Genomic DNA, 72,089 nt, shown 5'->3' with positions numbered 1-72,089 from the left:
CTTAGCACATTGCCAAGGTTGTTGCTATTCCTTTCTTCTTAGCACATTGCCAAATGGGTGACTTACCCGCATTTGAGAAGTTTCAGGAGCGAATGGGGTCCGTTTCAAAAAATTACAAAACTCTGAATTTGAAAATAAAAGTTATAGAATAATGCGTGGCAAGTGAATATGATGGTACGTGAGAATGACAGGGGCACACCAGCCGCACAGAACCACGAATATAGGGAGCCTGGGCTGTGTGCCAGTCTTCTTGCTTGCGAATCCACTACAAACTTAAAGAGAAGGAGTTTAGGCAAACGCGGTATATCAGAAAAGAAGCCGGTTTAATGCCAAAACTCATGCTGAAAGACAAAGAAATGAAAGCGAGGAAAAATACGCTAGTGCAATATATCAGTTAAGAATTACCACGAGTCCATTTATCAGTTGCTAATAAGTATCGCAAGTACAATGCATCAGCTAAGTTCCATTCCCGGCCGCGGCGGCCGCTTTTCTGATTTAGGCGAAAAGCTAAAACGCCAGTGTGTACGAGATTTCGGCGCACGTTCGAGATCCCCAGGTGGTCAAAATGAATCCGTAGCCCTCCACTACGGCGCGCCTCATCGCCGGCGTTGCGTCGCCGCGTTAACCCCTACAGTCAATCAATAAGTTGTTATTAAGAATCGCCAAGCTTTCGACTTCAAATCACGTAAGCAGAGTGAAGTGCTTCTAGGAAATTTTATATGTGAAAACGGACGGATGGTTTCGATAACACAGAACAGCAATTACTTTGTGTGTGGCGCGTTTCCATCATCCGCTTTCTTTTTCTGCCAGTATGCCTTAGTCACGTGATTGCATTGTGTCCCTCAGCTTTAAAACTGGTCAAGAATTTTTCGGAGACGTTCAAAAGAAGAGTGTTGCTACCACAGCATACAATTAGAGAAATTTGCAGTGTCAAATGCTAAACATTAATGTCCAACTCATGTATAAAGCCGCTGTAGCGTATGGAGCTAATAAAGTCTGTTTATTCGAAATATAATGTCTTGCGGACGGCAGCCCTGCATGTGCGGTTTCCCGATTATTCAATGAAAATGTTTTGAGGCGTAATGTGTTCCTTAGTCCACTGGGTTAGAAAATTTTAGATAGACTATGTAGCGACGACCACCTTCTCCAGGGAATAGAGCTTTTTTGTGCTCTTAGTTCGCGGAAGGCGTTTTATTGGGCACTTGAAGCTTGTCCCAAATAAAGAAAAATAATTTTGAGACAACAATTTCTCGTTTCAGAAAGGTAACATAAGTTCAATTTACTGAAACGGAGTGCTATTTGCAATAACAGACATATCAATTTTAACGCTAGCTCTGAAAAATAACCCAGTCTAATCGAAAACGATTAAGGAAGTGCGCACTTCTGAGCCGCTGTGGGGCTACAAAGTCTTGTTTACCCGATTTTCGGCCGGCGACCAAAGCCACCACAAAAAAAAAAAAAAAAATAAATAAAACAGAGTTTATTATACAAGTACGTTTTCTAGATCCACCTAATCGTTGACGTGTATGTTAAAGTTCACTTAGCACAATGATAACGATTTCCTTAATATTTACCTAACTTTCATCACTGCTGACGTCATGCAGCGTTATATGTGAATATGATTTATTGTTTCTTGCGTTTTTGTCTTTGGTCTTTCTAGGAAGAGATAGACCTGCATGGGATACCGAAGGCAAGCTGTTTTAAATTGAACCCAGTTGCTTTTGTGGCAGTTGTGAAGGCACCCGAGATGATCCGAAAACTACTTCGGGCGTGTTTCGAAAGCGCCGTTGTTTACTGGGTGGTATTTTTAAATACGACACATTTATGTTCATTTCTCTGTCAATTATAGGACTTCCATTGGGTTTTCTGAGCCTATTGTAAACTTTGAGAGGCGCGTGACACAATTTTGGCAGCGGCATCAGTTCGGGTGGTGAAGTCGATGTGCTGTGTTGTCGTCGGTTGCGAGCACAGATTGCCTACTTCGACGCTAGCGCGTCTTCACGGCAGCATGCTGTCAATGTCTTGGAAGGGACAGACGACAAGCAATTATATTTCGTAGATGATATGGCCCTCGCTACAAACATTCCAAAACCCAGTCTATCAAAAAACTACAGTTGGACACCGAATATAAAACAGGACCCTAAACGTGGCTATCACCAATGCAGTGTTGTCGAGGCTTTTTAGGTCCGCTATTTTGGTCGCGGATTCCTCTTGAACTGTTTAATGCCATGGGAGAGCTTCATTCAACTAACTAATGATTAAACTCGTTCCAGTTCGGTGTGCATAATACAGAAAAAATAGTGCTAAAGAGGTACCTTTCTCAGCGTTCAAGCGCAGTTTTTTGCAGTATTTTGTTTAACTCATCTTGAATGAGATGCTGATATTTTTGGCCATTCATAACTGTTGCGAACGTTTCTGTTCTTGCTGAAGCTATCTGGTTTGTATATACTACTACGAGACTGCCCCGCTACTAAATGTTATTAACGGAGCTCGTTTATCTGCAAAACAATAGTTTTTAAGGGGTGGCTCTGGTAGCGATCGTTAATGGTGCGAAGCTATACAATGTTTAAATCATCAAAAAAATGTAATTCTCACTTTAAATATGCGGTTTTTATTTAAAAATTCACATTTTTTTTCATTTCTTTATGGTTAAACATTAACAAAATTAAAATACATTTAGAAATAAGGAGCGCAGCCGCACATTCTCGTAGCAGCGGGTAAAATTACATTTACCTTAAAAACATTTGCATTATAAAAATTGCGCTGAAAGGGCAGGACGAACGCAAGAAGACTCCCGACAGCGCCGACGAACCGAATAAGTTGATTTCCATGATGATAATGCTATCAAGTAGACACGTAGAAACAACAAAAGTTTAAAGTACAAAACAAACTACAACAAAAAGACAGGTTTACCTAGGCACACATGCCACCTCCAACAGATTAGGTCTAATCACGAAACCGAATTCTTTACCCAACAACGACAGTCAAGCGACAGTAATGCATACATCACCGGCCCACATAATTTTGCGCACCTATATTACTTCCCGCGTGAGTAGGTAACGGCTCCTAGCGAGGAGCTTACTTTTTTAAAAAAAATGGAGAGCAATAACAATAAGGAGAAGCAATCCCAAGGTGCCAGTTTAGAGAGCTACTAACATTAATCCTGTGCTCACGAAGTATATAATTCATACATGTGCCAGTTAGCCGATTTACACTTTTTTGAAGTGCGAGGGAATCACGTATCCCACTCCCTCCGTGCAGGTAACGAACCTACTTTCGTGTCACGTGTGGGAGCCATTCTCTTTGCGTGTGCAGTTCTCCCAGCGACGAAGCTTCGAAACCTTGCTTGTGCAGCAGAAAAATCACCCCCGCGCGTCGAGCGATAGTCGTAAGGTTGCGATTGAGCTGGTGGATGTAAGGAATCCCCGAGTTTTTTTGTTTTTCATCTTGATACACACCACCTTCTGCCCTCGTCGTACGTTACTCGTTCAGCTGAGCCTTCTTGAGCACCTTTTCGCTACTAACATTACCAGGTGTACGGGGTAGCCGGAATTGGAAATTCACTCAGCTTGCTGAGCCAGGCTAGCTAGCAGTCATCATTTGCGGGCATGGTTTGGAATAGGCACTCCTGACGTACAGGTTAACGGTGGCTCTCTTGACTACCTTCGAATGGGAAGACCTAAACGGGAGGAGTCGTTTGTTCATCCTGGGAATGAAAAACCAGCACACATGCCGTTGCCGTTGCAGTTAAAAAAACATAATATGGGCTTCGTTGGGTAGCTCCTTAATAATAAGCAAAGCATTGAGGTGCTCGCTAAAAAGCGAAATGACGCGCTCTGCGGGACCTTTCAGGCTCTGTCAGCTTTTGTGCGACAAAACTAACACGTCAGGTTGCTTTGATAACCTTTTTCACTCGGAATAAAAGCGAAAAGCAAACTTTTGGGTGCACCCGCCGCGGTGGCTCAGTGGCTAAGGCGTTGCGCTGCTGAGCACGAGGTCGCGGGTTCGATTCCCGGCCACGGCAGCCGCTTTTCTGATGGAGGCGAACAGCAAAAATACCCTTGTGTACGAGATTTCGGCGCACGTTAAAGATCCCCGGATGGTCAAATTTAATCCGGAGCCCTCCACTACGGCTCGCCTCATCGCCTGCGTTGAGTCGGCGTGTTAAACACTACAATCAATGAATCAATCAATCAAAAACTTTGGGTGCATTCATGAGTCAATTACTTCGTTTTGTTATTCTGGATTGCAGTGCGCCGTTTACGTTGTGAAGAATAAAAGACCGTCCCATTTACGTTGGGTATTTCTGCACCTATGTGGATCTGACAAATCGCTCAACTGATTAGTGACGATCATCGCAATTTTTTTTTCATTACACTCGCTTATGCAAATACGCCCCTTAATATGTCTTTTAGGTCTTTAATATGTCCATAGTCTTTTAGGACGTGACGCAAACAGCAAGAGGGCTGCCCGACCTTAAGTCGGTGGTGTCGCCTTTCTTCAAATTACGCTGCACACGTACGAAAAGCGAGTCACCTGGCACTTAACTCTGCCCGACTGCCCGCTACATCGCCTATGCCAACGACTTGTGCTACTACAGACTTCCACTGGCTGGAATTCTTTAAGGTAAGACAAAACAGGTTCACAGGTACTTTTGCGCATCAATATTTTAATAGTTTAATTTATTATGAGTGCGTCATAAACAAATGGAACGGTGACTTCAGCGCAGAAATGTTTTCATGGTCGACGTAGGAGCGAAGTTTTCATGGTCTGCAGCAACTCCTGTGGGCGCAATCGAACGTCCAAACAAGCACAGCACAAGGGTGCAGTTTTTTCCCGCCGTCATTATAATTCGATGCGCAGTGGAGCGCTCAAAATGACTTAATAACCTGAATCTGCGCGTGGGTAAAGAGTATAGATATTTCGTATTAGTATAGAAACGTTGTGTGAAATCTGTACACCGGCAGTTGGCTTAAGGCAGGCGTACAATAAAGGTATCGCAGCATACACAAGCGGATGAGTTCCCTACACACACACACACACACACACACACACACACACACACACACACACACACACACACACACACACACACACACACACACACACACACACACACACACACACACACACACACACAAACACACACACACACACACACACACACACACACACACACACACACACACAAATATATATATATATATATATATATATATATATATATATATATATATATATATATATATATATATATATATATATATATATATATATATATATTGGATAACCACTACTTACCGGCGCGGTTGTTTTTCCACCACTTTCTCAGGCATTTATGTTAAGGTATTTTTTGCTTCCTGCACTTGGGGGTGGTAGCCAGCGCCACTCGGACTACTCGGGGTGAAGGGGACCTTTTTTTAACCCCCGGGCCGTGACTCGAGTGTCTACAACATGTCAAGAGTGATCGACCAGCGTTGAACCCTCTTAAGCTACCTTTGGCACCAAGACTGCCAGAACAGAGGCCCTCGCTAAGGATGTAGCGAATAAGAAAATTGTAAATTAGGGGCTCGGTGAAATTAGACAGAAAATAAGGGTTGGCAATCAAGAAAACTTCGGAAAGCAAAGGGGAGGTTATGGTGGAACACAGAAATAGATGAGGAATTGTTTGTGTCACAAAGAAACTAGGGAGAAAATGCCCGCTGGGTGGGATCCGAACCCACGACCTGCAGAATACCGGTCTGGTGCGATAACTTCTACGCTACCGGCGGGGCTGTTTCCGCACCACTTTCTCGGGTATTTATGTAAACGTATTTTTTTGCTTCCTGCACTTGGGGGTGGTAGCCAGCGCAACTCGGACTACTCGCAGTGAAGGGGACCTTCTTTTTACCCCCGGGCCGTGACTCGAATGTTTACGACATGTCTAGAGTGGTCGACCAGCGTTTAACCCTCTTAGGTTACCTTGGGCACCAAGACTACCAGAACAGAGGCCCTCGCTAAGGATGTAGCGAATCAGAAAATTGTAAATTAGGGGCTCGGTGAAATAGGACAGAAAATAGGTTTTGGCAGCCAAGAAGGAGGTTATGGTTGGTCATAGAAATAGAATGAAGTATCTTAGAAGATTCAAGAATAGAAGAACGAAGAATAAAAGTCCAATGGAGAGCATGCGAACTCTCTCGTCTACAGCCGGCAACGCGCAAAACACGTTTGATGGGGCTGCCTAACCCAGATCAAAGCACATATTCACTTGAAGTGGATTTTCCCAGATCTAAGCACAAACCCACGTGGGATGAATTGTCCCTGGAGCGTGCGCACACAATACTTTGCTTCAACATGCGTTAGGGCGTACTCATACAAGGAAGTGTTTGCTGCCCGTGTACCTCCACTAAAATCATAACCCAACGGCAAAAAGAGGAGCCATCCAGGCGACTAAGGGCAATGTTAGAACGAGAGGGTCGTAGTAAGGATTCATGTGCTGTACGTGAAGTGTTTCGTTCCGAATGCGACGAATATCTGTCGTGACGGTCGTCGGCTCAACAGCGAAATTGGCCGGGGATGTTTTGTCGAGAACTCGTTAGGGGCCATAGTATGTAGCCTTCAGTTTCAGCGAAAGACTGCTTGTCTTTGACGGAATCCACAGCCAAAAGAGGTATCCGGTGGCAAAGGTAGGTGAGGCCACTGAAATATCATGAGGAGATTTTTAGTGTTCTTTACCCGCAGCCGTAAAGCATCGAGCTGGTTCGCAGCACACTTCGTCGTGCTTAGCTATCTTTAAAACGTGCCTGCAGTTGGAGACGTCTGGCCGGTAGGGCAGTATGTCGTCTAGGGTCCTGGAAGGCTTAGGCTCATTACGTAGAAAGAATGGCGAGAAGTATGTTGTATTCTGCGTCACCGTATATTGCCATACGGGTCAAAAGGCAAAGTTAACTACCAGTAAGAATGGTCCGAAGAGACATACGTATAAAGCATGTCACCAAGCGTTTGGATAAATCATTCGGTCAACCGATCGCTTTGCGGTTGATGCAGGGTATGGTTTCTGTGAATGACTTCGCACTGGGCTAGCAGGGCATGTACTACATCCGAAAAAAGGACGCATCCTGTGCCTCTCAAGCGCCTCCAATGCGCCTTGTGGCGCAAAATAATCCTGTGCAGAAGGAAATCTGACACTTCACTGGCTGTAACAGTCGGCACTGCGGCTGTTTCCGCAAACTTCGCAGGTGATCCACTGCAACCATAATGTAACAGTTTCCTTAGGCTGTACTGGTGAGGATCCCGTAGACGTGGATTCCCACATGGTCAGAGGCGTGCGCCGAACATGTTTGTGGATGCAGTGGGCCGTAGGATGTTGCGGCAGAGTTGTGGAGCTGGCATTCATAATCGAGCGGATATACTTCGCAGCCAACGAGTATATCCCGCGCCAGTAGTAACGTGTGAGCCGACGCTGATATATTTTGAGGACGCCAACGTGGGTGCATTCGGCATCAGCGAGGTAGGACAAGCAGATATCAGTACTCAAATGATGAGGAATTACTAGCAACCATTTCTGGCCGTCTCCGAAATAGTCGCTCCAGTAGAAGAGTTGGTTACGAATGATGCAGGGCGAAGCGTGGAAACGCAGTGCATGCGAAGCCGGAACTGCGCACGTACTCCACAGGTATTGCAGTATGGAGGTGATCCAGGGATACCGCCGCTCTTCCGCAGCTATGTCGTATAATTCGTGAGGCCAGGGCAAGACGATGACGGAAAGGCAGTCATTCTTGACTTCACGGGACTCTTTCAAAGGCCATCAGCGTCCGCGTGTTGGCGTCCGAACCGATACAAAACACGGATGTCGTACCCTTGGGTGCGAATAAACTAACGCCCAAATCGACCGGATGGACCTATCAGTGATGACAGCCAGCACAACAAATGATGGTGCGTGACGACGTAGGGGGGCTTCCATATAGGAAAGTGCGAAATTTGTTACCCACCCAAACGATCGTCAAATATTCTTTTTCTTTTAACGAGTTATTTTTCTCTGCATTTGTGACAGTACAACTGGTGTATGCTTGTTTGTTCTGAGCGAGGACGTTTTCAAGCCGACACCACTGAAATAAGTGACACCTCGGTTGGCAGGAGGGGGTCGAATATTACAGTATTGGAGGCGATATAAACAAGTGCCGTAAAGGCACTAAAGCTGTTTCGCAGGGCCAGTCCACAAGATCTTTACTGGATTCATTGAGAAGGCTCGTCAAAGGTTCGATGATGGTGGCAAAGCTGGGTCGGAAGGACGGAAATGCGAACGTAACATGACGAAACTTCGGAAATTTTCAATCACGGTGGCTTTTGGTACTTGGGAGACTGCGCAAAGCATTTGCGTGTCATGAAGGATTACTCTTGGCATTTGACATAGCACAAAAGAGTTAGTTTGGGAGCAGAAAAGCGGAACTTTCTGAAGTTCCGCGGTCAGCGAGCAGATGTGAGGTATGACAAGACATGTTTTAAGTGCTCAAGTTGAGCTGCAAAATAGGGGAAAGCATGATGCTCTCGTCTAAATAACAAGGACATGTTTTCTGCTGTAGGTCCCGCAGAACGCAGTCCATCATTCCGGGAAAGGTTTCTTGCGGATTCCATAGTCTGGAAGGGATGGCCTTAAATTGGTAGACTTCATGAGGTGTCTCGAATGCAGTTTTTGGTGATTAGATTCGGCCATGGGAAATTTCCAGTAACCTTAGCGTAGATATAGAGAAGAGAAAAAGTCAGCTTTTTGTAAACAGTCCAGAGCGTCATCTATACAAGGCAGTAGGAAGAAATCTTTTCCCATGATTTTGTTCAGGCGCATATAATCGTAGTAGTTCCGGATAGACCCATCTTTCTTTCTGCAACGAAGACGGTTGCGGCTCAGGTTTTGAAAAATGGTCGAAATAAATGAAAGTTGCAAGCAAACTTGTTTTAAGCGTCGATGGAGGACGTGCCCTAAAAAGCCGCTTGCAAGCCCACAAGCCCACCTATTCTGATACAGTCATCTTTACTATGGTGTGTTTCAATAAATAATATAAATATAAGACATATTCATGCTTTGAGGTTGTTAATCTTGACGTCAAAGTCATTATTTTATCTTGAAAGTTGTTCTTGTTTCCGAATATTGCACTCAAGCTGCCTATGCAGGTTAAAATAGTGTCAGCTTCAAACCCGAACGTAAATGATGCTTTGAACGTCGTGCGTCGTTGGTGGTCAGGGTATCGAACCGGAACCGGAACCGAAACGTGAACCGGAACGGAATCCTAATTTTTGCCCTAAAACGGACCGAACCGAACCCGTATTTTTCTCCGCCGTTTTGGAGCAGAGTCCGAACCGGAACGAATCGAAGGAACCGCTTGCAACCGGTTCCGGGGCTTGAAATCTGTAATTACAAGTGTTTAATTATGGTGCTCTGCCTTGCGTCTGAAGATATTTTTAGCACTCACCCGACAACACCACCAAATATTACGCCTACTCTGTAGTTCCACAATCCATCAGGCGCTTATTTTGTTATTACCTTCAATTAGTGTAAAGTTGTTCGTATATACTTTCAGTTTGCGCAAAATACTGCCTATCCCACCGAATTTTCTTTCGCATTTAAAATGCGTTAGAACGTATTGGCGGTGAGATCTTTGAGTGGCGCCCCCTGGCTCTGACGTCGGCTTAGGGATTCGCGCCGCTGTCGTCTGCTACACTCCGCTTGTGAGGGGCAACAGTGCCTGGGCTAGAAATCGCCCGCTTCGTTGCTGTGGTGCGTTAAAAAGCGTTTTTCTAGTCACTCAGTTATTTTGCCAGCTTCTGACGCATCTGAATAATTTGAAGCTGTATCCCCCGCATGTTTGCAACACACGAAGAGATAGAGAACAACTTTCTTCAGAGTATCGGTCAGAAGATCGTGTGTAACTCGTCCTTTCTTGCTTATTCGCGAGGATCAGCGATCAGAGCTTCTCGATAAGTATTCAAAATGCGTAGGCTTCCCTGCAGTATTTTTGAGATGCTCTTATGAAGACTCAACAGTCTAATACTACGTACCAAGCAGCGACCTCTACACGCTCATCGCACAGCAGGAAATAAAGCGGCTTCATTCTGTTTCTTTCGTTGTTGTCTTGTATCGGATTAATGTTTCTGGCTTTTTTTTTTGCCCAACGCATTAATTTTTCTGCGCCGTCATAAACTACTTATTAGGAGGTTTCGGGATGTTTGGGAGCCTCAAAAAGGTCGTGTGGATATTTCCTTCATTTTGTATAGCATACATTCTCTTCTTCACAAATTGGCTTTTATTACGGCTGCGTGCAAGATCGTCAGCCTGCTTTGTTTATTCACATGCAAATACAATGAGAAGGTTTGTGCTACGCCACCGCGATCGCGCCCTAAACAACGTGGTCCACAGTACTCGAAGGTGGCTTTTGTGCTCCGAATTTCTATCGTAATTATATGGTTATCATAACGAACTGACTCTCAGCTCGAACAATGATGACATGATTACGGTGTTGAAGGCATGATATACTCGCTAACTAACGTAATAAATAGTATACCTGCATATATTACAAGACTCGAAACCGAAGAAGAATTCCAAGTAGCTCTTTATTGCTTTTCAACCCTTCCAGGCGCGAAGAACAAATCCTATTCTACTCGGGTTGGCGTTCTATGATTTGAAGAAAATTACTTTTACTCTCCTGTCCTGGACTGACGACCCGGCCCACTAACCACATCGATTTAATTGTTAAACAAAGTTTTCCCCTACACCTCTTACTGCTCCTCCTCCTCTTGAGTGCAGTTTTCCTATAACGTATATCCGAATGTCGGGAAGATATGGCTGTGCAAAATGTTCCAAAATATCCCTCCAGGTCTTAACAAACATATGTGGTACTATAAATTTAACGAAGACGGGACTCGTTTTGCTCAATAAACCTCCATACTGGTTAGATGCCTGGTATAGAATCAGTACGCGCGTATATACACACTGGGTTATTTGGAACTCAACCTACAGTTTTTGCAGTCTATAGTGCTTGTCGGCAAACTTTCATGCCTTGACAACGTAAAGGGATGTGACAAAACGCGTTCGAGCGTTCGGCAAGGTTGCAAAAACTGTTTTACCTTACATATGATTACCGGGAATCGTGATGCCTTCTGCCAAAGCCGACATCCCTGAAGGCCTGGAATTTGTTTTGGTCTTCCATTTTCGCTGTTATCGGTTATTAGCAGCTGACTGTTCCTTTTGTTCGAATGCTTACATGAGAAGCTGACGCCTAGCTCCGACTCTTCGCGCTCCGCACAGGACCGGCTTCGCAGAGAATGGGGTGGCGCCGGCAATGTTTCTCCCGTAGCGGTATCCAAAACTATACTTTGACACCATGAGCTAGTGTATGCGATTTTAAGCCTATTAATATGATAAAAAGTTACCCACACGCCAATTCTGGTGCGGACAAGCATCAGACGTTGAAGCAGACGACAAATGCCAGAATCCCTAAGCTGACGTCACGGAGGCGCGCTCCGCAGCACCACCTGTGTTCGCGCTCACCGCCAATATTCCGATGCAACGTATCGTAGCTTATTGTTCACGGTTCCTATGTGCATGGTGTTTATAATTGTTAAAGTTTTCAATGTGTTGTTAATTTTAATCCATCCCTGCACCCTTTTGAAGGCCTTTAGGGACATCATCAACAATGAATTCATATCTTGTATGCTTATTCGAGTTTGAATGGGCGGTGACATACAAACAACCATGAAACACAAACACTGACAGTCGTATACGTCACCGGCGCTTCTTGTACAATAACATTGCGTCCTTTGCTTACTGCTCATTAAAGCATCAGGATTGAAAAAAAAATTTGTGGCCTTCTCAACTCCACATTCAAGTAAATGTGACAGCCTTGAAATATCATATTCAATCCGCTTAACCTTGAAATAGGGAACCTGTGAATTAAAGTAGAATAATGCGGATTACAAGGTAGGCTGTGTCGATATGAGTGGATGAGCTAATGTGAATTAGTGGGATAGCTTAACTTGTATTTGTTTGCACTCACCATCATAACACGTTTCTTTGGACGCTGAGCAGATAATCAAGCCAGAAAATCTAGAAGACGCCTCCAAAGCGCGCAATAAGGCGGCGCAAAGGTCGCAAAGCAAAACCTATTGGTCCTGAGGTGTAGGCAAGAGTAAGTCGCTGGTATGTGCTTTTATCCTGTTGGAAAGCCCACGTTTGCGCCGAAGTGTCGCAGTCTTGGAGGAAGGGGCTATGTGAAAATATAGGTTCTTCCAAGCCAAACATCCAAGACAATACGTTCTGCCACCTCCAATTAGGCTATAAAAATGCTTTGTGGACAGCACCACTACAGTATATTGGTGTTCGTACAGGCAAAGGTCTAATTATTGTCGCATTTTTGCGGCGATGGGAACAGTCCGACTTGATTTTCCCCAACCGGCCGAACCACTTCCCTTCACTGACTAGCCAGAGTCACTGTAATTTTTAAGAAGGACTATGGCTAGTCAGTGAGCTGAAGCGGTTTGTCCGGTTGGGTAAAATCAAGAAAGACTGATGCGTTTGCTTTTGCAAAACGACACCAGCGAGGATTGCCGTACTGCATGGGAGCAGTCTGTCTTGATTTTTGCCCAACCGGCAAAACCGCTTCCGCTCACAAACTAGCCAGAGGCATTAATAATAATTACAAGGACTCTTGCTAGTCAGTGAGCGGAAGCTTTTCGGCCGTTGGGTAAAATCAAGTATGACTGCTCCCTTCGCCGCAATAATGCGACACTAATTAAACCATTGCCGTGTGTACCTAATGTCTGAAAAAAAAAAAAAAACATTTTTCTCTCTCTCTAACCCTGGTATTCTGAGTTCTTCCTCCACTCGAGCCTGCAGTAGAGGAGATCCTTGAACTCGATTTCACCATGCATAAACATTGCGGAATCCTCCCCTCATCCGAGTGGAGGGGGCAAATAGATGGGAGGAGGGACTCTGAATACGGCCCTAAGAGTAATCTGAAGATCCCCGCTTTAACCCAAGAATCCGATACGGAAGAAAACCGCAACAGTACATTTTTACTGAGCGCGGGTTAATAAATTCCAGTGGGTAACACAGAAATCAGGCTTCATTTTACAGCAGATTAACCGGCGCTAGTGTGGCTCAAAATCGGCATTTCGTGAAAGTCGCGTGAGTTTGTGGTTAAAAATTACGTTTATTGCGTGAAGCGTTCAAGGTAATGTTTATCGCTTAATGTCATTTAGCGCTAGCATCAGGAGCTTTTATGGTTAATACTAAGCATTTTTACGTGTGCCAAAACTTCACTATCCGCAATTTAAGGGACAGTTTTTTAACGTTCATAAGGTGACTGTGGAAACAAAATATAGGAATAAAAAAGCCACTAGTTTCAGACGGGTAAACACAGGACCACGAAAAATTATCAATATTGTTTATTTCAAACACCTATCGCTGTCTGTGGCGGGGCAAGCGAAACTACAGTATTTGGTTTATTTAAAAATCTGTTCAAAGGCTTCCATTTCTTAAAGTAAAAGCAGAGTACTTTATGTTGTAAGCGAGAAAATATTCTTTTTGTATTCCGCGATTATCACCGCCTCTGTCGGCGGGCCGTAGGTTCGCTTCACTATATTAGAATCCCCCGCGGCAATGAGAGAAGTTGCGGACGCAGACAATTATAATTGTCCTGTTTCAATACGCTTCGCAGAACTCTGGCTGGCTGGTAGTGGATTTTGGAATGAATTAGTTTCAGGAGGTCCCAAATAATTTCCATAACGCAGCGTTCATACAGAAAGATGTCGTAGAGCGGAGAGGTTGCAAGGATGGCTTTGGCGCAATGAGTAGGCTGCAATTTCAGCGGGACCACCGGCGGGACCACCGAGCTATAGGCAGGTAACGTTTTTTATGGTCTTTTTCCCCCCTGTAAAAAGCTCGCGGGTGTATGCATCGGTACCGTTTAAAGGGACCCTGCAACACTCTTTGAGCAGTGCAAGTAAACCTGCGCGACGTTTAGATTACACGGCCAGGAATACCTGAGCCAAATATTACACGTGCACGTGAAGCGGTGAGCGCGCAAATCGATGTGAAAGACGCGGAAAAACCAACCGCTCTCTCTTCAGTTGTCCTCATTATGCAACCCCTGGCATGGCCTAAGGGACGTCACATAGGCCATGGCTGCCCGATCGGCTGCCATTGGTCAACTTCGCGGCTAGATTCTCCCATTTCCGTCGTCGTCATAGCTGTGTACGAACCTCTTCTATGCCTGAACCTGTAGGCACAGTTTTGCCGTTTCTTTTGTGTTTTGAGTGCGCGCGGAGTTTGAGTGATGAGCTCAATACTTCCCTTTAACGGGACCACTCGACTACAAACGTTTATTGCTTCAAAAACGCCCTACCAGCCCGAGCGCGCACTTGCGAGCAGGCACTCATGCCTGCTTTTTTGTGGCACCAGACCGGAAATAGGCCCCTCCGCGTTGCGGAGAAAAAGAGAAAACTGCCCGGCATGTGATATATCGAAGGCCGCCGAATAGAACGCCGCGAGCCGCCCCCCTCTCGAGGAGAGAGCGCGCAGCTTTCGTCGCGTTGTCCGCGGTAGAGTTGAGAGGGAACGATTATGCGCGATTTCTCATCGCGCGTAGTTTCATTAATTGGGAACGGATTTTCATAATTCTTGCGGGAGGAGATTTCTGGGACAATAGACTTTATCCCAAGATACATTACTAGTAGTCGATGGCAAGTGTTGCAGGGTCCCTTTAAGCTCTCTGAACAGTTCCCCCCCTCCTTCCTCCCCTCCCACCGTCCTTGCCATTCGGTTTACGTTGCCGCAAACCTCGTCTCTGTCGCTTTACATTTGTGACATGGCTAATAAGTTTTACTCGACCTTATAGATTAAGTTACTTTTTTTGGTACCACGGATTTACAATAAGCGCTTGTCTTTGTATTCTGATGATGCACCGAAAGAAAATCTGAAATTTTCCGCCCAGTGAAAAATTAACGTTTAAGAACCGTGAAAACTGATATCGCTTGGTCAACACGGTCTGAAATCGCGCCATGCGAATTTAAGCAAATGGCCCAGCTCCTGTTGAACAATATTATGTCACGAAGGGCTGTATATATCGTGGCTTGCGTACTTACCCAGGGGTAAGTTTTCTCTTGCACAAGAAAACTAATTTTCAAGTATACAAGCGAAACAGCTCAACACTCTTCAGTATATTTTTATGCCTCTCAGATATTTTCCTAGGTGTTTGCTTATTAGGTAGTGAAGCTTGAGCTATGCTAATTCGTCTAAAAAGGTTTCTGAAAAATGTCAGAACATAACACTATTTTTTCTCGTCTGCAGCTAACACCTGCAATTCACCTAGTAAGGCTGCGTTCAGACTACATGCGCTAGGTACGCATTGTTCGTACGGATCGTAAGCGTAAACGTAAAAAAAAAACGCAATGAGTTTGTTCACACAATCGCTAGTTTGAGCGTGAAGTACATAATGTTGGCTGCCAGCATTGGCGTCAATGTGGGATGTTCCGCAACTTTTACCACAAGCATAGATGTGGCTGTTACGGCGGAGCCAACGGGCAGAGCAGTTACTGTTTTCACTTTCAGATAACTGGACTTCCGTCCTCACTAGATGATTTTTTACCCGGTGACCGCCATCGCAGTTAACTGCCGATGGAACGCTGTAGAAAAACGCAGTGCCGCCACTCCTTAGCTTCGCAAAAATATCGTGGAAATATCGGCCAACGGCTCTACTGAGGACGATTTGACGAACCCACATTGTTCTACGACACCTGCGTCTGTGTCGGTTAGCGTGTAGACGATGATAAACTCACTTTGGGCATGAAGAGCCTTGACCCTCGCTAACAGCCCCTTGCTGACCGGAGCCATGCTGAAAAACGCAAAACACAGTTGCCCCAGAGCTGTGATTGGCCGGTCATTAAATACATATCCTAACCAAGGGCTTAATGTGAACACAGCCGGCTGCTAGCTGCGTATACGGACGTTATTGCAGTTTCGCAGATTGCGATAAATGCGCCACATGCGGCGGATGCGACTTTAGTGTGAACGCGTCCTAAGCCTGTTCCCTCCCTTCCACAACGCAAAATGCCCTATAATCACTAATCCACAGCGGATGTCGTCCTTCAGAATCTTTGTCTTCCCCTTTTGCTGACTCCCTTCGCCGGCGGCACCGCGGAAGGCCGGAAAATGCACCTGGAACCTCTTTCACAGAGGCGACCCAAAGAAGCCTTTGTTATCTCGAACTTGGCAGTGGGGAGGCAGCACGGACAATCTACGTTATCACTACGCCTCCTATCTTTGCAGCGTCTTTGAAATCTTCCTTGGTGAGGCGACTGCTTCGTCTTCACGCTACGGCTGTCGCTGTCTGCTGCGGGAAAACAACGTCGGCGAGAGCGAAAGCAAGTTACCGGCGTCCCACCCGGCAGAGGAAGCAAGCGCTATAAAGGCGATTGTGGGCCTGACCTACAGTCACTTGGCACGGCGGAGGGAGACCGGACAACCGCCATAATAGCTGCGCCTTCTATCTATGTAGGTTGGCATTTTTTATACGCTTTTGGTATCAACCGAAAATAGTTTTGTTCTTGCTGCATGGACTGCTGCTAAGTTCTGACTGGTTTGTGTCTGAATCATCCTTCTGTGACGTACGATGGCTGACCTTGCTCGGTTTCCATAGCAGGGGCCAAATTCTCGACTGCACAAATTTCCAGCAATTCGCATTGTTTTTTTTTTTCGCAAGCACGACGTAAGCAATCAGTGACGTGTCGATCCTATAGCTATGACGACATGGAGTGTAATTTCACGATTCACTCATAAAGATCGCAATCAAGCTATCAAATATTGCGCAAGAAATATATAAAAACACTTGCCATGTACTATAAAAATTAATACGGTAGCTGAGGCTGACAAGAAAAAAAATCACGCCATATCCACGGAATGAATGATGATAAGTGGGGCGAAGCTCGAGAGGGGGAGATCATCGGTAACCGTAACTCTCCCGTGAAAGTTCGCCCATTACATCATTAAGAAAGACGTAAGACTGCGTGCGTACATTGTACAAATCAACTTTTATTTTCGGAGTCAATGCTCCCAGGCCCAGACCTGGTGAAAGACCCCGCGCCATCGAGGACTACCCCGCACCTCTTCCACAATTTGTCACGTAGGACGGGGCACAACGGTAAAGAAAGAACTTTTATTTAGGGCGAACTTGTGCCCGAACAAGACGAGAGGAAACGAGCAAATGTCCTTGCGTCTCGTTCGATCTCCGAGAACGACTGCCTGCGTTCGTGGCGCGATCTCTTGCGTGATCTCCCCCTCGCAGTGCACGTGCGCTCACGCCTCCGTTGGCGAACACAGACAAGCTCGCGCTCCCGGCGCCGAGTTTGCGCTGCCGGTTGCAGCCGTTTCTTGCGCGTGCAACGCGGCCCACTTTGCGACATGTCCGAACGCATGCGGTGGTCACGTACCACGAGACACAAGGGATGTACAGACCCATGACTTAAGGAGCTTCGCCCCTAAAACACATTTCTGCAGGTCAAAATTGGCATCAACACCAGAAGGCGATCGAGTAGCGTTGATCCAAAAGTGAGCGAAAGGCGGATGTTGATCTAAGGAAAACTACACAATTTTTACCGTAGCTATTTATTTCTTTCAATTGCTTGTAGTCACATAGTTCAGCTCTCTGCTTCAATGCAATCTTTGTAGCGTTATCACCTTCCCACGCCGCCACGCTATCGTCTGCTGCTGTGTTACGAGTTTATGGCGTGATCACAGATAAAGACGGTGGGGACCATCGCTTGTGTCACACATAAGAGCAGCACAGCGCTACGCCTGATAACCGCGGAGCGCACCGATGTCGCCGATTCACTGATACGTCAAGCTCCACTTCAATCTAAGCTGTAATAAACAAACGCGACATTTTTCTTTGCTAGTTTTCTCTTGAGTTGGATCATGTGACCAAGCAGCTTACTAGGAGGTGCGCAGACAAATAACATTAATTGGGTTCTCTTTGTCATGGGGAGATTTGTACTACTCTCTTATGTTACGGTTACGCCAAACAAATAATTTTTATCTTATTGCCAAACATAAAAGCAAATTACGGTACGTCATTTGTATGCGCCCTGATGGCTGACTCGGAAACAGTCGAAAATATTAATTCATTCGGTAAAACATGCTTTAAACCGTGCGTCATGGGAAACTACGCCTGCTGCAAATTCGCGGACATTTGCCGGCGCCAAAAGCCGGGGCAATTTTTCGCCTTATTTTGCTTGTATTTTGCGACAAAAACAGCCACCATTTTTAAGCTGTTACGTAACATACGTCACTTTTATGCATGCTGAAGCTGCCGATGTGTGACGAAATCGTTCACGCCAACTGTTTAAAAAACGTCACGCCTTCTCAGCCAATTACAGAGAGGGTGTTTATTACACGCAGTAGTGTCGTTGAATAGGAAAGACAGGCTTACGTTGTCATGTCCGGGGCATTTAGTGTAGTGTTTCATTTCCGGCAAGAATTGTGCGCTTTCAGTAAAGAGAAGTAAGGCAAACTTTAGAACTGGTGCCCGTAAACGTCATGAAACGTAAAAATGACGACAGCACACACAAACGCTTTGTCAACAGGGAGCACGTGACCAAAATTGAAAGCCAATCAGAAAAGACTTCCGGCAAATTCGCAGATTTGCCGGCAGTTTTTGCAGTCGAGAATAGAGCTCCAGGTGAGAAAATTATTAGTGAGTTGAAGGCAAATTTGAGCTTGAATTACAAAATAATTCCGCAAACTAAGTTAAGCGTGTACTTCTTCAACGAGCAGTTTGAAAAAGGAAAGTGGGAATGAAATTGGCTATAGAAGGAAAACAAATATTAGGAGAAAACAAACGAAAACTACTTTTGTACTTTGAAGACCTACAAAAACAGGTGTTTCAGTATGAGAAACGCATCACTGCCACGGAGGAGTGTTCCAGAAATTGTTACCGTGACGTGAAGGGTTAACCTGAAGATGAAAACTTTGTTGAGAGAGTCATTGAGATCGGTAGGTTTATAAACGACCTCATTTCATAGTTGGAGATGGATGCCTGCCAACGTGTCCCAGCGAAAAACACCATTGTCTCTCCAAAATTGTCGTGGAGTTCAAATGCCGTTCAAAATCAGACACCGTGCTAGAGAAGGCAAGAAAAATAAAACTTTCGACGCGTTTCTTTGCCACCCGCCTAGAGAACCTGTATTCATCAACGAGCCCCTTTGCCCAGCGATGAAATGGTTGATAGGCATGGCTATTGCACAAAAAAGGCGAAAAACTGGCGTTTCGCTTGGACACGTGGTTTCACGGTCCATGTGCGAAAGATAAAAAAAGATTCTCTCGTGCACATTCGGAACGCATGCCCACGTATAACGATTGTGTAAATGCTCAGGATTTAGTTGCTTGAGCAATCTATATTGAAGGATGACGGCGTCACATCGTGATGTCAGCAACATAGTTGAAATGAAACTCCATGCACGCTTTGCTCGCCTACACGTAAACATTCATTCAGCGAGGCATAAGAAAGGCGAATTATCAGTATTTCTGGACAAGTTTACTTTTGAGTTCGATGCTGCCATTTTCACAGAAGCATGATATACATGCAATGAAGAAATGTACAAGGGTGACAGATATCGAAGCTTTTTGTGAATCGTTCAGGTAGAAATGGAAGTGGGCTGGCTATCTTACTTCAAAGTATATTTGGTTGTGGCGTTCTTTCTTACTTTTTTTCGTATCCAACGCAGTTGAACTCGGAATCGTTATATCAAGTACTTTTGTTTTTTCTTCCGTAGTGCACCGTTTCCCTGATGCTAGTGTAAAAAAATAAAAAAAATAAAGTTTAGTTTTAGGGGGGACTTGAACATCGCCTCCTGAAACAATATCCTGCTCACGAAGCATTTTTATGTGAGGTGTACACGAATGGCAATTCTATACTGATACAGACGGCTACACGCATTACGATGAAGATGAAGACGATGAAGCCACACGTATTGATATGGTTATCCGTAACATAAATATCAGTAACTTACATTCAAGTCCACTTATCCGTGCAACCATTCATCACTTTCCAATTATGCGCTTGCAAAATGTGCCACGGTTAAACAGCGCGAATTGCCAGCGCAGAATACACCCGAAACAATTCCGCCTGGCAGGCTAGCGTCCTTTTTTCTCTTCTCTTTCAAATCAACACTGGTATGACGGCTTTTGTTCTGAAAATGCCGACGCGGTGAACGAGGTATTTTTTATCTGCTTTAAACGCATATACCATGCCCACTTTCCTGAGGAAACCATGACAACATCTAAAAAAAGTCGTAAGTCAGGGATAAATAAAGAACGTCCTAGAATTATAAGAACGAAAACGAACGCCCGCTTGCTCGAAGCCCAATAAGATATGCAGTCGTATCATATTACTAGTCTTATGCGGGGTCATATGTTCCCTAGGCTATAAGACTTTTCGGAAACTTATAAGACAGCAATGAGGCTCTAAATAAGATTGAGATAAGACTGAATAGGCCTGCTCTGAGCAGTCTTTTCCACAGTCTTATGCTGACGTGGTCGCTCATTTAATCATAAAGATCGACCTCCATACCGCGAAAAACGAGTGAAGAAGTGGCGGACGATGCAGAGCTGCGGCCGCTTGACCATCTGCTTCGAAAAAATAAATGCCTTCTTTCATTGAGATCCCCGGACAGCGTTCTTGTTGAAAACGCCGTCGGGAGAGAGAGTGGAAAGGCCCAAAACACTCCGGCGAAGGTGCGGCAAGGCCGACCAATTTTGATGTGGCAGCGACCTTTGCAGCCAACCACTGTTTTGAACTTGCGCTGTGCGCTATGGACGGGCGCTTGTTTTTCTCGGGGAGCGCAAAATTTTCTCCCTCACCTCAGACAAAGGTGGAGAGAAATGGTCGTCCGTGGCCGGATACTTGTCCTGACCAGACATCGGGCGGCCGAGTGCGCGGTATGAAGGTGTGATCGTCTGCTATGTCGGCTGCCGCCGTAGTGTCTACGAAAAGGCAGCACGGAAATGACGGAACAAATGCATTTTTTTATAGCATCACGCCCATTAACTCTGAAACAACAAATAGGCGCTCCCCATAGAACTGCAATCTGACACAAAGACGATACACAACAGCCAAATGTTAACAGACTGAAATACCTCTGCCCGTGAGCTTTAAATAAAATCGCGTTTTCCAAGAGAAGCTGCGCAGACTTCGCGTATTTCCATCAGTCCCTCCGAAATTGATGGCTACGAAGCTTCGTTGTTTGAGTTTGTACTTCGATTGCGCATTCTGCTTGAGGAATTGGTATGTTTTGCGCGTAAAAGCAGTATGCATGACATCAACATTCGGGTATATTCTGCAGCACGATTGTTTACAGCTGCAGCCCTCTGTAAGCGCGCTGCCGTCAAGACAGCGGGTTATTGCGATCGTGTCGGCGTTACCGGTAGCTTGAGCCGATGAAATGCTTGTTGCCAAGGGGCCTACGACGACGAAACCGTAGCCGATTCGCAACTTTCTAATTCAAGGCGAGATGAAAAGCACGACACGTGTTGCGACAACGCGAGAACATGGGGGTGCTTTTCGCGTCAGCCCAGAGGGTTTCTCGGGCCCACCCTTCGTAGCAGGCAATCTCTGCTTATGGCTTCGTTTACCTAGCCGCGAGACCGAGGCCCGGCGTTCCGGCCGCGTGAGTTGGCCTACCGAGGATGGCGGGTCGTTGTAACGTTTGTGACAGCCAAAATACACCTCCTGATGGTCAACGTTTGTTGAGTTTAGTCGATCATGGGTCTACATAAGGGCTCGCCCAACGCCGACGTTGGCAGTAAGCAGTTTTGCTGCGTATTCCTTGCTTTTCCCTAGAGATCCCTCCCGTGCGCGTCTGCGCAGCCGCTGTCCCTATAGACTTCAATATGACCGCTCTGTACCTAGCCCGTGGGCTCTCCAGAAAGCACAAAAGTCGGAATCTTATTCGAGGTCTTATTGAAGTTCGTTTTTTCACTAGACTGTGAATAAGACTGCCCATAAGCACGTTTTTTCGAGCAAGCGCGCACAGTTTTATCATGTACTAAAAAAAGTCCCGCGCTGATCCACGAAGCTTGAAACCATACGGGCCCGAACGTGGGACAGGTGGCGCTGCTGGTGCCGTTCAACAGCGCCACCCGGGGAAGAGAATCGCAAAAATGAACTGGGTATTCCCTGGCGTGCGAATGTGGAGCACGCGTGTTTTTGTGTTGTTAAAAAATGTAACCACTCGTTACCCTGATAATGTTAGTGATATGACACACACATTTTTTTTGTCACAAATTTGGTGGGGACGACACTTGTTCATTTTATTATTTACCTAATTCATGTTATTTATTAATTATTCTATTCATTGATTGGGTTAAATGTCAAATTAATGTCACTAGGACTTGTGAGGTATCAAATTAAACGTATCGATGAGGGGAATCATGGGGGACCAATTAAAAATTGCTCCCTAGTTATACTCATGAGATAGTCACGTGAGTCATAGGTTGGGTTCAAAACGAAAGTAATGCGACTAGGGCTTGTCAGGTATCGAATTAAAGGTCTCGATGAGGGGAATCACGTGGAAGAAATTAAAAATTGCTTACTGGTTATGGTCACCAGTTAGTCGCGTGAGTCATAAATTGGATTAAATGTCGAAGTGGTGCCACTAGGGCGTGTGAGGTATCAAATTAAAGGTCTCGATGAGGGGAATCACGGGGACAAATTAAAAATTCCTTTCTGTATGGTCACGAGATAGTCACGGGAGTCACGAATGGGTTAAAAGTCAAAGTGGTGCTACGATGTCTTGTGAGGTATCAAATTAAAGGTCTCGATCAGGGGAATCACGTGGGACAAATTAAAATTGCTTTCTGGTTATAGTCACGATATAGTGACGTGAGTCATGGATTCAGTTAATAGTAAAATTGGTGCCAGTAGGTCTTGGGACGTATCAAATTAAAGGTCTCGATGAGGGGAATCTCGTGGGATAAATAAAAAATTGCTTTCTGGTTATGGTCACGAGATAGTCACGTGAGACATAAAGGGGAATAAATGTCAAAGTGGTGCCACTAGGGCGTGTGAGGTATCAAATTAAATGTCTCGATGAGGGGAATCCCGTGAGACAAATTAAAAATTGCTTTCTGGCTATGGTCACGGATGGTCACGTGAGTCACGAATTGGGTTAAAAGTTAAAGTGGTGCCACTAGGGTTTGGGAGGTATCAAATTAAAGGTCTCGATGAGGGGAATCACTTAGGAGAATTTAAAACTTGCTTTCTGGTTATAGTCATAGATAGTCACGTGAGTCATGTATTCGGTTAAAAGTGAAAATGCCCCGCACGGGGCACCTTGAGTATTCATGGTGACGGTACTGGCGATACCGCGGACCCCGAGCCCCCAAACATAAGCTGGATCCAACCGTGGCGATGTGTTTATAGGTGGAGGGTTAGAAACCACGAACGGTGGCCGTCGGAGCCCAGGTCAAGCTCCGGCGGATGGGCTCTCTGTCTGTTCACCAGGCAGGGAGCTCCGGGACCTCTCAAGCTATTAGGGTAAGGTTTGAGACGAAAGTACCCCCGTCCCCTACTTTTTTCCAATGCCACATGGATAAATCAAAACCCCCCCGCAAACCCGATCGGTCCCTGAAAAGGGGCCGCACCGATGCTACGTACCCACCCCTTCCAACTCTCACTCCCCCGAAACCTGATAACTATCCCCGATTCTTGATTATCGAATCCCTTGAAAAAGACAAGCCAGTTGCCTCAATGTCCGTTTTTCTGACTACAAAATTCATAGAAGGAATAATCGGTAAACACTACAAAGCCAAAAAGCAAAGAACTGGAGAGTTGCTGGTAGAAGTCACCACCCAGCAACAGTCCACAAGCCTCCTGAGCCAGACCCGTATTGCCGATCTTGGCATCAAGGTCACGCCCCACCGCAGCCTCAACAGCTCGCAGGGCGTGATCTCAGAGTCAGATCTGGCAAACGAGACGGAAGCCGATCTTCTAGAAGGCCTGAGAAATCAGGGTGTGACCGCAGTCAGGCGGATATCCATAAGACGAGATAACAAGGAAATACCTACCAGGCACATAATTCTCACTTTCGACCGTGCAACTCTTCCAGACCATATCAATGCAGGATTCATCCGGTGCTCTGTCCGAGCGTACATCCCGAATCCGCGGCGCTGTTACAAGTGCCAGCGGTTCGGGCATGGTACCAACTCGTGTCGGGGCCAACTAACCTGCGCCAAGTGCGCGCAACAAGGTCATCACTCTGATAATTGTCCCTCTAACCAATTGCTTTGTGTGAATTGCAAAGGACCTCACGGCGCGTATTCGCGAGCCTGCGAGACATTCAAAACTGAAAAGAAAATCATCAACGTCAAAGTCACGGAAAACATCACCTTCCCGGAGGCGCGGAAGAGGTTCGCCTCTTTCCCTCTGGGGAGGTACGCCGACGCAGCTCGCCGGGGGGCGGAGCGGCGTCTGGTTTCGGCGGGGACCCAGTACCGCGAGTCGGACTTGGTCCCGCCCCCGCCCCCCCCAGGGTTGCCCCAGGCAGCCCAACCAGCCTCTGCACCGCTAGCTCACCCAGCAGCGGCTGTGGTGGCAACAACGTCTGTTGGGGATGCCGCTGCATCCACTGCTTCCTCTCCACCGGCCCAAAGCACATGCAAGGGCACGGAGATGGAGACGGAGGCAGTCGCAGCGACCCCCTCCTCCGCCTCACTGCCGGTGCCATCTGTGGTGCTCCCCACGCCTTCGGCACTGGCAGCGCAGGCAAAGAACACCCGAAAGGGTACAATGTCAAGGGGGCCCAGTCCGCTGGGCACCCCCTTGCCTTCAGATGACGACATGGACGTCGAGCCCTTCCGGCTTCCATCGCAGCGGAAGGAACGGGCTGCGACGTCCAGGTCAGTAGAGAAGGCCAGAAAACCCCTTCCAAGAGTGCAAGCCCCGAAAGACCCTACATAAATAATCACACTCCAGTAGCTCTGAACACATAATAATGGGAAGAGAAAATATTGTTCAATGGAACTGCAGAGGCCTTCTGAATAATCTTGACGACGTGTATGAGATTCTGCATGCCAATCAGCCAAGTGTAATGTGTGTTCAAGAAACACACCTGAATTCCAAGAACACACATTTCTTGAATAGTTACCTGGTATACAGAAAGGACAGGGTTGGCTGCACACACTCTTCTGGCGGTGTGGCCATAATCGCCCGCAAATCCTTAGCATGCCACCCTGTCACCTTGAACACTATCCTTTACGCTGTTGCAATTCGAACAATAATATTTAATAGGTTGATAACGGTATGCTCCATATACATTCCTCCTGATGTCTCACTTTTAAGCTCTGACTTCGAGGCGCTGGTTGACCAGCTGCCCGAACCTTACATCCTGACAGGCGACCTTAATGCTCACAACACTCTTTGGGGCTCTGCTCGCACGGATGCCCGAGGTCGCCTTATAGAGAAATTTCTTACATCTTCAGGAGCATGCCTTTTCAACAATAAACAGCCTACATATCATAACATAGGACACAACACATACTCATGTCTTGACTTGGCGATTGGCTCCGCAGTTCTCTTTCCTCTTCTCGAGTGGGGTGTGGGCACTGACCCATACGGTAGTGACCACTTCCCCACCTCACTCACATACATAGGTAAAGGCCCATGCAGTCCATCTTCCCATAATAGGTTCAATGAAGCACGAGCTAACTGGAATACATTTACAGAGACATCCAAACTACACCACACATCCATAGGACACCTACACGTCGAAGAAGCTACCCAACTCCTCACGGCGCACATCCTCGACGCCGCCGAAAAGTCCATTCCCCACGCCTCTGGTGCCCCGCGCAACCAGCGGAGGCCGTGGTGGAATGAGGGCTGTAGGCGGGCGCGAGAGGCCCAGAACAAGGCGTGGGGTATCCTGCGCCGGTACCCCACGTCGGGAAACCTTTTATTGTTCAAGAGGGCTAAGGCGATGGGAAAACGTGTGCGCCGTGAGGCAAAACGAGAGAGTTGGCGCTCATTCGTAACATCCATAAACTCTTACACTGACTCTCGCAAAGTCTGGACACGAATACGCAAACTAAAAGGACAACAGACACACAGCGTGCCCCTGGTCAGTACAACAGGGGACAAACTGGAAGACCAGGCTAACACACTCGCACAACACTTCCAACACGTGTCCAGTTCAGCACACTACACTAGCACTTTCATGAAACACAAACAATTGGCCGAAAAGAAGTCTTTACGTGATAATGATAAGTCAACCTCCTCTTATAACTCGGAGTTTTCACTTCATGAGCTGAGGACCGCTCTGAGCACTTGTAAACCCTCAGCTCCAGGCCCAGACAACATCACATATACAATGATACAGCACCTACACTCAGAAACTCTTCTAACACTCCTGCACCTATATAACAAGATTTGGCTTTCGGGGTACATTCCTCGCTCTTGGAGGGAGGCCATAGTAGTGGCTTTCCTAAAAGAAGGGAAGGACCCTTCCTCTCCTGCTAGCTATCGACCCATTGCCCTGACCAGCTGCCTGTGCAAGCTTCTCGAGAAGATGATAAATCGCAGGCTCGTGTACTTCCTTGAGTACAACGGTCTTCTCGAGAGCTGCCAGGCAGGCTTCAGGGCGGGGCGATCAACGAACGATCAACTCGTAGCTCTTGAAACATATATAAAGGATGCCTTTGTGCATAAACAATTTTGTCTTACGGTGTTTTTCGACATAGAGAAAGCCTATGACACCGCTTGGCGGTACGGTATCCTCAGTGACCTAAAGTCAATCGGTGTTGCGGGCAACATTTTGAACATCCTTTGTAGTTATATGTCGGAGAGAACCTTTCGCGTCAGAGTTGGTTGTGCACTGTCAAATGTTCACGTGCAAGAAAATGGCGTGCCGCAAGGTGGAGTGTTGAGCTGCACCCTCTTTATAGTAAAAATGAACTCTCTTGGAAAGGCACTGCCACCTACAATCTCTTATTCTATGTATGTAGATGACGTGCAGATATCCTTTAAATCGTGTAACCTGTCCATCTGCGAACGTCAAGTCCAGCTCGGCGTCAAGAAACTTGCCGGCTGGGCTGACAAGAATGGCTTTAATCTTAATCCCGCGAAGAGCTCTTGTGTTCTGTTATCCAGGAGGCGTGGCGTCCACCCGGACCCAGACATCACTCTTGCGAATGTGCCAATTCCTGTGAACAAGGAACACAAGTTTTTAGGTATTTTATTCGACGAAAAACTTACATTCATCCCACATATCAGACAGCTCAAATGCAAATGCTTAAAAACAATGAATATTCTTAAGGTCCTCTCACATCAATCTTATGGGGCCGACAAACAACTCCTGCTGCGCCTGTACACAGCGTTGGTGGGGTCTCGGCTCGACTACGGCAGTGTCGTATATGGGTCGGCTACAAAAACAGCACTGAAAATGCTCGATCCAGTGCTGCATCTTGGCCTTCGCCTCTCATGTGGCGCATTCCGCACTAGCCCTGTTGAAAGTCTTTATGTCGAGTGCGACAAATGGTGCCTAGGCCATCAGCGGGAGTATGTTGACCTGTTGTATGCATCCAAGATCGTGTCTCTGACCAACCATCCTTTTAATCCCATTATTAACAATACATCAAATTTACAACTCTTTTTAAACAGGCCATCTATTCCCTTACCGTTCTCTCTCAGAGTTAGGGAGGAGGCTTCTGCACTCAATGTACCCCTTTCAGACACGCACAAGACACCCATTCATAATCTCATCGCACCATGGCATCTTCGTCCTGTAACATGCGACCTGTCATTCATTCGTGTTGAAAAAAATAGGGTACCCAGGAATGCAATTCTGCAGCACTTCCTGTTCCTTCAGGACAAGTACAGGTGCGCAGAATTCTATAGCGATGCGTCCAAAACTAATTCCACTGTCTCTTGTGCAGCGCACGGACCAAATTTTAGAGTTATCAAAACAATGAATTTTCACAGCAGTATTTACACGGCAGAAGCGTATGGCATTTTACTTGTGTCAAATCACATCCTCGAACATAAGATTCAAAAGTCCATCGTCTACACAGATTCTCTAAGCGTTGTGCAGGCACTGTCATCAGGAAGATCGTCAAAAAACTATGTAATCAATGTTCTTTTAAAGGTCATAATGACTGCATATGCTTCAGATTTAGAAATAACCATATGCTGGGTACCAGGTCACTGTGGGATCCCTGGCAATGAGACCGCTGATCAAATGGCTAGTGCGGCTGCTCTCATGACCACAGTTGACATAACAACAGTACCTTACACCGACCTAAAGACACACATCAGACGACAGCTTCGTAACACATGGCAACTACACTGGAGTCAACAAACAGACAACAAACTACACGTAATAAAACCACAACTGGGACGCTACATAACTGACTCACACAACAGATACACTGAAGTTGCCCTGGCTAGGCTGCGGATAGGCCACACACATGCGACGCACTCCCACCTGCTCACTGGAACTTCGGGACCCACGTGTAGCAGGTGTGGAAAGGGCCTATCCGTAGTCCACATACTAATCACATGCAAGGCACTTGACACAACACGACACAAACACTTCCCTGAATTATACAGACGACACATTCCTTTGCACCCATCATATTTTTTAGCCGACGAACCCATGTTTTCTAGTCAGCGTGTTTTTAAGTTTCTAGCTGAGGTGAACTTTCTGCAGCTCTTGTCATATCACGTGTAATCATCCTGGCCCTATACACCAGCCATCTCCATTGTCTTGTTTTGCACCACTTTATTGTCTTTTAGTCACATGTTGTAGTATTTACGGTCTCATCACAATCCAGTAACTTCTTTTTGGCGCTCTTTGCCCATAGTCGGCCTTGCGCCAATAAAACCCAACTATCATCATCAAAAGTGAAAATGGTGCCACTAGGGCTTGTGAGGTATCAAATGAAAGGTCTGGATTAGGGGAATCACGTGGGACAAAAATAAAAATTGGCTTCTGGTAATGGTCACGAGACAGTCACGTGAGTTATACCTTGGAATAAATGTCAATATATTGCCACTAGGGCGTGTGAGGTATCAAATTAAAGGTCTCGATGAGGGGAATCAGAGGACAAATTAAAAATTGTTTTCTGAATATAGTCACGAGATAGCCACGTGAGTCACGAATTGGGTTTTAAGTCAAACTGGTGCCACTAGGGTTTGGGAGGTATCAAATTAAAGGTCTCGATGAGGGGAATCTCTTGGGACAAATTAAAAATTGCTTTCTGGTTATGGTCACGAGATAGTCACGTGAGTCATAAATTGGATTAGATGTCAAAGTGGTCCCACTAGGGCGTGTGAGGTATCAAATAAAAATCTCGATTAGGGGAATCACGGGGGACAAATTAAAAATTGCTTTCTGGTTATAGTCACGAGATAGTCACGTGAGTCACGGATTCAGTTAATAGTGAATGCGGTGCGACTAGGGCTTGTGTGGTATCAAATTAAAAGTCTCGATGAGGGGAATCACGTGGGATAATTTAAAAATTGCTTTCTGGTTATAGTCATGAGGTAGTCACGTGAGTCATGGATTCGGTTAAAAGTGAAAATGGTGCCACTAGGGCTTGAGAGGTATCAAATGAAAGGTCTCGATTAGGGGAATCACGTGGGACAAATGAAAAGTTCCTATCTTGTTATAGTCATGAGATAGTCACGTGAGTCACAAATTGGGTTAAAAGTCAAAATGGTGACACTGGGGCTCGTGAGGTATCAAAATAAAGGTCTCGATGTGGGGAATCACGGACAAATTAAAAGTCGCTGCCTGGTTATAGTCATGAGATGGTAACGCGAGTCACAAATTGGGTTAAAAGTCAAAGTGGTTCCTCTAGGGCTTGTGATGTATCAAATTAAAGGTCTCGATGAGGCGAATCACGTGTTACAAATTAAAAATTGCTTCCTAGTTATACTCATGAGATAGTCACGGGAGTCATAGGTTGGGTTAAATGTGAGTGTGACGATACTGGGGCTTGGGGATCAAATTAAAGATCTCGATCTAGAATGTTTTCATACAAGCTATTTTTTTTAAAAGATAACAGAGGAACATTTTTAAATAAAGTTAGAAATATCACCAGTTTAGGTGACATCAGTTGATATCACAAGCCGACACAAGTCCGCGAAAAATTCGTATTAGGGTAGAGCGCGCATTTTGGGCGCGATTTTCTCTTTACATAGTACTTGTTTGCCTTTCTTTATTTTAAAAACAATATGGAATGGAAATATGTTTGCTGACAGCTTTTAGAAACCGTATTTTTGTGGTGTATTAGTGAGCTTTCTTCACTGTTGATGCGGCACTGCTGTCGAGGCCACTCTATTCGCCGCTGAATGAGCTCCCGAACCTGGGTTCGCCGCTAAATATCATTCACCTCAAACGTCCTTCGGTGCTGTCGTGTAGCGCTGAAACATTGACATTTAAAGCAAATTTCATTTGCTCGAAAGATCATTTGATCTGCCATCTGTGAGTTGTATGACATATGCTACGCAATTTCGATCGTAATCCATACTACTGCTCATAAAATAAAATAAGGTGAAGCATTTCTATAACAGCCGCTTGTGTACCCAAAGTAATGCGGCCTTCGCAGAACACTCCGTGACAATACATGGCTTGCACACAGCTCGCCTTGGCCGCTGCATAATGTAGTTGGCCCAAGCGGGGCGCGATGGTGAAGTAACACAAGGGCGAGGAGCGAACGCAGTGAGAACTTCACATGCGCTGCTGTCAGCCCACCCCGGAAAATATTTGTACGGGGTTCTTTCTAAATACGGTCAGATTTTTCTGAGCCACTGCAAAAACCGTTACTCGTATTTTGGCATATATACTGTAACAGTCGAATGAAGTGAGCCTGAAAGCCAAGCTATGTGATGAGGTACAAGATGTCTAGTGGAGCTGCAGAAGGACGATCGTTACATTGATAATCATAGCCACTTCTTTGTCTACGCCTCGAATTCATACGGTATTGGAATGAAAGTGGGCGGATGAGTATTCATGTTCTGGATCCACACATGTGGCAAAAATGGATCTATTGCCGTAAACGTAATTGCAAGTAGGGTGCCATAAGCCCGCTGTATATGGTGCGAATTTACAAACGAATTCGCAGCTGCGGCGTCGCTAGTGCGGCAATATGTCGTTTTGCTGCACAAGCTAAAACAATCCAAGCGATCGATTTTCGTGGCTGCCGAAGCTACCAAATTGCTTCCACAGGTTCAGAGGCACAGTTGAATAAAACGAAGCGAGAAGCGACTTAAGGGGAACCAAAGGGAGAATGGGCTCAAAATACAAAAACAAGTGAACACTCCTATGATTGCGTTACCGGTTTCACGAAAGAGGTGGTCACATCCTCTCCTAAACTTTCCTTATTTTCATGGTGGAATAGTTTACAAATGGTAGTGCCAGTATTCAGATAATTGGGAATAGTTGTACCGAGACAACACAAACAGGTATCTGAATACATGCATCTCGACTTATTCATTGCACTCCTAAGGAGCAGAAAGGGCAGTATAGTGCTGTCACGTTAAAAGAGTAACCGTGCGAAACGTGTTGCAGGGCGCATCATGGCGCTGTTGCGCCGCGCATTACGTAAGAAAAGGGTGCCGCCACCACGAGTATTCTTGGTGACAGTCATCCTGGACGGCGGATCACGTGACTGACGTTACTCGTTTCGTCGGTGGCTTGCAACATACTCTCTAGAGCAGAAGTCGTGTATAACGAATTTCACTACAGGAAAGTCTAGCACTGCAATCAGGTGCCGTCATGGGACTGCTGGAAAAGATTATATTTTAAATGCAGAGCATTTCTTTAACTCACGATGTCACCGGTTCTAGGCGTCCGTAGTAGTCCGCATCGCTCCCAGGTGCGCCCTCTCGGCGCGATCGTGGCATGATAAAGGCGGGTGTCGGCGAGGCTGGAATGCACTCATCACCGCGCTCTCTCGTCAGCAGTTGCCACAAGTGCAACAACATTAACGTAACGCAAACTACTTCACGTCGTGCGCCCCCGGAAATGCTCTGCATTTGATCGTGCCCCTCGCGAGGGGGATGTTTCTTCTATCAGGAAAACGGCTACCGCTGGCGGGAATCGAACCCGCGTCCTCGGGCACAGCATTTACCTTAGTTCGTCTCTCTGATTGGGAGGCCGGTAGCAGTGGCGATGGATGCCGTCGCGCAATGAGAGAGAACAATTCTTGGCCACGCCAAAGCTTTCTGGGTCACAAAGAATTCAGAGCCTAAGATTAACCTTTAACCGTGGCCGAAACCTTTACTTCACCGGCCTTTCAAATTCCCTAGCTTCGAGATTGACAACTCTTTTCCCGATGGTGGCTCGAGTTTCTTTTTTCCCCTAGCAGCACGACTCTCCCTATCCACTACTTTGGAGCAAGCACTGCTTGCTTTCTTCAGGCGCTGTGTGTTGCTTTTTTGGGGGCTGTTATTTGGGGCAAAGAGCCATAGAAAAAAGAGCTTTGAACAGATGGAGAGAACGCAGGAGAGTCGGATCGAATTGAGCAAACTTCCACTGCATCTATGGTGGTGGAGGGGGAGCGGAAGAAACCAGGGTGGGGCGGACACAAGGGGGTTTTACAGGCTCGGTTGGGAGGGGACTACTGTCTTTCGATGGTATTTGCAGCAAAGGACGGAGATATAGGGCCTTTTTAAATTCAAATCAAGGGAGTTTACGCGCCACGGCTGTGCACCTGGGCCACGAGGGCTGTGGATTACTTTTCAGCACCTGGGCACCTTTAACGCGTGAAGAAATCTCGACATACGATCATCTTTTTTCTCCTCCATATGAAAAGCAGAGATCGCGAACGGGATCAAAGCCACGTCCTTGGGCTCAGCAGCATAACTGAGCCACTGCAGCGGGTGCTATTTTGAGTTACTGCTGTAAGACTGACAGGGGATGTACAACGGCTTCCGAAGCGCGCTGGTGCGTCATGTGTATATTTGTTTACTACCATGAAAACGTAAAGCACCATAGATATGCTTACTATTCTGGTACATTATTTTGTTGGTGCTACGTACATTGCTCCACATGGCATATCAGCCACAAGTAACAAAGTATCAATAACGAAACCAAGCAAATGAATATATTTATTTTTTATATATAAGACAAAAGCGTCATTTCGAATTGCAAGGAGATGCCACCTCAGTACAGTTGTAAGTTTCCATCAATAGTGAAGGGCGTGAAAAAAATTTTCCTTTCATGTTTTTTTAGAAAAATATCTAAAATAGAAAAAAAACACGATTCCAAACATATAAAAGCTCGACATGCTTTTAAAGGGCTGCTGATGAGCTTTTCAAAACATTTGTTTGTGGCATTCCTTTATAGTTTTCTTGACGCCGAAACAGGAAAAGGTGTTTATTGCTTGTGAAAATACACCCAAACAGCCTTTTTTTTTCGCGAAAGCAAACGAATCCTGCCCATTGTACGGTAAGAGCAGTGGCTGCCTTTCGCGATGGGGCCCCGGTAGATAACGTCCTATTCGGAAGCCCCGGAGTTGCGTCGACCACTTAGCCTGCAGAGCTCATTCTGTTTTTATTCAGAAACGGGTCAGAAAGTCCCCTGTAAAATTGAAGACGCACAAAATCTTTCCTTAGAATAGGGGAGTTTGAATGAAGCACAAACTGAACAAGTTTGCTCGCGGTGAGCTTAAAAAACGAATTTTCCCCGAACGACTCATGGCCAGCTTTTGATTTTGGGATGCAGGGATCTTGTGCAGATATGGGATTGTCGCTTTCACTACCACCGCGAACACACATTCCTAGCACAATTTTCAACACCTCATCAGCCCCTTTGTCGCATGTGCAACTTTCTTTTTACATTCGGGAGGGCCATAACCAGCTCTAGGGCATCACTTTGACTTTTAACCAAATCTATGACTCACGTCACTATCTCACGACTATAAGCAGGAAGCAATATTTAATTTGTCCCACGTAATTCTCCTGATCGACACCTTTAATTTGATACCTCACAAACCCTAGTGGCACCCTTTTCACTTTTAACCCAATCTATGACTTACGTGACTAGCTCGTGACTATAACAAGGATGCAATTTCTAATTTGTCTCCCAAGACTCCACTCATCGAGACCTTTATTTTGATACCTCACAAGCCCTAGTGCCATCACCTTGACTTTTAACCCATTTTATGACTCCGTGACTATCTCATGACTATAACCACGAATCATTTTTTTCATTTCTCCCATGTAATTCCCCTCATCGAGACTTTAATTTGATACCTCACAAGCCCTAGTCACATCATTTGACTTTTAACCCAATCTCTGACTCACGCGACGGTCTCATGACTATAACCAGGAAGCGATTTTTAATGTGTCCCCCATGATTCCCCTCATCGAGACCTTTAATTTGATACCTCACAAGCCCTAGTCACATACTTTGACTTTTAACCCAATCTATGACTCACGTGACGATCTCATCACTATAACCAGGAAGCTATTTCTAATTTGTCCTCCATGATTCCCCTCCGCGAGAACTTTAATTTGATACCTCACAAGCTCTAGTGGCATCACTTTGACTTTTAACCCAATCTATGACTCACGTGACTATCTCATGACTATTACCAGGAAGCAGTTTTTAATTTCTCCCACGTAATTCCCCTCATCGAGACATTTATTTGATACCTCACAAGCCCTAGTCGCATCACTTTGACTTTTAACCCAATCTATGACTCACGTGACTATCTCATTACTATAACCAGGAAGCGATTTGTAATGTGTCCCCCATGATTCCCCTCATCGAGACCTTTAATTTGATGCCTCACAAGCCCTAGTCGCATCACTTTGACTTTAAACCCAATCTATGACTCACGTGACTATCTCATGACTATTACCAGGAAGCAGTTTTTAATTTCTCCCACGTAATTCCCCTCATCGAGACCTTTATTTTGATAGCTCACACGCCCTAGTGGCACCACTTCGACCTTTAATCCAAGTTATCACTCACGGGACTATCTCGTGACCATAACCAGTAAGCAATTTCTAAATTCTCCCACGTGATTCCCCTAATCGAGACCTTTAATTTGGTACCTCACAAGCCCCACTGGCATCACTTTCAGTGCTAACCCAGTCTATGACTTCACGTGATTATCTCGTGACTATTACCAGGAAGCAATTTTTAATTTCTTCCACGTGATTCCCCTCATGGAGGCATTTAATTTGATACCTCACAACCCCTATTGACATCACTTTGACTGTTAAGCCAATCTGAGTAATCAATAAATAAGTAATTAACCTAAATTATGTAATTAACGTTCGGGCCCCACTGCCTGGGGAAACACTCGCGGCAAGAAAAGACAGTGCTCGCGTTCAAAAAAATAATAAAAATAACAACGTGCCGCTGCTGTGGGCATCGCGCCCACAGCTGCGGCACGTTTTTTTTTTTTTTTTTTCGTCATTACCTTCCGTTTTCCGCCACTACGTTCAAAAAATGGCGCTAGTGTCACGCGGCAAACTCCAGGTTCCGGTCCCTATAAAGTCACGTGTTTTCCCCAAAATAAAAAAAATCTTTCTGCACGTGCAGTTTGTGACGGAATGCTGCGACAATGTCGCAGAAGTTTAGAAAAGGTTATAAATGAATAAACCACGCCCGATCTGTATCTCTAGTCACAGACCTTCTTTTTGTGTGTGAACATATTGAGGGTTTGTAACTAGCAGAGAAAATTAATACGCTTTTAAGACACTATCAATACCAATTTCAGTTTGATATTCCTTACAATACTATACGGCGAAAAAATAATAGCACATTTTTCGAACAAAACGATGGCGCAGTGAAGTATGCAACATTATTTGTTGTTTTGCCAACAGCTTCTGTACCGCTATAGAAGACTTTCAAATTGCACACCACAGTCTGTCCTTACGCAATAGGTAATGCGATAAGTTATATAACCTTGACTTATAAACTAGAAATATCGCTAAGCATTTGTCAGAATCCAAGCTAGTTTTATTATATAAAGCCTTAGACAAAAAAGCTGTCGTGTTAAAGACCTATTTCTTTATTACCGGATTTTCAAAAAGTTCTCGAGAAAATTCTTGAGAAGAAACGCTAGTTACGTTTTGCAACAGGTTTAAAGTGTTATCCACATCGCAACGTCGTTTTTTTTGCGAGCTTAATCTACTGAATCAGCTCTATTGTCTCAGAAAGTAATGATTCTTAGCGCCTTTGAAAACAAAGAATTGTGTGTCGGCATCTTTAGAGATTTTTGGATTGCTTTGGATCACCTTAACCATGATACTTTACTTAAGAAACAATAACAATATGGCACACGGGGCACTCATCTCTAATATCTTAAATCTTATCTAAGTCATCGTCTACAATGGGTTAAAATGGGGCAACATACATCGTTATTTAAAACTAGTACTACTGGTGTGCCACAAGGTAGTGTTTTATTGTCACGTCTTTTTTACATATATAAACGACCTTTTTTGGGCAGAAAGCCAACGTTTGTAATTTATGCAGACGATGCAAGTTTGTTTTTCACACGTAGCTCCACCCAATCTTTGGTTCCTCTTATAAACAATGTTCTCGCGAAAGTTTAAGTTCGGGGTAAAGCAAACTCATTACTTTTAAACGCACAAAAAACGAAAGCTATTCTTTTGAGTAGAAGACAATTTCCTATTTAACCCGATATATGTATACACATAGGAAATTCACACGTAGAGTTTGTAGACACCATGAAAACCTTGAGAGCATTTTTCAATGAGACCATGAGTTGGGAAATGGGCTTCCGTTCATACTCGGTAATTTGCAAAGTGCACCAGAATATTCGCGAAATTTTAGGTGTTTTCTGCCAGAGCATATAAAATTGTTCATTTATAACCGAGTTTTCTAAAACAAATATTAACCACTTAAACAAATAATAAAAAACAAGGAAGCCATACATTTCATACGTAGGATACCTTGCTCCCACTGATGAATGGTTAACTCGTTTCTACATAACACCGAATAATACGGTGTGTGAATATTATTCACCCGTAAAATACAAGCGATGTATAAAAAAATTACACCATCTTCCCGCGGGGAAGCATCATGGGGGTTCCGTGTAGGTTCCATTGTGTGGCCTTTATGTTGTTTCATTTATCGGAGCACGAATGGGAAGGTAGTGTGAACCCCCATGATGCTTCACATCCTCCTCATGGTTCTGCACGGGAAGATGGCGTAATTTATTGAGGGTTTGTGGGTATGTGTGTGTTAGAGTAATGAGAGACGTGGTAGGCGGTATGAGCGAGTGTCTTCTTGTCTCCTTATTTAGACAACGTATGTAACGTGTACATGTGCTTGTCGTTTGGCCTTGAGTATGACGGCTTTGTGGTCGGTGAAGTGTACTGTCAACGGATGCTGCAGTAACCGTTCCATCTTGAAGTTACTAAAGACGAGGTTGATGCACGTCCCCAGATGGTCGTCGGTTGTTTGCGGTGGTACCAAATGCAGCGCAGAGAGTATCTCGATGCCGTGTACTGATATCTCGTGACCGATTGTTTGGTTCGCTAATCCCTACGGGCATTCTGCCACAATCATCATCAGCGGTGCCTGGCCAGCACCGTCGTCACCTTCACGTAGGGGAACCCTGAGTACGACACCCCCACTGCGCATGCCTGGCATGCGCAGTGGGGGTGTCGTACTCAGTGTTCCCCTACGTGAAGGTGACGACGGTGGTTGAGCGCGAAGCTATCTCGCGATGTATTCTTTGGTTGGCCAATTCCTAGGGGCGTCCGGCCACAATCATCATCAGCGGTGCCTGGCCAGGCATGCGCAGTGGTAGTGCGGACGGCGGACAAAGACGAGGGAGGGAGGGACACAGCACCGAGTAAGAGATGCTTCGCATCTGGTTGATGCTGTTGCTTGTACTTGCGTCAGCCCAAACGCTGACGGGGCTGTTGGTTCCATCCGAACTCATGCCTCGCATACTACTCAGGGTTCCCCTACGGGAAGATGACGACAGTGGTTGAACGCGAAGCTATCTCGTGATGTATTAATTGCAGAGCATTCCAGTGACTCACGATGTCACCCGCGTTGTCCCGTCGTAGTCCGCACCGTCGTTGTCCGTACCCCTCCCCCTACACTATATAAAAGAAAATACTATCCGGCGCCAGGTTTCGATCCATCGACCCTGCGGGCGGAACGCAATGTACATGGTGCTCTATCCACTGCGCCACAAAGCCGACACAGAATGGGAGGCTAGGAACGCGCCTTATATCCTTGACTCGTTCAAATTACTGCTGACGAGCGCTCTCTCGTCAGTAGTTGCCACAAGTGCAACAACATTAACATAACGCAAACTACTTAACGTCGTGCGCCCCCGGAAATGCTCTGCATTTGATCGTGCCCCTCGCGAGGGGGATGTTTGACGCTACCTCTTGCAAGACCGAGTGCAACCGCCGAGAACAAGGTCCCACGAGCGGCGCGCGCGCCGTGGACTGGTGGCGCCATCTGTCAGCTGCGACGCGAACTACCATCAAGGCAGTCAGAAAACCGAACGCGAGAAATACAAACTGGGCTTTAACAAAAGAACGCTGTTTTTTTCTTTCGGTCTAGTTGCTTCTTTTATTTTCAGCAAATATCATTAAGAATGCATTATACCGTAGTGAACACCGCCCATACGCCTTGGCTGATTTGCTTGCCGTAAAAACTTATGGTTCCTATATGGAACTTATGGCCCCGGAACAAATGGTCTCGGGCACCTCATCGGCCAAAATGATTCCACAAAACCTTACGTTGGCTCTTTGTTTAAATTTGTTGCATCTTGCTGAAGTGGTGTATCGCCTTCTGTAACAAAAACTGTCAGTAAACCATCGCTTCATTTTAGTACGCATTTTTGCGCAAATGCAAATGCATGGCGTAACACAGTTGGCCTGTTTCTTGTTATTTTTTATTTGTGTTTCCGCCATTATTTTCCGGCTTTTTATTTCATTCTTTGTTATAGATGTTTGAAAATACAATTTTTTTCTTTAGTTGTTTGTAATATTTTTTACTTTTGTATTTCTTTTGTATTATTTATGTATTTATTTATTTATTATTTCTTTATTTTGTATTTATAAAAATACCGCACTACAATTTATTTCGATTTACGCTATTATAACTATTAAACCGTTACATCCGCTAATTATACATTTTCCCTAGTTATTCCCACCCCTCTCCGAGGTTTTCCTTGTCACAACAACTACAATAACAACAACTAAGTCCAGGCACGGCCAGACTCCACGCTTCTTTCCCACTCAGGAAGATGGTTTTTGAGTCCGGCAGTGTTCCAGGAAGGCGGACCTGTCGCGAGCAACCCCCGCGAGTAAGAGAGGTTGGTGACAGCCAGAGTTCTAAGACATGGGCACGCCTGATTACGACTACCTCGCGCATCATCGGCTGGGCCGCTGGTACAACGTGGCTATCGCGAAATTAAGCACCATGACAAATTTCTTCTAAAGAGGGCAACGAGGGCCAGCTCAAGCAAAAGAAATATTATTTGGTTGGCCGATACCTAGGGGCGTCCTGCCACAATCATCATCAGCGGTGCCTGGCCAGGCAAGCGCAGTGGGGTGACGAGGGAGGGAGGGACACAGCCCCGAGCACGAAATGCTTCGCATCTAAAACACTCTCTTTTTTTCTTGTAATGCCCTGCCTCAAACCAAACTTCTCAGAATATTCTTTTCGCAAAAAAAAGGAATTTGGCACATTCCTTTCTCTCGTACAATGTTCGGACAATCAGTAGGTTGTTCGCACAACCTACCAATCCTTTTTAATCGGCTGTTGTCAAAGCGTGGAATGACTGAAAAATGTTCACTAGTTGATTTTAGAAGTGCATTATCTCTCTTCTCTCTTCATTTGTAATGCTGTGCTTACATATTTTCTTATCTTTACCTCTGTCAGTTTTTTTTCTGTAAGTTTTATGTGATGTTGCTTCTACTTTTTTTTCACTTTTTTTCCCGCGCCTATCCGCGTCGTCGTTTTTGGCGATAGAAATAAAACTCACATTGACTTTTACTTGGAACTTTGTGGCCGCCACTACTCTGCACAGCTGAACTTACGGCGCAGTTAGCCGGATATACAGCCCGCCATCTGAAGCCTTTGGGATTGATGGGTGTAATAAAATCTCTCATAAAACATAAAGCACGCTGATAAATCTGTATAATTAAATACCCTTCGTGCGCCCCTTCCGATAGGCCAAAACGGCATTTATACATGTAATTCCACGCACTGCCATAACCGCTCGACCATGAGCTTATTGTCAAATTTTCAAAGTTCGTTATTTTGTTGAGTTGAAACTATACGCTACGCTACTCCCATACTTTTTTCCTTGATCACCGTCAACAATTAAAAAAAATGCAGCTAATTTGTGTTTGTAGAACGTGTAAAGCGGTGAAAATTTGCCTAATATAGACCACAAATGCAGCATTGCTTCTCCGCAAAGCACCCTTTGAGGCACACTAACGGCGTGCAACGGGGTGCAGCCAGAAAGCGCGCTTCTTGTCCTACTAAATGGAAGGTATACAACCACTCTCCGTATATTACGCAAACTCAGCATTTTTTTGTTCGCAAACTAGGCCTTGGTTACAACCACGATATTGAAGTTGCCGTGCGATAGAGAGAACATTTAGCCTACAAAAATTGGTTACGAGGACTAGTAGTGTAGTGGAAGTGCCGACCTCGATTTCATAGCCTCATCGCAAATGGTTGGCCACGTTGTCTCCAATATTTAAAGTGGTAAGCTCTGATAGTGAAAGTGAAAGCAAGATGGGAATGCACATTACAAAAGGTACAGCGAACAAAGAAACACAACTCCGGGAAGCACGCAAAGCACGCAAAATTATCGTACAAGCACGAACGCCCATGCGAGAGTAACTGGCGGTCAAAGACCAGGCGCAGTCAAACCAATGCTGTCAAAAGAAACTAGATGCACGGAAGGGGTAGCAAGGGATGTTTCCGTTGAAGTCATAATTCGGGCATCTCTCTACAATTTGGCGACATCAAGGTTTGCTTTACGCATATTCCACTGTATTCGTAAGGGTAGAAGAGTTTCAAGATTATCTCGATCTCTCATATCATATGTGAAATCTACCTCGGCGTCACTGAAAATGGGCTTGCGATCCCTGGATTTGATGCGTGAATGGAAATTTCCATAGGTAGAATTTCTTGTGTCCTATGCTGCCCTAATAATCAAACATTCATAAGCAAATCCAGGTATAGTATACCAGATACCCTTATCCTCCATTGAAGTGTACATAGGAGCACTGGTGGGAAACCGTTTAAACACTTAATGCAAAATATTTCTTATTTGCACCGATAGCATAAAAAACACATGCATTTTCCATATACCGATTTGTCGACCGAAATAACCATCATCAATAATAGCCTACTCAATCGCATTGTAGGGCGAAGGCCTCTCCCTTTCACTTTCAACCGTTGCTGTGCTCCGCTGCTCGAGTCCACTGTTGGCCACAAAAAATTCCCGATTTGATCCCTTCCGTCGTGTTACCGGCCTATCCTTCTTCCATATGTGTCTCCTGGTATCCACTCCAATATCCTAATTGTCCACTTGTTTTCGCTTCATCTCACTACATGGCTAGCCAAAGTCAATTATCTTATTCTTTACTTCACCTATGACTAATCTAGTTGGCTCCCCGATCCAGGAATTTCGTTTCCTGTCCCTAAGTATTAGTCCTAACATTATTCGTTCCATGGCCAGGTCAGCCCATTTAAGCTTGCTTTCCAATTGCGTAGTAAGGCACAAGTTCACACTTCCTATGTCATTACCCGAAATATACGCTGGTTGTATATTTTTCATTTGAGTGATGTAGATAGCTTAAATTTCATTATATTGGAGTCCTTGCTGAGTGCTCCCCAGCAGATATCTATTCTCCGCCGGATTTATCCCTATTGGTTTGGGTCAGCACTAACCATTTCTTCAAAGTAATCACAATCATTTACTCTTCTAGCGTTGCGTTTTCTAAGTTAAAGAGGGTGCTGTTGGCATGCTCAATACTGTAGACTTATTCAAAGTTATTTTTAGCACTATGGCTGTGCTTTGTGATTGTAGTTGCTCAAGCATTTTTCGCAGCTGTTCTGCAGTCTTCCTCTGCAAGGCTATGTCGACTGCAAACCTCAAATGACTCACGTATCCTCCACTTATCCTTAATCCTGTGTTTTCCCAGTCAAGCTTTCTGAATACCCCCTCCAGTCATGCTATGAACCATTTTTGCGAAATCTCGTCTCCCTGTCTTGCTCCCTGTCGGATCGGGAATTTACAGCTTTTCTTGTGAGGAGTTATCCTGCCCGTACATCCTTTATATATGCCGTCTTGAAGTCGCATGTAGGTCTCTTATATCCCCGTTCTCTAATGCTTTTTGCTCGGTTGATTTGCGCACTCAGTCTAACGCTTTCTCATAATCTATAACTTCCACATAAAGGGGTTTAGTATATTCTTCGCATTCTTCCTTCACCTTTTTGACACCATGGATGTGATGCATGGTTGAGTACCCCTTCCTAAACTCAGCCTGCCCTCGCGGTTGTTGGGAATTCAAGTTTTCACCTACGTGGCTAACTATAACTTTGGTCCACAGCTATTAAACATCAGAGAAGGCTGATTGCTCCGTTATTTTTAACGCCCTTTGTATCTACCTTTTTTGGAATGGGAATAATGTTGACCTTTTCCAGGCTATAGCACTCTTTGATTCCACAAGCATTTCGAAAATACTGCATCAAGATTTTTCAGCAAAATATCTCCTCCCTCCTTCAAAAGATCCCCGGTTATGCCATCGTGACTTGCAGCATTCCTGCTTTTCATGCCTTGGAGAGCATTTCCTACTTCCTGGTTAGTTATTCGTGTGACACCGCAAGTTAAGCTTGTAGTCTTAGTAGTTTCGACTGGTATAACGTCGCCGTCGTACAGTCAGCTGTAGAATCGTTCTACTTCCTTTATTATCACGTTCATGTTGTACGTAATGTTACTTTGCTTTTCTCTGAGTAAAGGCTATCTGTTTTTGCCGATGGCTTGCTTCCAATTATTTTCCTTTAAGCTTCCTCAGAGTTGCAGCGTTTCATATATCACTGCCACGTTATATGCACGAATGTCGGACCCACGGTGTGTCCGTGACATGGGGTTTCCATTGGGTGAAAACCTTTAGGTGAAACTCGCGAAAAACGAACGGTTCTAGATGAGGCAATGCACACACCGATAAAAAGAAAAGAGTACAATAGTATAACTTTACATCATATACCACGTATCCGCATAAAATAAGATTGTTCGGAGATGCATCTACCTAGTACGCGAAAATTGGTCGTATGGGCTGGTTCTTCGTTTTAGATTTAGACATTTTAAGGTTTGCAGATTGATAGGACGCATGTTCAGCGAAGGCCGGCGCGGATTCGGCGGAGTACTTGACGCACGTTTGACGTTTTTTGGTGGGATAAAGCTTCCACACTTCTCTCAACGTTTTTTAGGAAGAGGTGGTGAAGGGTTTATTCAGGAGTCTATGTATAACTACACTCTTTCTCCCAAATCTTCTCAGTTGGTTACCCCGTAGAATGTCGGGCCTTCCCGTGTTCTGAGTGCCCTGCCTTGCTCAGGATTCGGTTAAACCTATGGTTTACATTTTTCCATTGCCCAGCGGCGAACTTAGTTTAACAAGGAGCCTATCAACGAACAATTAAGCATCAAATGACAGGTTGTGCTTGTGTGGATATACTTTGTGTGGGTGTCGGTACTATGCACGATTTCATCGCATTTCTTTCTCTAATGCGCTGTATAGAGAGGTCTACGCTCAACTTATCCCACTGTATCATCAGCCTGTCTGCGCCCACTGCAGGGGGCAGGCCTCTCCCGTAGCTCTACAAATATACCTGGAGGCCTATCCATACCTTCCAAAATCAGCGTACGATATTTTGCAACCGTGTCTGAATAAATGCAACCATATGTAAGTGTTACACAGCATCGTGGCCTTATTTATTTATTAGTTTAATTAGTATACCTCAAGCACACCAGGGCGGAGTGTTACGTGAGGGGTGGGCATTTTATACAGGGTTTCTGCGATGTGCCTTTTGAAAAAAAATGGGGCTGGAGAGGTGCACGACGTGAGGCGGAAGGTCACTCCAATTCTTCGCCTTCTGAACAAAGAATGATCGAATGTGAGCAGTTGTACGGGCATGCGAAAGGTAAACTCTGTTGTGGTGGTTAGTGCGGGAAGATATGCGATGCGCGGGCAGGATAACAGATGCGTCGGAACAGTGAGCGACAATATTTATAAAAGAAAACTAATGTAGCGGCTTTGCGTCTCAGTTCAAGGTTGGGAAAATGGGCTTTGATCTTTAATTTAGTAACGCTTGAGTGGCGCGAGTAATCTAAATATATAAACCTAGATGCTCTATTTTGGACAGATTATAGTCTTCTGGATGAATTGCGTAGGTGTGGGTCCCAGACGGCGCAAGCGTATTCCAGTTTCGAACGGACTTGTGTTAGATATGCGAAAAGTTTAACAGAACGGGGAGCGAGTCCTACATTTCTTCTGAGGTATCCAAGAACTTTCTTTGCTTCGTTAGAAATGTTTGTTATGGGGGACGACCAATGAAGATCTGGTGTAATGTTTACATCTAATATTAGTAGGAATTCACGGGGGAATTTCAGAACCAGAAAAAAGTATGAAAGAGACGGGTGGGATTTCCTGCTGTGAAAAAAAACTACGGATGTTTTCCTAATGTTCACAGTCATGAAGCAATTTTTGCACCAGGTTTTAATTTTTATCAGATCATTATGAAAGATGTGGGAGTCGTCAGGGCAGTTAGTAGGACGATAAACATGCAGTCATTACCGAAAAGACGGATTTGGGACGATATATTGGTAGGAAGGCAGTTAAGAAATTAAAAATACAAGGGGACCAAGCGCCGTACCCTGCGGTACACCTCAAAGGACGGCACGCCTGGTAGATGATATCTAGCTGGAGTAAATGTTTGACAAAACAGTTTGACAAAATTGTTTTTTATCCATTCTAGAACTGCTGGGCAATGAATAAACGCGAAGGTAAAAAAAGGCGTCCATGGGGTACATTATCGAAAGCTTTTTCGAAATCTAGGAAAGGGGCGTCTACAGGAATATTGTAATCGATACTTGACCTGATGTCGTTCATAAAGAGCGCTGGTTGTGTTTCACTGTACAGGCATTTCTGAAATCCGTGCTGACTGGGTTTAGAGAGACATGGAATTTGACTGCTTGAGAATACATTATGTGTTCCATTTTTTACAGTACACGCATCTATTTGATATTGGGCGGTAGTTTGAAGTTGAGGATGACATACCTTTCTCGGGTATTGGGATGACCTTGCCAATCTTCCAGTCCCGTGGCACCCCTCCAGATGGCAGCGATTGCTGGAAGACGTGCGACAATTTGACAGCAGAGAGATATTTGGTGTTGTTCAAAACTTTACTATTTATACAGTCAATACCAGCTGACGAAGTCAATTTAAGGGATGAATGACTTTGGATGATGCCATTTGGTTCGAAAATGACACTGGGCAAAATAGGGTAATCATGGCCGGCACACTTGTGAATACGCTGGGCACACATGGAAATATATTGTAAAGTTCATCGGTGTGCACTGAGCAAAACGTAGATTTCAGTGTTTCGGGGACATTGAACTGCCGGATTGGAATGTTTTGTAGATCTAATAACACGATCGGTTTAGCATGGGTTCGGTTTATGGTGTTCGAAGACTTTTTGGTGTTTGTGGGTAGCACGTCTGGTGGGTGGACGAAAAGAACGTTCGCTTAGCGTCCGAGATCATGGATGCGCAAAGTTTATTCCGTCTGATGATATTTTCCCTAAGCGTGATTGGAATTTGGTTTTTGGCTGACCGGAATTGGCTTTTATTTTAGTTGCTAAGCCGTTTTAAAATATTATTGTACCGTGGCGAAGCAGGCCATTCTGTAATGGTAATTGTGGTAATGTACATGTTTATTAATTGCTGCATTTTGTTTTTGAAGAGCGTCCAGTTTTCGTCAACCGAACGTTTTGAAAAAATCCACGAGGCACCAATGATAAAAATAAGCTAGTTCATCCTTCGTACCTTATATTATGCTTTGTCGTGTAGGGTTATGGTTTTTCTTTACTTTTTTTTCCGTTGGGCAAGTTGCATTGGAAAGCGGGATGAATAACGGCATGGTCACTCATGCTGCTCGGACTAGAAACCGACGAAACTTTACCTGGGTGGATCTGTAGAAATATATATAGTAACCTGATGAATTAAGAGTCGTTCATGCTGGAGAGCTAATTATTTAGGAAACGGTGAAAGTACGTAAACATCTATCAAGTCAGTTTCATTGTTCTCCTTCGACATCGTAATTGCTAGATCAGATCAAGTTATCACAGGAAAGTTAAAATCGCCCAGAAGTGGGAGAGGGGCTTTATCCGAGGATGACGTGAATAGTTGTAGAGCATCATGATGCACGCCAGCGAAAGAGAGGTCGCAATCAGGGGGCAGTAGAGGACGCCAGTGGTAACAGGTGGAACGGCAGCTTCGTAGTACGTAAAGATTACTTCAAGATTCGACAGAATGTCGACAGCGCAGCATTGTAAACTGTGATGAGCGGCGATTAACAATGCACCCACCGCTTGTTTTTGCGATATCAACGGAAAATATAGAAGTTGATGAACAGAGGAAGCAATGTAGATTACGGGGTAGATGCTTTAAGCCACGTTTTCGGTTAACGTGATGAAGTTACAGTAGCTTGCTTGAAATAGGCTGTGCAACTCATCGCGTTTGGGCAGTAGTGTCCTAATGTTAGTATAAATGAGTGAACTATAGCGTACAATATACTGCGCAGGCAATTTAGTAGATAGCTAACGGTCACGTGGCACTTCTGTTTCCATAGTCGGATAAAAATTTAAGTGACCTTATCGATCGTTAATTTTCGGTATGCAAGTTTATAGGGTCGGAACTGGGATTTGCCAAATGTAATCAGCTGCTTGTGTATCAAACCGTGTTGGAAGAGTAATCCTGGGATATGCTGCACGTAGTATTTTCAGCTTATTCGGGTTAGGAAGAATACGGTCTTTATCTTTGAAATGCGTGAAATTTGCAATTTCCGGCCTATTTTTGCTAGGCTGAAATGGTCGTAGTCTATGTGCACTGTCAATATCACGTGGGTAGAGCATTACATTGAGCGTATGTTTGCAGAGATTTATGATTGGTTCCTAGGACAGGGCCCCGTTTTCGCGTTCCGACAGTGTGTCCATAAACTATAAGGTTGTTTCATCGGGCACGAACTTTTGAATCGTCAAGACGGCATTTTCCGATACTTGTTCCGAATTTTCAACAGTGACTGAATGAAAGACCTCGAAGTTTGCCTAGTGTGCCTATGGCGGCATATTCTTTTTTTTTATTATAGCAAGCTGTTGTTTATTATTGTAAAAAAAAATCACATTGTAGGACAGTGTAGTTTGGATGGCTTTCATTACTTTCATAATAGAGTCTTGATTTAATGTAATTTTGTCAAGATCTGCCAAGATATCACCAGGAGTTTGGGAGGAAGCGGAACGTGTAGTAGTACCTGTATTCTCTTTTATAGCTCCGGAAAGAATCAGCAAATTAAAAAAAATAGCAGCAGTATTGATACATGGCATCCATACAATACCATGGGCTTCGCAACACTATCAAAGCGTAACAGCGTGTTGGTGTGGCGAATACGGAGTAACGCTTTGTTACCCGCACAAAAAACAGGAGTCTCAGGTAAGCGTCCACAATCCTTGACGTGTTGCGGAGCCCACGGGTGGGACTATGAGCGACGTACGTGCTTTTATCCTGACAGTGAGGTGTCTGCGTCAAAACGGTGGCGTAATTGGAACGTGACACAGAGGAGGAGGCGAGGCGGGGCAGATCGGGTGGCGGTCATCTGCACGAAAACAGGCGTCGCATGTTAGCGCCCTCCGTCCTTGACGTGTCGCCGAGCCCACTGGTCTAGGCTAAGGTGAGCCGGATTTCCTGATCGTGTCAATTGTTTCTGATATTCATGCCCTTATTTCGGGGTCAGGTAACATGCTCCTCTACAACACAACTAGCCGACGGTAATTCGTTTGTTATCGCAAATATGTGCCCTGCCGTCTCGTTTAATATGAGACGCCGCAATAGAACCTATCGCATTAACTATGATGCATTTGCGGCGGTGTCTTCGTCAGGCGATTAGGCCATATGTAGTGCCCAAAACACTCCCAAATTTTTTGCCCTACCTGAAAAACTTAGTCAGATAGTCTATTGCAGCAGGTGGTGGTTTATATCTACATGACGGACATCCCTACGGCCGATATTACTTGTAAAAATTTAAAAAGTCCCGCTTTGGACCAAAGAATGAGGACTGCTCTGACGAACGCTGTGCGAAGGGAGAGACTATGTCACTAATAAATACTTGAAAACTCAGTTGCCTACGAGGTATTGCACTTTCAGGGAAGGAGGTGATCGTTCAAAAATGGAGAAATGAAATATAACATGCAAAAAACAAGTAACATAACCAATGCGAAAAAATGTTTTGTAGTTGGCTTTTAATTTAGATTACGTCCCAATCGTTTTGTGCATTCCTAATTATTTTTCAAGAATGTGGTGGAAAACCGCTAATCGTAGCATGTACGTGGAAGTATACATCGATACAGCTAACAGTTGATGCTTAGCTCACCTTAGAAGCATATTTATCGCCAGTCGTGTCTTCCTGTTAAGGAGTTTATGATGCTAACACCGAGCTTAAAAATCTCAAGCGAGAAGGTGGCTACTGCAGAATGTGAGTTCTCTCTGGTCACACTACTCTATAGGTCACCGAAAAAAGTCCCACGTGGATATTGCTATAAATAGAACTTACGATCCAAAACACCGCGCGATAACATTTTCTGCATTGTCCGGTACATTCAACTGCGCTGAATGTTGGCTCGGTGCCAAGGCTTTCGGATGTGGCTTCCAAATGTATATACAGCTTAAGATGAAGGCTGATGGAGTTGGCTGAGACGCCGTTTCTTCATTCCAAAACTTACGAGGAAACTATAGGGGTATAGGAAAATGTAACCCAGTTTGTATTATAGTACTGCTCGCGTAGACAAACATCGGTTGCAATTGAGGTGTACTAGGGGGGTGGAGCCAATCAGAAATATGACGTTGCTAACGTTGATTACGCAGCTCTTATTATTCGTAGAATGTGAAAATATTAGGCTCCTTTTGGTTGACAAAAATAACGACAGATCGATGAATAAATGCTTGACGGAAATATAAAGATAGAAAAAAACTAAAAAATAATAAAAGCCTGCACGCAAAGATAATTATGAAAGGGCTTGAGGAAACCAGAATGAGTGGGCAGAAAGTAATTAACGCATGTGCTGAAGGGCGGTTCCGCACATATGTAGCTGAAAAATCTGGAACTCGTCTACTAAAGGAGACAGCAACAGTGTGGCCCGCTTGACGGATGCTATGGGGGAGCTGAATGGCTACAAAACAACGCAAAACGACAGTTGTGCACACTGCTTGCAGAATAACGTAAGGCAAAACCTTACTTTTTATCGTTCCTTTTTATTTTTTTTATTGGCTGTTAACCTGCCATAGCTTGGCTGGAGCGGGTTTCGTTCTGCGGATTTTTTTTTTATTATTATTTTGGGGAACACGGAATTAATAAAAAAATAAAGGCAAAACTCCTGTTTTGGAAAATTGGGGCCCATTTGCGCAACTGGTACTTTCGGGAACGTTACGCGGCCGCCGCTTTGCTGGTTAAGCCATTATGAAACATGCTGATGTGACAGCCCACAGGATAGTGCAGGTAAGGGGCACTCTACGATGTTCTGAGCAATCTAAATTAGGCACCATTAAAAACCGGGAAATGGAAGTTTAAACACCGTATAACCAAATAGGGACTCTCGTAGTTAGCAGGGAAACTGGCCCCTTCAAATGCTACGAAGTGATGCACAAAACAACAGGTTGCACAAATTCAATTCTAGGTCTTCGTCACGTATGAAAGGTATGGTATAAGGAGTTGCTTGAAGCCGCGTTTGCCTGGAACTCGTCTCCTAAAGGGAGAATATCCTTTGTTACTCGTAAAGGGAGAATATCCTTTGTTACTCCGAAATTTCCAACGAAGAAACTCCACCAATGCAAATATTGTGCCATACCCTTGACCTCAGGTCTAAGTTCGCACGCAGCAGGCCAATTACAAAACATAAAACCATGCAAAAATAAAAAAACAAACACCTGGGAAACATTTCCAGACACCGACGAGGCATACCGGATTTTACGGTACAGCCCGTCGCTTCGACAATCTTTGGCTTTCTTCAGTGTGTTTTCTCTGCTACTTTTGCCATGTATCCAAAAAACTAAAGCAGCTCCAGCCAGCGTGAAAGCTGTCAAGGGCGGAGCCGCGGCTCGCCAGAGTGGCTGTGGTGCCCCCAGTTGACTGGTTTTATTATAAGCGTGGTATTGATACCACAAGTGCTCAAAAGACAGCACCGCAGCCCCTAAATGGGCATTTTTATAAAGGGACACTGCACTGCGTTTGCTTGAAGTCGTCGCAAATAATGCGTAATTGGAGCTTTTTCCTAATTTCATATTGTTGTCGGCTAAGTTGAGGCCTACGAACGACAGCCCCTTTGCAATGGTGCAGCGCAAAAATCATCCGAGCAGTTTGCATATGGGTAACGTGTACCTGTGTAGAGCTATGGGATCGACCTCGTCTTCGTAAAACGATTGACCCAGGTTCAATCCCGACCAGGGGAGCCGCTCATCCTTAGGCTCCTTTGTTTACGTGGCGCCACGTTACGGCCGTCGCGTTGCTAAAGTGGATGTGAGCCTGGACGTACTGGGACGACACGCCCGTTCCCCAAAGCAAATAAAAATAAACGAAGCCATGCTTTGCCGATGTACTCACTCTCTCACATGGGGCCATTATATAAGTAAGCAGAACGTCTTCTATACCCCTTCCTTCTTCTCCGATCTGCGTGCACTGTTCCTGGGTTTCGGGGTTTTTAACGGCAGAGTTCTTTAGGCCGACACAAATCGGTCAGTCGTAGACAAAAAAACCCGTAGCCCCAGGAACAAGTTGTGGTTACGGAGTTGCCAGAAATCGCCCCCGGGACTTTACGCCGTGAATGTGCAGCCTAACCACAGGACTACCCCAGAGACCCGAGGGGTGCGGGTTAACAGTGATGAGGAACAGTAACTTCGGCAACCAACTGCAAGGAAATAAAAACGCTTCGCGCGGTCGGAGTTGAGATTGGGTCCCTCGTGTAATGAAACTGGCATCCATCCGATTGAGCTATCGCATACCGAGCGCAGAGCATCTCCTTTCGGTTCGTAGCACGGCCGTTGAATTCGGAATTGACAGCGGGTACTAGCTCGTGCTAATACAGAATAGTCATAGCAGCAATTTTCATAGCTATATAATGCCGGCAAAAGAATAGAAATCTAACAATACAAACTTCCGGAGTACAGCAATAATTATGGGGCAGAGGAAAACTCGATTTTAAAAGCACCTGAATATTCCCAAGCTAGCTTCGAAGACGGTAACGTACTGTTATATACTGGCAGACAATCAAACCTAAAAGCAATTAGTAACCCAAATACACTAAGCCCAAACATATTTGGGAAAAACTAAATGCTAGGGTAAGTAGAAAACAAGGTCAAAATAACGTTAACTTATATAAAGTTCACAGTGGCAATGTCGCTAACGAAACAGCCGATGAAATGGCTAAGAAAGCAGCAAAATATGGCGAAATAATATACTGCCAGTTTCACTACAATGTATACGTGTATGTATGTATGTATGTATGTATGTATGTATGTATGTATGTATGTATGTATGTATGTATGTATGTATGTATGTATGTATGTATGTATGCATGTATGTATGTATGTATATATATATATATATATATATATATATATATATCAATATATATTAGCGGCTCCATAATAAAGTAAACAAACATTGGATTGTAGAGTGGCATCAAGAGGGAAACGAACGCTACACATTCCAATAAAAAAAAATTATTCGCAAAATTTCGGCCCCCTTTCCCACAAACTATTACACGTCGCAGTTTATTACTGGAACCGCCAGGTTTCCATTTGATATTCGCAGGTTTCCCTTTATAAAGAACAGCAAATGTATTTGTAACCTATCAGCCGACAGCTGCAAGCTTTGGCCACTGTTTACAGGACTGCGCACTAACAAAAGTGTACAGCGAACCACTTTTGACCACCTATATAATTACTCAGGAAAAAACCTGAGAATATAAAATATACATAAACTTTAAAAGTTTTCAAGGAATGGCAATACAAACATTTTAATCGAACAATACTAAGCCCTCAAATATTTTGCCCCAATTTGACACACAAGCAGACACAAAATCAGGCCAAATACCGCGTCAATATCTTTTATATCTTGTTTACTTATCTGGTGTTCTGTATGAATTACCTTTTTTACATTTCTTTTGGATTTCCTATGCAAACAAACAATTTAACAGTATTCTTCTTTACCCGTTGTATCTTGGTGGTACGGGAGGGTATCTATGCTCGAAGCCGTTTAATAAAGAAATTCACTTTGGAGGCGATATGAAAGCCTGGGCACGGACCGATCCGAGCTTACCAGTCATGGAGAACGTTTAGCGCCATGTTCACAAATAAATGCGAGGTGATAATACACTTGGTCCAAACGTGGCGCCCTATCAAACAATATGAACCCAAACTGAGGGTGGCTGAACGGGCCATAGAGCGATAAATGATCGGAGAAACACTTACAGACAGGAAACGAGCTTTCTGAATCAGAGAATAAACTAGAGTAGAACACATCATTGTTCGAATAAACAAAAAGAAATGGACTTCGGCTGGCCACGTAATTTGGGAAAATGACAATCTGTGGACTACCAGGGTGGCAGAGTGGACACCGAGATACAGGACTGGAAAAAGAGTAAGGTCAATTACTCGAAGGAGGGAAGAAATAAGGGAACGAGGAGGCGAAGGATGCGCTCCAGATGAGCGAGGCAGGAGCGGTTGGAGGCCGTTGGGAGATACCTTCATCGTGCAGCGAACTTTGTCGGTTACTGCTGCTGATGATGATGCAACAGCCGGGTCACCGACGAAAGGAGAGGCGCCGCCACTGTGCGGTTTCTCCAGCCTTGCAAGACTAATGCAAGCTGCGCAACTTTTTTAATACCAGAGCTATATAGGCCAACACAAATCTGTTTGTCGTAAACAGAAAAGCCCGAATCTCCAAGAAAAAAAAATGTGGTAGGGAGGTCCAGGAAATCGAACACGGAACTTTATGCCGCGAAACTAGCAACCTGAATGCACGGCTACTCAAAAGGCCCGGGGTGTACAGGTTAGCAGTGGTGCGGAACCATAACTTCGACAGCCAAATAAGAAGAAATGAAATTCTGTGGTAGGAATTGAACCTGGGTCCATCGTGTTATGACACCTGCACTTCTACGATTGAGGTATCGTCGTAATTCAGGGCGCACAGCATTTGCTTTGGGCTGGAAGCACGGGCGTTGTCTTTGGACTTGGCCCCTCGTTTTCGCGCAAGCTACAGCTGTCAACTGAGGGAAGGATGTGAAAGCCTGCGGTCGAAATGATCTGGGCCGGGCAGCCGTTGAAAACATTAAGCGGCAAGTTCAGGAATATGTGAGGTGTCGATATATTAGTGGAAACTTGGCGCCTTCCTAAACAACTTGAACGGACTTAGTTCGCGTCGACAGGCCATTGAAGAAATAATGAGGCGAGCAACACTTACGGACAGAGAACCAACTACCTGGATTTAATTAGCCCAGCAACAATTAGGGACAGAAAACCAACTAGGAGGATAAGAGAAGCTAGAGAGAAAATACCATTGCTCCAATAAATGAAAAGAAATAGACTTGCACTGGCCCCGGAATTAGGCGAAATAAAAATCGGTGGAATACATGGTCAAGAGAGTGGACCACGAGACATGTGTATAAAAAGTCTGGCAAATTGCTCTATGAGGAGAATAAACAAGAAAAATGGGAAGCAAAGAATGTACTTGAGCGGTACGAGACAGAGGGGGTTGGTTGCCGTTGGAGAGGACTCTGCGCTGGAGTGGACCTAGTGGGCTGCTCCGGCAGCTGCTACTGCTACTGATCATGATGAAACAGCTGGTCTCCGACAAAAGGAAGCAACACGTTCTCCTGTTTCTCCGGCTTTGAACCACAACGCAAGCTGCGCCATTTTTTATTATATCTTTATTTTGGTATCTCTGGCGGCACGGGTAGTGTCCGCATTAAAGACTGATATCGCAGTGGAATGGTAACGACTGCTTCTTTTATTGGTTAATTGCATGTCGGCGGCGCTTGAGGAGCTTTGAAACTACAGAAAAGCACACTTGTTTTTTTTTTTTTCTGGATTTCCGCCGCGAGCCATGCTTCTGCTCATTCCTTTTGCAATGTAATTGTGCTCTGTAGCATGCGATGCTACCTATTCAGGAAATTGCCATCTCCCTTAAAATGACACTGCGCCATCGCCCATACCAAGGTGAGGAGCACAACATTGAAGGGCCGGCATTAGAGCGGTACACGACTGCAAAATTGGCTCATTTATACACATTCGAAATAGTAACTTCCGTTATTTATAACGCAGTGTCTACAGTGCCGTCTGACTGCACTCCACCTGGCCGCTGCAGGCATGCCTAGAGTGCCGTGCGACGACATTCGGATATTTAATACTAGGCTAGCACCGTCCCGGAGCGTATATCGTTGTAGTGTAGAGGATCCGCATCAAGTTCTTGTTCTCAAGGATGGTGGTTCGAGACCGGTTCTTTCTTTGTTTTTTTTTTCATTTTTAAATTGGAGTGTAATTTTTATGCCTTAGGGAAGTTCTGGTTTTTTAAAAGATTTCTTTGTGTGCGTTAGGTTATTTTATGTTATGTTCAGGTTAGGTTGCCTAGCCTTACGTTATGTAGAGCAATGTACTACCGGACGCGGCAATTTTGTCACAAAACGCCGGTGGACGTCGATGTAGTGCACTGCTTATAATACCGTCGGACGGCACTCTAGACACGGCCTATTTATAAATTGATGGTGCACAGGGAGCCGCCTATAAAAACAAAAGAAAGCAACACGTGCGTAACTCGTTTACCAAGTTTGAGAATTCAATGCACCTTTATTTGTGGCGGTCCACCGGGCGGGTCTTTCAAGATAAAATAGCGAGATTAGAAGCGCAAGAAAACGAAAGACCACGAAACACTCGTCTACCGCATACACAAACTGTCAGGGCAGTTTGCAGCAATATTGATACACGGGTGTTTTTATGTATATGGGATCGAAACATTCCTGTTTTCGTTTTGAGAACGCACTGAGCTAAACTAAGGGCGCTAAAAGAGCTACCGTAAGACCTAAGGTCTGAGACTCCTGAGCAACAAACAATAACGTCGCCATTAGGCTACAGAAAAAAAAGAACTAAAGCAGTTTTTTGAAGCTATTCTGGATGGAGGCAACTGAAAGGAATGCCGCGGAACAAGTCAAGCGCGAAAACCGAAAGAGAGTGACGGAGGGTGGGGTTGTTAAAGGAGCAAACACAATAGGGTTGTCGCGATTGACATTGACAAAACGATGCTTGTGAAACGTTGCACCATGGAACAATGTGAAGCCCTAGCTACGAAGCGGAGTCAAACGAACAAGAGTCGTTTGAAGCCCATCGTTCCAAACGCCAGCTCGAAGCGCGTGCTGATTTGTGCAGAAACAACTTTGGTGTTATCACAGGTAAGCGTGTAAAGGGGTGCTAATTAATGCCATCAAATTTCTTCTGCAATGTAGAACAGTTCTACTCACTTAGGTTGCCGCGAAGTTCATATGTTAATTGGTGTCAAGGCCACAGCCGTATGTGCCCCATGGTTCAAAGAATCAACGCTGTAGTGCTTGCTGTTGTGCGGGACATGTTATTGCCGCCGTTGTCGTAATCGTCATCAACAGCCTTGTTAGGTAACTCCAGGACGAACGCCTCTCCAATTACCCTCCAAATATTCTTTTTCTGCGCCGCCCATTGTCTTCTCTGCCAGCAAATGTTGTTGTCTTCTCTCCAAAATGTTTTAACTGCAAAGCCCTGCAGGATGCTCGCTGGACAGAAGTACAGCCACACGGTGTTCTGTCGCAGCGGCGGTCGTTGCGGCGTAGCCCACAGGCTTCGAAAGCCGAGCGGAATATGTATTCATGAGCGTTGAAAACTTGTGAACCGCTAGCTAGCCATACATATCCCCGTTGTTTGGCGCAAAGAAAACTGCAGGTACATTTGAGGCAAAATATACGGTATTTACCGGCAGCGCCCGCGTTTATTAAAGACGATAGTCTTTCTTGGGCTACTTAAACCCAGAAATTTTGGTCTGTCTGTATGTCTGTCCGTTTGTCTGTCTGTGACTCGATTCAGCCACCCGGCCAAAGCGAAACAATGCCTGCGCAATAGTCTTATATAGTCACAGCTAAATCTACCCGTCTATGTCCGGGGTAAGGTTCATACTTGTCAACATTGGTGAAGAAGAACAAGACATTACGCAAATATGAGGCAACAAATCAATACAGCAGTGATATTTGCAGTGTTCCTTTATAAAAAATCAAACATGCTTGTCTTTTGCGAAATTAAATACTTCATCAACCTCAGAAAAAGAATTCACTCCGCCGTCGCCTGCTGTCGCCCGCGCCACTATAGCTTCAGGCGCCATTTTAAGAAATCAACCGGCAACAGTTACGCAAGGTTCCACTAGATAGGTTTCACGTTCTGCTTGCAACGCACGTGGAGTAGGGAAACGCGGTTCTATAAACGTTGAAGTAGGGCGTCTCGTTTAACGCTCGTCTTCGCCGTACGGCAGCGTTCGCATCGAGACACTCGGTTCGGAGCAGTGGAACGCGGGAAATTTAAAATTATTTAAGCAAAAATTTGGCGTCTTTACCTTGGGAGGAGCGCGACGCAAGAGCAACAACATGAGAGGTGAGCGGGAAAGCGAAGGAAGGCATTTACTTCGCAAAAGCCGATAAAGACTATCGTCTTTTGACGGCATTTGCAACGAAAGGAGCAGTTACGCGGCCAATTTTTTATCTAGGAACACTTATTGGGTTGGTTTTTAGAATAGTAAGAGAAAAAAAGTGGCAGTGCAACGGCTGCACGCGCGGAAGGAAAAGCAAGCACAAAAAAAATTACACCATCTTCCCGTAGGGTAACCCTGAGTAGTATGCAAAGCAGCCATGGGGTCGATTCAAGTGCCCATTAGTTTTCATATGGTCGTTTCCGGTAGGTTGAGGTACTTAGCTACCGTTATATCTACAGTTTGGTTTCCATGGTAACTACCACACTTTTTACTTACCGGAACTACGAAATGGGAAATTGCGTTGAACCCATGGCTGTTTCGCATACTACTCAGGGTACCCGTACGGGGAGATGGTGTAATTTTATTAGATGCGACGGAGTCATGTCCCGCCCTCGTCGTTGGTTCGCCGTCCACACCCCCACTGCGCATGCACCCTTTAATGGCTCCTGGAGCGACAGTGTTACCGGTGTCTTCCTGGGCCGGCCCGAGAATAGCCGAGAATGCGCCGTGGGGGTGTGGACGGCGCCACAACAAGGGAGGGACATAGCCCCGACCATGAGATGCTGGAGCGGCAGTGTTGCTGGTGTCTTCCTGGGCCGGCACGAGACGAGCACGCTTCCCCTTGAAGGGCTCCTGGAGCGGCATTGTTGCCGGTGTCTTCCTGGGCCGGTGGATGAACGGACGACGGACGACGGAGCCGAGAGCAAGGGATGCTTTGCATCTAAAAGAACAGAATTCCCGCTGACGCAGTTTCAGGCAGAGGGCGCGCGAATACTGCGAAGGCGGGAAGTTCGAATTGCATTGGGCGCTGGCAGTGAGTGGATAACGGCGCTACAGCCTATAGTGGCGAATCACGGCTCTGCACTTCCGACAGCTTTCAGATTGAGTGGAACGGCTGTAATAATTTTTTATTTGGCCGTCCCCTTGTTCTATACTCGTCTTGTGGTGGATGTTCTGTTTTGCCGGTTGCCCACCAGTTGTCACGTTGTCTGGCTACACGAACTGTCCAAGTCCATTTCTTTTTTTTTTACTTGAACTATGGTATCTTCTATTGTAGTTTGTTCTCTGATCCAGGTAGCTGGTTTCTTTTCTCTGCCAGTTATTCCTAACAGTATTCGTTCCATGGTCCGTTGAACCGACATGCCTTTGCTTCGCAGTTGTTTGGTAAGGCACCAAGTTTTCACTCAATATGTCATAACCGGCGGGATTCATTGGTTGCCTACTTTTCTTTTGAGTGATAGACGTAGTTTACTTTTCATTACTTGGGAGTGTTTATAATCTTAATCCAGCTTTTCGTTACCTGTGCTGAAAATGGTGGTGTTATGCATGCTTATTCGCTCTTTTCATTGTTTGGCAGGGCTTCCTGCCAATACATATTTTTTGGCGGGCTTTTTTTTTACCGGGGTTGGGGTAGTTATAATCTTATACCTAATGCAGCCTTTCGTCACTTTTTCTGGAAAGCTTGGTTTTTGCGTGTTTACTCATCCTTAATTTAGATGTATTCGTAGTTTTATTTAACCCCATAACCTTGCTGTCTGATTGTAGTCCCTGAATCATTTTTGTGCAAGTATTCTGCAAACTCATCTATCAAGACTCTGTCGTACGACGACCTCAAATGGCTGAAGTATTCACCGTTTGACCGTAATTATGTGTTTTCCCAGAGAAGCTTTCTGAATAACCCCCTTTAGACAAGCTGTGGGGGGTTTTCGCCAGATCGTATTTCCCTGTCATACGCCCTTTCTTAAAGGGACACTGAAGTGAATTTTTCAAGCTCCCGTTTTTGCTTGCACTGCGTAGACTGGCTCAAATTAGCACACTTTTCATCGTTTATCCGGTTGGCTAATCGATAATTATTTTACAAAGCGCGAAAGAAGAAAAACTACCATGCGCGGTTTGCGGCGGCCGCACCAACAAAGTTGTGACGTTTAGAGGAGGGGGCACCGTGATTGGACGATGCCCAAGGTTAGCAATCAAACAAGTTTCGGTTTCGGTTTCGGTTCTTTAAAACAACATATTTGACATCCGATGGCATCGTTGCATGGGCATTCTCAATATCACAGTAATCGTAGTACCGCGCTTCTGCCATGTTGTCGACTGTAAAATGCATAAGATAAGCCTCCCAGGACGGCTTGGAATCGTAGCATTCATTGGCTGAGCCCTACGCCGTGCATGAACGCCCTCCGCGTCCCCGCAGACGCTCAAATGCATGCGCTTTTCCCCCATATTTGGAGCTTGCCTCACTCATGCCTGTATCGTAAAAAGCGTGTTCGCACCAGTCCAAGGGTCTGTTGATTCTGGCCTGGGCCCACTGCCTGCATGCAGTCGGTGCATATGGCAACAGCACGCCAACAAGAACTCGCTAGCGCGCCAGTGCCAGCCTGCGCGAGTTCTGTGGACTAGTTCGGGGAGCAATGAACGTTGCGGCCCCAAAAAAGGTGAACCCAGTATAGAAAACATCGGCGAAAAACGAAAAAGTGAACTTATAAAAAAAAGCATGTACCCGCGGGGATTCGAACTTGTGACTGGCAAAACAACTGGGGTGACATACCTAGCGCTCCAGACCACCAGACTACAGGAGGGGCGACACCGATGACGGAAATATTAGATATAAAATGTATAACCAGTTTACACTTTTATTTATTTTTAGTATTTGAAGCAGCTTAGGTGACTATTTGTTGTATTGCAATCGTGCAGTAAGCGTCCCCCGAGTTTCCACAATAGTTCACGTCTAGCAATTGCATTTCGTAGACGGAAAAGCGTTCGCAGATGCGTAGTCGTGCTGCTGACCGCTGTGCTTGTTCGCCCAGCGCAAAAAAGTGCTTCCCGCACCATAGTTTTACGCTGTACGATAAAAATATCAGTTTATTTTATTTCCTGAGTACCTATATTGACTTCGCTGACTCTTCTACCCCTTCAAGAGGCCTTATATTTTCCTACTGGCGTACCAGTCAGCGAAGCGTCGCCTGTATGCTTGTGCAGCGCTTGTGTGAAGCGACCTTGACTTGGAGCTAGACACAGTGTACAAACTAACGAAGTAGAGAAAAGCACATTCCTCCATTCCCAAACGTGTTGTGGCTTAGTTTCAACTGATCGAGCGAATTGAGACGACCCGTCGGCGTCCGGCGGACTAAACGCTGGGCCGACTGACTCGGTCGCGGAAGGTCGGCGAGCCGTGCCGTAGCGCAGCCAATTGCCAGCTCCTCTCCTGCTGACGTCACACGAAAACTCCACAGAAAATGGGCGAGCGTAAAGAGAGGAGGACAGCATTTTCGAATTGATTTTTCTACTAAATAAATTCGCGTAAACGCGCTCAGAGTGGTCAAAACAGGGCTTATGGACTCCGGAATACAATTTGCGCTCGTAATCCCGCATTGTTTACAAATCACTTCAGTGTCCCTTTAAAGGTTTGTTCGATTTGTATGTGAAGTAATATCCCGCCCGCGCATCCTTCATTCACAACGTCCAGAAGCCTTTTGTAGCTGACATCTATACTCCCGATTTTGAATGCTTTCAGCAGTGCGGCGGTTTCTGCTAAATGAAACGCTTTCGCATTGTATATACGCGCCACGTGCTATGGTTTTGGGTACTCTACAAATTATTCTCTTCGGTGTACGGCGATATGGACGTGATTCATTTTAAAATACATATTTATAAACCCAGTCTGCTTTTGATTTTTGGGATTTTAGGCTGTCAATCATGTGGTTAACTGTTATTACCACGATAGCGTTTTTAGGCTCATTTAACGGTTTTTCAGTGCCCTCTAACCGTCAGCTATCAGCCGTGCTCTTGCAACGGAAGTACGTCATCGATTCTAGCAGGAAACTACAACTGAGGCAGTAAACTGCGACAGCTCCCCGGAATCGGGAGTACAGAGCAGCGGCAACTACATTTGTGGAAAGGAGGACAATGATACAGCGGGCCAGGCGCCGCGCCTGGGCAGTTATGTTGATTCCATGCTCAAGGTTAATCGCATGAGCGCCAGACAGGGTCGCCAGCTGTGTCCGCAACTTACGCCACCACAGCAGCGCATACTCAACCTATACTAAGGCTGCCGCTAGCTAGCACTCTGTCAAATAAATTTAAAAAAGCGAAAATTCAATGCCGGGCTCTCCAAAATCAAGAAAAACCTAGATCAGAACCAGAAACCACATTAAACGTGGCCCGCCCGAGAAGCAGTAAGACGCAGTACAGGGTTTTCAATTACACAAATTTACAGCAGAGAGCAAAAAAACGCGCAATATAAATATTCTTTCATTTATTCCGGTACCTGTATAAGAACTTCTTCGTATTCCTCGTACGCCCCCTTCCCGCACAATGGGAGTTATTTGATACTTCTCTGGAAAGATTCTAGTGTATTTGGGGGGCGGGGGGGAGCTTTTATATAGCTAGCGTGCTGGGCTACAACTCGAAGACCTTAACGTTTCGTGTCGGAGGGTACAACATAGACCAAAGGCTATACATTCACCATCTATCCGGAAGGCTATATGGGGGATATTATCTGTCTTTAAATGCTCCTGCCGAACCGAATGACGATTTACGAAAAGGCGATGACAAGTTGAGCCTGATACACCATTGAAACATTTTTCCGATGTTATAATCGAAGTCATGAATGCGAATCGCGTTGGATTTCCAGTCCTGGAGACATCGTATTCGATTTTACTTTCAGTTCTTAATGTGAGCCGTTCCACTAAACACAAACAAATGTGAATTCCATATTTTTACACGTATGGGCCTCACATTTGAGTCACAGACCATTATGTAACACCCATGTGGTCGACTTAGTACTTGCGCAGTCGCAAGTGTACTCACATGGATGGACAATCCAGCGCTAAAACATAGTGCAGAGAATGATACGAATGCAAACAAACCCTTCTCTTTCGTGGACTAGAAAAATACAAAGTACGTTTTCTTTAGCAGTAAGCCATGAAAATTTTGAATGTGCCCGCAGGCAGGCTGTACAAGCGTTTCTCTTCTGGGCGTCACGCCCATGGGGCCTTTATCTCACTCAAATGCGTGCCAGAATTATTGTACAATCTCCTAGTTCGTTTGAAACCTAGAAAGGGAAAATATTATGTTTCTCCCCGGCTGCAAAACACGGAGCGAGCCCAAGACACCAAAGTAATGGAGTGCGGGGACCGACCCAGTGTTGCACATATTACCCGAAGGTGGCTACGGGTGTCGCGGGCGCAGTGTCGCCCTCTGGGGGCTGTCTGGAGCCAAAAGGTGTTGTAAAACACATTCTTCTGCCGTTTTACAACCTGCATTATTATTTACGCTGTTGGCGATTTCTCTTTTTTTTTTCAGAACACCGACATGAGCGAGGGTGTGTACCACTACGTCGATGGCCTGTGCGTCAACCACTTATTTCAGGAGAGAACGCTGCGATCCGCCTTCTCTTATCAGCCACGGCCGGATGACGTCTTCATCGTCACGTATCCCAAGTGTGGAACTACATGGATGCAGTTCATCGTATTCTGTATCTACAATGATGGGAAAACGCCAGCCGACCTTCTTGAATTCATGAAGCGGACACCCTTTTTGGAAATGGTTGGAGCGGACGTAGCGGAAAAGATGCCTCGACCCGGGGCTATCAAGACTCACTTGCCGTATCATCTGCAGCCAAAATCTCCTGATGCGAGGTAATATTGGAGGTATTTTCTGTTTATTGCTTTCTTTGGGCACTTATTGCTGGGCGCGTTTATATCAATTTTTTAAATGGTGTCATCGTAACTGGCGTTTAAAAAAGGCTTTTTTATCTACCCCAAAACTGCATCCGCACTTTACAAATCGTTACTTTTAGAGAACACCTGACCACATTCCAGGTGTACATGTGACATTGGGATAACATGTAAAATGCGTTTGGTGCAGTGTGCAATTTCAGTTTTTAAGCAGAACCTCTATTTTGTCATTGAAAATAGTCGCGTCATTCGACTTTAAAATTTTATGGACAAGTAATGCTTAAAGATATTGTTTTTTGTCTCAGCATCACCATATATAAAAAACGGTGCTGGGCTCATTTGGTGCCTTGGGTCAATTCTGTTACAAGAAATAATTCCGGTTTTCTTATACTTAGCACAAACGCCTATACAAGCAGGTCCACTGGCACTAACAAGGCTTCACAAAACGTCTGTTTGCGTAAACGTAGGCGCAAATTACCTTGATATTCCTTAGTCTATGTCCCTGACACAAAGAATACTTCCATAATCACCCCCTCCGATAAAGCGTAAGCAGCGGCATTCGCGATTTACAGAAAAATACCTGTCTATCCATCGAAATATTTTCGGTGTGAATGGGTAGTGATTTGCATCCGATTTATTTCGAGGCTCAGAATACCTTTTCTTTGTTTAAGTAAAAAAAAAAACGTCTGCGCGCATAAACGTTTAGAGCCTCCTAAAGGTTGCAAAGTGGTGTATAATATCCGGCATGACACCTTTATGACAAATCACATAAACCAAGTTCAGGGACCCAGTGTGTCTACTTGTCTACCATGTCTACATGTATACTATGTCTACCATGTCTAACATATATACATGTATACTTGTAAAGAAAAAATGACGTGAACCCCTCGGTGCACACAAAAAATGTGTTGTTTTTAGCCAGCTGAAATCGCTTAAAATCCTTTATTAAAAGCTTTCAGTTAAGCTGTCAAACTGCCTGCAATTTAAATGCGGCTAGAGGCAGGTTACGTGCCTGGATTGTAAACATTGTTTCGCCGACGCGCGCAACGAGAAATAAATTTTGCATAACTTAATATTGCACCAGTGCCCGCTCAGGTGAAATGTTAATGCACGCAGTGCATGTAGACTATTCTTCCTTTTGCCGATGTTGTCGCTTCACAGCACCATTCAGCAGCCACGCCAGGAAGCAGAATGTGAGCGGTAGCGAATATGTTGTAGATGAGGACGTGACGTAATATCAATTAGTGCAGTCGCGTAGGATTTTCACCGATTTTATCTAACTCACACCTTGGGGCACTGTTCCAGCTTGGTGCAATTAAACTTGTCAGTGTTAGAGCTAAGAAGACTTATTAATCTGCACTACCCCAGGAAGTCAGCGTGACTTAGGCATTTCATTGTCCGACGCATGTAGTGGGGCTCCTAGCATACAAATTGTAATTGCCTCACGCGTAAATTTGGAATCCTGGCAATTTTGTTAATCGGGTTCCCTGCATTGCGATGGTCTGTCAGCAAAGGGAGCTGTAGAGGAAAGAGAACGAAATGGTGGGGGTAGCGAGTGGACAACGCGGCCTTCGGAAACAGAGATAGCTGCCTTCGATGCGATGCTGACGAAGCCAGGGTGACGTCAACTCTAGGCCTGTGCTTGGTCTTAACAGACCTTGTAACTTTCGCCACCTCGCAGAGCGCGGCCAGAGCTACGCGATGGCCACGCGCGGGATGTTAGGGAAGCTAACGCAGGGAAGCTAAACAGAATTTCGAAGCTAGACGTGCGTTCAGTAAGAAGCCTCAAGTTTTAAAAGTAGAAGAAAGAGGTGCGCACCTGCTCAATGAATATTAAACCAATGGTATTCGACTATTGTCTTTGTTTGCAGAACTGTTCGTCAACTTATGCTGCTTGGAAAATTGTTTGCTTTGGCTGTGAAGGGGAAACTCATTTTTGGGCCCCTTTCCACTTCTTAGCCACTCCGTGGGCGCTAAGGACAACGGATTGTTTTGACCCGAGTGACGAATTTTCAACGGAGCAGGTGGCTTCTCAGCAAACTTTCTTTTTGTCGAGGCATGATGATGCAGATATATATGTCGGATATAATGATCCAGCTGCCAGTTGGCTTCTCTGCACGAATTCTGTGGCAGGCTGCCAAAATTTTTATTGGCCGTTTCTTGCATATGAAGCTCCGGCTTAAATAAAAGGAAGTGCTTTGTCGTATATGTGCGAATCGCACCGTAAATATCTGCGGACTTAGTGGGGTTCGTCTTAGAGAGCACTTTCATGGTTCCATATGCAAAGACAGTTTTGAAGAATGCTCAGTCCCGCACAAATATTAAATGTAATAGGTAATTCTGGGTGGATTTACCCGCTGCGGTTACTCCATGACAGTGACACTTGGTTGTTCAGCACATGTTCATTCTTGCTTGATACCGTTGATGGAGGCTGTCTTACAGAGGCCAACAGGAAAATGCCCATGAGCAAGATATGGGCGGGTGGTAAAGGTCGCATGCGGTCTGAAATTCCTTGAAGGTCGTCGTAGGAACATCAAAATTTGGCAGTCCCTTGAGATAATAGGCTTTCCTTCATTTCAACACTTGTGGTTAAAGTAATGTTACCAAATAAAATCAAGTACCTATCAAGTACCTAATTATCGTTTTTTTTTTTTTTCATATAGTGTCGAAAGGTAGCGCGTGTTCTGACCATTGCGCACATGTATTTTTTGCAGGTACATATACGTTGCTCGAAACCCCTACGACTGCTGCGTCTCCCTGTACCACCATACCAAGCTGTTCCCAATCTACGATTTCGAACACGGCACATTCGACGAGTTCTTTGAAAGGTTCATCCGTGGAGAGGTGGACTTCGGCGACTACTTCGATCATCTGCTGTCCTGGTTCGAGCACAGAAACGACGACAACGTGCTGTTCCTGACGTATGAGCACCTGAAACGAGATCCGAAGAACGGAATATTGTCCGTGGCACGCTTTCTTGGAAAGGACTACGAAGAGAAATTGCTTCGAGACCATGGAGCATTGGAAAAAGTCGTGGAAGCTACAAGTCACGAGTCCATGAAAAAGTTCAATGCGGAGTTTAGGAAACTGGGTTCAGCCGTTGGGGCATTTCATACTGAAAAGGGGGGAGCTAGCGAGGAAGAGGTATTGAGTGAGCGATTGCAAAATCTCCTCTCTAAGCCCATCACCGGGGAATTTGTTCGGAAGGGTATGGTGGGTGACTGGAAAAATCACTTCTCGGGAGAGCAGATTCGCCGGTTGATAGAAGTGGTTGCGAAACGACCAAAAGCGTTGGAGCTCATGTCTCTGTGGAAGGATTGCGAGTTACCTTGAAGGGATTACCTACCGCACAAAGGCAGTTCACCGTAATCTAAAGTTTCTTGTGAAGTAACCTTACATCTATTCATCTTTCCTGCATTCCTTACTCTTATTTTTGTGCCGCAACGTAGTCCACAATTAAGACATTTTTTTTCGGGAGTACTAATTGCATACGGTAAGCGCTCTGCTCTAAAGTGATTTTCTTTGAGCGTGGCAGGGGTGGGATGTTTTTTAAGGCGAAGCGTCCTTTGGGCGGTCACCCACAACCATCTTCGCGAGCTCCGCGCAGTGCGCGGAGTTTCTTTTGGCACTCTTGGCCTTCGATGCACTTGCGCCAGAAACCCCCACCAAAGAAGACGCGGAGTTTCGTCTTGTGGCGAGTAGAATCGCATTGAATTATTCGGAAACAGGATTTGGGTTTTATGTAATGGAGTATGTTTTATATTTGCTTGCTTTACAAGCAGGCGGCCATGGGTTGCAACGGGTTCTCCATATTTAACATAATAGCTTTTACTGCCATTGCCATCTTAATTCCGGGTGAAATAAAAAAAATATACTAGTTGTGTTGCATATTCTGCTATCCTAGTCGTTAAATACGGAGCTATTAAAATGCATTACACAGCAACATTTCTGCACGAAAAATGCGCTCGAATGCTTCCGGTGGGGGTGGATTGGAGACATTATATGTTATTTCCATTAAGAGTTCAAATGCTAAAAACAGGGTAAGCTTGCACTAAGTAGCGCAAGGCTTGAGCTGCGCGATTTCTTTACACTGAAGCAGCAGGATTTCTTTCCACGGAAGGGCTGAAGGACGCATCGCCACGGATTTGCAGAAGTTTGAAACTGTTTATTCACGCCTTCGGCGTCCCTTTGAGCGGTGCTAGTAGATGTCATCGTCATAATCACCGATGCATGCGCTAACGAGTGTTCCTCATTTTATCACTCGTAAGCGTTTTCTCTAGGGTTTTTTTTTGCGTTTTTTGCGAATGCTAGTGCGCGGGCCTTTGACGCTCGGCGGTCGTCGCGAGGCACGCGCTAACGAGCGCTCCGCATTTTCTCGCTCGTCGGTATTTTTGCAAGTTTTCTTTTTTGTTTGTTTGCTAAAGCCAGTTCGCGCGCCCTGCAGCACGCGCTCACGAGCGCTGGGCGTTCCTCCCGGGTAGTTTTCGGCACCGCCGAATTTAGGGCTAGTAACAGCTCTGCTTTTAGTATTTATGACACCAACACCCTCTAAATGTATTCAGGCGTATGTAGTTGTTTGAGGAGTCGCACACGCTGTACGATGAGAGAGGAGAGCGCATGTTTGCTAAAATAAAATGGACTTGGGGAAATCAAATTTCGCCGCATCACAGAGAAGCAAAGTTGCCGCCCACTCAAGCCGCATGTGGTGCCGTTGCGATTGGTCGGTCCCAAAGTGCAGCTTATTGGGACAGTGCAAATATTGCGACTGTTGATGTTGTTTATTGGCTTATATACTTATTCGATTGCGGACCAATATGTGTTGACTGTGATGTTTGTGGCAATGGGATTTTCTTGTTCATCGTTGATGTCTTCGTGAGAGTTAGGTTGTCGTACCAATGATTATAAGCAAAGAAATAATGTTTGATGGCTTTTTTGGGCTGATGCCTATATTGTGGCGATACGTGCGGCGCTGGATACAGGGGCGCTGTCTTCGGCAATACAATCCTCGCCAGCATGAATGCGTGAGAATTGCAACCTATGCGGACGCGGGTTGGCTAAGCCCGCATTTGGTTACCCGCTAACCCCGAGAGGCGCTCAGTTGGTGTATATAGTGTTTCAACGGCAAGCATTGAAGCCAAGTTTTCCTATACTACGATTCTGCTTACAGGCGAACATTTCTGATGGAAGTATTTCGTTCCAAAAATTGTAACGACCGCAAAGAAAACAAGGAGGATGATTTTGCTGTAATGAAAAACCCATAAGCGTCACAACAACGAAAATCGAGCCGAGGTTGTTAACTTCAACTTGCGCAGCAAATACGCACTCCATTTGCGAGGGAACTTTTTCGCTCACACACTATCGTATTTTCAAGAAACGATGATACCTTGGACGGTAAACAACACCGGTCCCTCATTATTGCATCGTTCAAACAATACGCGAAAGTAAAAACCGCATGCAGCGACGTATCAGAACGAATTGCCAGTGAAGCGAATTTCGAAAATATCCTTAACAGGAATCAAACTGTAGAAACGCTTCCGCCTTCTTGGTAATAGAACTCACATTCTTTGTTTGTATGGATATTTTCGACAGATTACAGGCTGACATACAAATGATATTCAAGTTATATCAGTTTCGGCTTTTTTGAGGGAATGAGAGGAGGCTTGTTTGCACGCGCTCTCCTAGCACGTATTACCTTCTTACCAAAGTAATTAAGGGGTGAATAAATGAGAATAATTACAGTATCGAACGCTGTGAAAGCCTGTTTGTTGAGCTATCGCTCTCTTCTGCAAAAGAAGCTGCTAAAATTCGTCCTTGTATCAGCAACCACTGCATGTATTGTCGCTATACATTGAAATACGAACATTATATGTGGCTTTCAGTACATGCCACGCATTCCGGCGACGGGCCGCGTATGCGAAGCAGGAACAACTTTCCAGATTCTGTAACCAACCTGGGAATGAGAAGACCACTGTTTTGCGCGCTCGCCACGAAATGAGAAATGAAGGAATATAGCTCTGTGCACCATTTTTCCTGATGCAGAGAAACGAAGTTAGATATAGGTGGAGGCGACATGCGGTTCTCTCTGGTTTGTACAACTCGGACATTTTGTTTGCGCCACCGCCGCCGTCTATAGTGGTTCGCTTGAAACACTCTCTTTTTTCGAGTAATTCGTAAACGCACCCGTGGTCTCGGTCTGGTTAGCCTTGGGGTATATTCGCTGGTTTCAGTGCAAATGGGCTGCGGTCAAGACCAAGCGGAGGAATTTAGGTTTGAACAATCGCAATATTTTTCTGTAAAAGTTTCTCTTGGCTCAATTATGAGCGTTCATTTTGTAAAAAAATGTGGTTTGGCGTCTTTTGAGCTCGTCATATTATCGCTGCGCGGCCTGTTAACACGCTTAGTTTACATCCTGGCTCGCACCAGGAGGGTTGGGCTTGTACCAATCTGAAATTGGCAGGCGGGGACTCGGTTATCTCGGCCTTGCGAGCGCGTGTTGATGATGATGATTATGATTAGTGGCTTCTCCTTTGTAACGGGGTAGCGTTGCACAGCGGCGTTAGTCGAGACGCCACTGTGCACTCACATCATCAGAAAATACAAACAACCTAAAAAGTAATATTTGGCGGAACTGCGCACTCTAGCGGTTCGGCGCCTGCCATCGAGGTGGAAGCGTTCGCGCATGCGCGTTCTTCCGCACTGCACAGCATGCAGATTTGGTCACTTTAGACTGCTGTCCTCCGTTTCTGAGAGAGCACGGCCGCAGTACGACTCCTTTGCGGTATTCCGTTCTCCTGTTGCCACAACTGCGGCATCAATTATTGTCGTTTTATGCCGTCATTCGCGCGTGTGTTTCCCGCATGCTGATTCCCGCCGCATGCCGCGCTTTACCCAAACTGGTTCCTTCGTGATTTCCCCTTCCTTGCCTCATCATTGAATGACGACGTCAGCCCTTTCGCTAGATTCGAATGATGAAAAACGTTTCCGGGGACCTTTAGTCAGAGTGGAGGAAACAGAGGCGAAAAAACCGGCCAAAAATGGCTATCAGGGCCTAAGAAATAGCCCAAAAGAGTCTACCTGAGGCGCTTTGCTCAGATACAAAACGCGTCTCATGACAGGAAGTAAATTTGCGTTTCTTCGAAGTAAGACGGGCACGTACGTCTTCTCAGTCTCGGAAGCAGCCACAGTGTCGTCACAGTGCAAAAAGGTGGCACCAGTCCCCACGCCCTCACGTGGTTCCCGAATAATGTGTCTCCGCCTAAACCTCCCACCGTGCACGCTTAATAAATGAAGGATACGGGATACTAGCCGCGTCCTCAATGGCTATATGTATCAAGTCGGTTTCTCTAGCAGAATCTTTGATGGAGCGAGGCAGACGCATTTGTTCGGGCTCTTCTTTAATGATGTTAACGGATACTACTCCACTCCACACTTGCCACACGGCTACTGCCATGACGGCTTACTGAACAGTATTCTCAAATGAGAAACTACCGCGTGGTAGGTCATGTGTTTCCATTGTTCACGATGCTTGTGATGTCACTGCCCGAAACGTACGCTGTTGTGGAAGCGGAAGTTGTTGAAACTGCAATGTCTACCGAGAAACAACCGCGGGCAGCGCTACGTGTTTACACTGCTCGTGCCCGCTTAATCATCTATCGCACAGTTGAGGCGTATATTTCACATTTGTTTGTTTTTGTTGTGGCGAAAGCCGTAGCATTCTTATTATACCCAAAAATTGCGCACCGTCGTCACTCAGTCGCCCTGTCACTGATTAGCAGCGCCGTCAAAAGATCTGTGCGAGGACACCCGTTATTATTTAGTCCTTTAAAACAGCTTCCATACCGTTTTAACTCGCACATACACACTTGGTCCCCGAGTCACACGGAATTTTACTGATTTGTGTATTGAGATGTGAACACAAATTCAAGCACTCCGGAAAAGCGCTGCTTGAGACATTTTGTACGATATGGCTAGGAAGATGTGTGATATCGATTAACAGCGGAGCTTTTGTACAAGCCGTAAGTTAGGTGTTGCGGGGAAAGGTACCAAGAAATGCTTAGTGCTTGTCAGCGTGTGGCTCGCGGCGACTGCCGAGTCCCCGGCTCAGCAGTGGCTTTAGCAAAAAAAAAAGCTTGCGTATCTGCTTCTTTTGTTGAAAATGTAGACAAAATACCAAAAACAAAAAAAAACGTATGCAGGGCATAAGTGCATTCTTGGCACCATGACGTTTCGGCCTACGGAGATGAAACCGTAACACAATACCGTGGCATGGGTGAAGTATCCAGTGCATAGGTGTATTTTTGGCGCCTTGGCGTTTTTGTCCACGGAGGTGAGACCGTTCGGGAGTAGAACATACAGCTTGCCTTTATGCCTAGTGTGTTTGAAGCACGAAGTGTTCTAGCGGGAGGCGTTTGAAAAGGAGTGTCTCGGTGGGTTCTTTGAGTGCGAATTTTTCCCTCGGAGGTGAAACTTTCCTGCGCGAGGGGTTGGAAAACAAGTGTCCGGATGTGTTATTACCGTGACTACAAATACTACGATCACCTCAGACGAAGACGACATGGGGCTCAGACAGCCCGGGCCCCTATGGGGCTGCGACCATAAAAAAAAAACAGTCAGTGGCGTCCATCATCTTCGCAGTTGCCACCCAATGCTGGGCAGTGGCATGAACATACGTGAATAAAATCGCGGGCCACCTCCAGCAGAGCGAAACCGGGGGAGGGGCAAAGCATGAAGTGTAAGTGTAATGAAATATTGTAAGTCTCTCTCTTGCCACAGCCGCACTCCAATTAGGCGCTGGAGAAGCGCCGGTGGGAGGAGCAATCGCGCGCTTGCTGAGGCGGTGGCTCCCTCTGGAGTAACAAACTGAATGAGAGACAGACTGGCCGTAAGTTGTCTTTGTGTCACACTCGGATTTTAAGTTAAGAAGTGTGCTAAACAGTAGGGCAAGGCGTTGGAAAACGAGTTCTGGCTGTTTGATTACCGTGACTACATGAGAATACGACGACATGATACGGCGACGACATGAGACACCAAAAACCCGAATCTCTTGGGCGGTTCACGCCTAATGGCAGTGGCATTATGTTGTGATGCTCTACTTGCCCTAAAGAAAACTCTGCTTCTGCATAGGAAAATGAAGCCGCCGAGGCGAAAACCGCACGCAGCATAAAATGCCTACGCTTCAGCACAGCTCCCTGTGAGTACGGATATAGACACAGGTGCGCGCGCACCTTGCCCAAGGCAGTCTTACAATAAAAAAGCTAAAATGTTGCTTCTTACAAAAGTGTGAGGTTCACTCACATACCGATGAAGATACGGAGGTAGCGTAGCGGTATACCCATGA

The 72,089-nt window shown here is 45.3% G+C and overlaps 1 protein-coding gene across 3 annotated transcripts; it reads left to right on the top strand.

Annotated features, from left to right (window-relative positions):
* Window positions 1-16,333: 16,333 nt before the first annotated feature.
* Window positions 16,334-66,642, top strand: LOC144150070 (sulfotransferase 1C2-like). Of its 3 annotated transcripts, XM_077681872.1 has the most exons (4): window positions 16,334-16,522; window positions 47,838-47,996; window positions 62,379-62,713; window positions 65,467-66,642. In XM_077681872.1, exons 3-4 carry the CDS (start codon window positions 62,388-62,390, stop codon window positions 66,083-66,085), a joined length of 945 nt encoding a protein of 314 aa, XP_077537998.1. In that variant the 5' UTR covers window positions 16,334-16,522; window positions 47,838-47,996; window positions 62,379-62,387; the 3' UTR covers window positions 66,086-66,642. The 3 variants fall into 3 exon arrangements, with proteins under 3 accessions (XP_077537998.1, XP_077537997.1, XP_077537996.1); XM_077681871.1 differs by lacking the exon at window positions 47,838-47,996 and having other exon boundaries at window positions 16,335-16,522; XM_077681870.1 differs by lacking the exons at window positions 16,334-16,522; window positions 47,838-47,996 and adding an exon at window positions 55,615-55,758.
* The last annotated feature ends 5,447 nt before the right edge of the window (window positions 66,643-72,089 follow it).

The sequence above is a fragment of the Haemaphysalis longicornis genome, unplaced genomic scaffold (genome assembly GCF_048455015.1).
Source record: "Haemaphysalis longicornis isolate Haplotype H1 unplaced genomic scaffold, Haemaphysalis longicornis Haplotype H1 scaffold_8, whole genome shotgun sequence".
Classification (NCBI taxonomy): Eukaryota; Metazoa; Arthropoda; class Arachnida; order Ixodida; family Ixodidae; genus Haemaphysalis; species Haemaphysalis longicornis.
Note: the sequence above shows the minus strand (reverse complement) of the source record. Positions and strands in the feature narration are given on the sequence as shown.

What these genes read in the sequence shown, in the direction of transcription:
- LOC144150070 (XM_077681870.1), top strand. Translation starts at nt 55,630, where the DNA reads ATGGAACAATGTGAAGCCCTAGCTACGAAGCGGAGTCAAACGAACAAG. An exon ending in CAACTTTGGTGTTATCACAG is followed by an intron (nt 55,759 to 62,378) that starts GTAAGCGTGTAA and finishes TTTTTTTTTCAG; the next exon opens with AACACCGACATGAGCGAGGG. An exon ending in CCAAAATCTCCTGATGCGAG is followed by an intron (nt 62,714 to 65,466) that starts GTAATATTGGAG and finishes TATTTTTTGCAG; the next exon opens with GTACATATACGTTGCTCGAA.